Source organism: Muscardinus avellanarius (genome assembly GCF_963383645.1).
Source record: "Muscardinus avellanarius genome assembly, chromosome: 3".
NCBI classification, from domain to species: Eukaryota; Metazoa; Chordata; class Mammalia; order Rodentia; family Gliridae; genus Muscardinus; species Muscardinus avellanarius.
Window position 1 is genome coordinate 155,894,063 of NC_137788.1, and position 72,089 is coordinate 155,966,151.

The following is a 72,089-nucleotide window of genomic DNA, read 5'->3' on the forward strand; positions in this document are numbered from 1 at the left end:
GCTAGCTGTATGACTTTGGGAAAGTTACCCAACCTCTCTGTGTCTCTGTTCCATCATTTGAAAAATAGAAATACTAAGAGGTATTTCTAGATGCTACATGAGGCAGGTGTCACATGCCTGTAGTCCCAGCTACTTGGGTGGCTGAGGAAGGAGGTTCTCATGAGCTCAGGTGGTTGGAATCAGGCTGAAAACATAGTAAGTGTTGGCCTCTACAGACTCAGATAGCCTTCGTTTTTTTTTTTTTTTTTTTTTTTTTGGTGTGTGTGTGTGTCTTTGTAGATTAATTAATTAATTAGCTAATGATGCAAACTTCTTTAAATAGGACCTGTCATACAGTAAGTGCTCAGTAAAGGTTACTGAGCAAAAATAATGGTAATAATTAAATAAATAAATATTTTTATTTTCTTCTATGATAAAGATACATGTGATTTGTAAGGATAACGGTTTCCATAAACAGTAGGAGGAACATTGCATAGAAGTTGTCTTGGTTTGTTAGCATGGCTCTCTGCACTTCCAGGAAATGTATAGAAAACATAGAAAGTTTCATATTATTTGATGATAAAACAGATTTCTGAATCAAAGTTCTCAATCGGTATTAGTTGCATAAAATGCTGTATTAAAAATGAAATAAAAGCTGGGTGTGGTAGTGCACGCTTGTAATCCCAGTATTCGGGACGCTGAGACCTGGAGGATCGCGGTTCTCGGACAGCCTCAGCTAATTAGTGAGACCCTCTGCAACTCAGTGAGACCTGGTTTCAAAATAAGGAATAAAAAAATTAGGGCACGGGGGTGTAGCTCGAAGGTCAAATGCCCCTGAGTTCCATCCCCAGAGCTGCAAAAAGAAAGAAAGAAAGAAAGAAAGAAAGAAAGAAAGAAAGAAAGAAAGAAAGAAAACATAGAAATGCCCAAACTATATTGAGCCTTGAAAATTCAACCTTTTCGGGACACACAATAATTATCTTGACGTTGGAGAAGTTATGCTTAAATACCTGAAATCACTAGCCATAGCACAGCTCATATGTAAGTCATGATGTTTGTACCTGTCAAGATGGTATCAGTCTAAATCTGAAACTATTTTATAAGAAACATATCTTAGCAGGCGTTGGCAGTGTCTTCATCTTGTTGAAAAGGAAAAACTCAAAAAACCGGTTACCCAACATCATTAGAAGCTTCCAAACCCACATTTCTGACTGGGGTCATTGCTCAGGTGTGTGTGTGTGTGTGTGTGTGTGTGTGTGTGTGTGTGTGTGTACACATACACATGCATGTCTGTGCCCACAGAAAACAATCTTCAATTTTCTCATGGTAGAAAAGCAACCCATAACAGATAGCCATGTGTTTAAGCCCCGGGAGACTTTATTTAGAGAATCTCAGAGTCCATTCTTACAGAGACCGTTTTTATCTTATCCCATGGAACCTCCACCATTCGTGGTACAGAGAGCTGCCTGGGTCGACGGCAGAAGAGAAACACACACAAGCAAAAATGATCCAAGATAACCACCACTGGAAGTTTACAGAGAGCCATGTCCTATCTCTGGATAAGCAGGATCTATGGGCGACTCCTATTTTTCTTCTTGGATTTCTGCAATCTCTTCCCTCCAAGTGTAATCAACAATTTGCTCCTCCCGCCCACCTCCCCATCACTTCTATTTCAAACAAACGCCCAGGAAATTTGATAGTCGAAGAATGATGGCATTGGTGCCAGGCTGGACAAGAGGTCAATGGATGCTCAGCTGGAAACCAGGAAAGTCACCCTATCCCTTGTTAGTGAGTTAAAATATAAAAGTAAAAAGCTTAATTGTTCAATGTGTTCATGAAGGCAATACCCAAATATTTAATAAGAACAATTAGATGTGTCTTGAGAAAATCTGCTTCTGTCTAATACACCCTTAATTGCCAAATTGAAAATAGGTACTAAGAAAAACCTCACAGACACTCAGAGGACAGTCACAGAGAAAATAATTTGTTGTTTGTGTAGTTTAGCAACAAATACACCTCTGGATATTGGAAAATGAGAAAAGCTGTCAAAGAAAAAGGCAATTTTAATAAAAGGATCTCATGTATTCCCTTTTGAAGAAAAGTACTGTACCATGAAAGCAGAATATATTTTCTAACTGCACAGTCAAACACAGATGTTCAGGCCATGATGTGACGTCTATGAATGAGGCAGGAATAAGAACATTCTAGACTAGCGTACACCCTTGTACAATAAGGGGAAGTCTCACTTTTTTAGAAAAAAAAAACTGAGAGGACTGGATGTATGAACAGGTTGCTTTGGGATAATGGAAAATATGAGCTCATTAGCACCAGGTTGGTTATTTGTTCTGTAAGAAAAAAAGTAAATTACAATGTATTAATGCAGTTAGTGTTGTTTTTAATGTGCATAGGGATATAATAAAAGTTTTATTAGGGAAGTGTGATGGTATGTTTGGGCTACAGTATCAACATCCTGCTCTGGTACAATGGCCAATCACGTGGCCCAGTGGAACATTCTTATAATGATGTAATAAAATTTGACTCTGATATTGTAAAATATGTTTATGGCAAGGCTGTTGGGATATTTTTATGCAATGTTATTAGAGCAGGTGCCTAAACCTATTATATTTTGTGGTCCAATTTCGGTGGAATTTTTTAAATGTCAAATTCCTAATCTGGAGTTTGAAGCCTGAAATATTCACATTATAATGCATACTATGATGGGCAGCCCCTCCCCCCTCATTCTCATGAGTTGGCATGCAGAGGCCACCTGAAAACAGAAATTTAAATGGGAGTTTCATCAGTAATACAATGAATGTTAATGGTCATCCTGTCCATTTTTTCTCACGAGCCACTGGGCAGTTAAACAAAACAAAACAAAACAAAACAAAACAAAACAAAACACAAGAACATGTAACTCATTAATTTTTGCAGAGTTCTTCTTATCAAATACAGTGTATTCTGAATTATTTTTTTCTCTCCTGCTAGCCACTTTTCCTCTCTGAGTCATCATTTTACAGCCCCAGCTTCATGCTTTAGGAAATAATGCATGTCAACAGACTGTTGAACAGAAAATCGAATAATGGTGATGCTTGGTAAGGAAAAGTAGCCTTCCGTTCCTTAAGATTTACAGTAGGACCTGGATATACTAAACTCTGTTTATTCAAAGCAGTGTGAGTTGTCCCAAAGTGGATACTGTTAATTCATGTTTTACTCAATACAAATAAAGCAAATAATCATTGTCGAGGTACATGGTAACAGGTGAGAAGGGCCCAATTTTTTCTTAATTTCTTGATTGAGTTGAACAAAGAAAAGAGTGTTTTTCTACAGTTTTGTTTTTCAGAATGCTAGTCTTGAGAGATGTGCTTCACAGAGACATATAGCAGAGCCAAATAAATCTAGAAAACTTTGTATAGAGTACTAATTACAGTAGTAATGATCTGCAGTGCATATTTGCATATTAAAGGTTCTAAGAATTTCTGTAGCAAAATCTGTATGTGTTAATGGAGTTTAACCTGACATTATTTGATCACGCAATCCACATTTTTATACCAAACCCTGAGAAAATACGCTAATAAAGAAAAAGGTGTATCCTGCATAGGGAATTTCAATAACAATTTTTAAAAATTCAAGAATTATTATTTAATTAATTAACAGTATAAAATTTTAAAGCTCGAAAAGACCTTCCATTCCTTACTTTGTGTCACTCCAGGGCAAACAGTTTATATTTTTTAAATAAAATTTGTAATATCTTTTATTGAAAGCATTTCATTAAATAAATTTTACTAACTTTATTTCTGAAAGGCAAAAATGCTTGAAAATTTTTACAACCGCACCTAAATTAATTGTGATCCTCAGGGGATTGAAATTCCAGTTGATTAAAAGTTTAAACAGAAAATTAAGTAGAAGATTCTTCTGGTTTCAACTGATTATTGAAAAATTCCTTCCAAGTGTGGGCATACTTTTGTATCTGACTATATATTGGTCTTGATTACGTCGAGTTGTCTTTGATCAATTAGAATCTTGCATGATACCTCTGAATAATCATTCTATGTATCATCATTTTTAAGATCTAGGGTATCATAGTAGCAGGAGATTTAATTGAAATGCTAAGAATTTCATTGGCCCGATTTGGTTCACACATTCATCAGTGGGTTGTGTGCTTATTGAACAAAGGGTGTGTGGGGTTGGCTTGGTCTCCATGTCCACAGAGAATGGGCATGGAGAAGTACTGATTCTTGAAGAACCCCAGTCAGCAAGGAAGAAGATAAAATAGACCTTGTACAGTCTGTGTACCCACAGATGATTCGCGCAGTAGCTTTCATGTAATAAGTTCAATTTATCAGGGTTTAGTATTTACTCATTTTTCCTATAAAATCTGCAGAGCTGGAGATAAAACCCAGGGCCTCGCACATGCTAGGCAAGAGCTCTACCACTGAGTTGCACTCCCAGCCCTAGAACTTTCTGGTATGTAAGTCATAAATCACATTAAGATATTTTAAAGGAAGGAGTTCACTGCTGTCTGTACATGGGTTGCAGATACTTCAACAGAGTGAGATCCAATGTTACCCAAATTCATGACTTTATGCCATGAGTGTGATTTCTTAACTGTGCACAGCACTCTGCCCATGGGCAGTCATGAGTCTGACTTTGGGCCACTGGATTTGGAAAACCACATGTGCATGGTGTCCCAGAATCCTTTGCACTATGTAATGAAGTCACTTTCAACAATGATAAGCAGAGGGCACATATAAACCACCCCTCACAGATCCCAGACCAATGGATTGCTAAATGTAGTGTGAATGCAGCTAGGTGCTTCAACACTAATGCACTAGTAAGCTCCCTGGCTTTAGGACCAGAAGGAATGAGTTTTTCTTTGGCAAGGCCTTTCAACTCTCTCTGTTTCCTGTAAGGTCAGGTATTTGACTCTCATCCACAGAGCTCTAAATGTGTAGCATCCTAATGTTTGCCTTCATGCGTTAGCTTCTGAAAAATCCAAACTGAATTTAATGTTGATTCTGCAAGTTAAACATGAGCACCTACTGATTTCCAAAAACTCAACTTGATATCGGGTTCTTGTCATTGGAGCATTTTCTTGTCATTTTCTCTCCTGGAGTTTGTGTCTAGTTGAGTCATAGAAATATATTGACCTGGGGAGAGAAGGGGTGCAGCTCTGTGACAGAGCATACATGAGCCCTGGGTTTGATCTCTGACACTGAAAAAATAATAATAAAGCAAATATATTTACCTGTATTTCGGGAATAAAGCTTATATCCATCACCCACATTGTTTGCGATCTCTCATTGCGATTTCATCATTTAATTATTTTTGTTGTAAACAACTTCAAATCCTTTTCAGGAAAGCTGGAAACACTGTTTATAAAAAAAAATAAGCAGTAGTTGTAGCCACTGTTGAGAGCAATATGCATGGCTAAAAGGCTCAAATTTAAGTGTAAATTACAAAAAGACTCTTGGAGAAGAACTGCATTGTTGGCCATGGTATTGTCAAAAAGACAAAGCCATGTTTCTTTAATCAAATCCTTTAATGGAAGGTTGGAAGAGTGGAATCATGACCACTGAAGAAGGTCATTAGAAAGAAGCATAAATAAGGCTTTTTAAACCTTTCCGACTTGTAATGCCCAGAGACCAGCTCACAGGAAAACTGGAGCTACAAAAATTACAAATGGTAATGCTATTATTTGGCACATAGTTGCCAAAGGCATTCAATATAAAGATTTTACAGAGGTGTCAACTGATATATAGCAAACACACAAACAGTCTCACAGTAAAATATGCAAGGAGAGTGGGGGTGAAATATTAGGCATATGAATTATATATATATATATATATATATATATATATATATATATATATATATATTTGCAATGAAGGCTTGGAAAGTGCTTGCTAGGTGCTGTAGTTAAAATGAACTATAAATACCAGGGTTAATACAGCCAGTGTCTAGTTGCAAATGGTGGTGGCGTGTGTAAGGGTGCTCCATCCATGTAATTTGGATTTTCTAATCCATTTTTAGATAATGAAGTGATTAGACCCTTTCTTTTGGATCTGTTTCACATTTAAAATCTCTCTCTTTCTCTCTCTCTCTCTCTCTCTCTCTCTCTCTCTGGGGTCGATCTGTCTGTTTGTCTGTCTGTCTCTGGATTCATTTAGGTCTTTTTAGGTCTTTTATCTATTTTGAGTTAATATTTGTATATGGGTATATGGGTTTAGGTAAGGGTCCAATTTTATTCTTTTCCATGTAATTATTATTTTTCAACAATATTTAGTTAAAAGATTATTATTTCCACCACCAAATATTCGTGGAAACCTTGTCAAAAATAACTTGACAATATAGGGAAGAGTTTAGCTCTAGGCTTGTATTTAACTCCAATGGTTTATATATCTGCCTTTAGAACAGTACTACACTGTTTCAATTATTGTAGCTTTATATGGTTTGAAATCAGAAAATATATATCTTCTAGCTTTGTTCTTTTTCAAGATCGTTGTGGGTATCTAGAGTCCATATTCTATATTAGGATTGATTTTTTTTCTGAAAAATAAATATATAAATATATGATAGTTTCACCAAAAAAAAAAAGAAAAAAATATTCTCTGGTAAGAAAGAAAGTAAAAAGATATATTGAAATGTTATCTTTAAGTCATCAAAAGCTTGGTATCAGACAAATGAAACTGTTATGTGAGATTATCATTTTTAATTTTGGATAAATTGCTATAATACTAGATGTCAACCACTAAGCCAAGCATGGGAGGGAGGGATGGGGAGAGAATGGGGTGGGGATCGGGTGGGGGCTGACTGGGCGATGTGTGCATGTATGTCTAAAAAAGTTTGTATCCCACTATGATGTACGAATACAGTGCACCAATTAAAAAAAAATAAGCCATGTTCCTTAAAAAATAAAAAATAAAAATAAAAAATAAAGAGCTAGACACTTGAAAAGGGAACATCTGTATGTTTTTATGATTTGCCTGCCTTCTCTTTCTACCCAGAATAAGGCTTTGCTACAGAGGGGCAAACACTGGTCTTTCTTCTCTCCAGGATGTTTCTGGGTAAGAAGGAGATAGAGTCTCAACATCCCCGTCTTAGAAACCACCAAAGCAGGAAGAAGTCGCTCACTTTTTCTTCGTGTCATCCCCATGTCTGAGAAACACACTCCCGAATTGGAATATAGCAGTTCCCTGTGTTAAAGTAGCAGATTCTCCTAGACCAGTCACATCCCAGGCCAGAAAACAATAATTATGTTCCATTTAAAACTGACATCCACGCCGGGCGTGGTGGCGCACGCTTGTAATCCCGCGCTTGGGAGGCGGAGACAGGAGGATCGCGCAGGTTCGAAGCCAGCCGCGCTGGCTTAAGAGACCCTGTTTCAAAAATATAAAATAGGTCTGGGAGTGTAGCCCGGAGGTAGAAGGGCTCCCAGGAACCCCAGTACCACCAAAAATAAATAAATAAATAAATAAATAAATAAATAAATAAATAAATAAATAAATAAAATTGACATCCTCTTCTGTTTAACTTTGTAAACCTGCTCAGAAAACCTCCTCTTTCTTTAAATCCAGGTAAAAGAGATTTCACAGAATAAAAGGGCAAATTTTGGAGAAGAGGGAATTTAAAAGAACCCTGAGAGAGAGAGAGCGAGAGAGAGAATTAGAACATTTTCTATATTGTTGGATATTCAGCCAGGATTATTGTTTTCGGGTGCAAGAAGAAAATTACCTAATTCCAAACAGAAAATTAACAAATGAATATGTAACCCTGGTATAAACATAATCTTCCTATCTTTCTGTCAGTGTGTCTTTGTTTTATTTGAGATAATATAATGTAAATCAGTGTAGATTCAGAATTAATAAAATTCCAAATTCCCATTTCTCAGCTGGGGAAGACAAAGTGGAGGCAGGGGAAGAATGAGCCGGGACCCCGAGCCAGGGCAGTGGCTTCTAGCCCCGGCGCTCTCCATGTAAGCCACGCTCAGGATGGCCTGGCCGAAGCAGGAACGTGCCTGGGATCACTCTGGGCAGGGCAGGAGCTCCTTCAGGGTTAACATGTCAGCTTGGATCTTAAACAAAGCTTGAATTTTTAGATGTTACTAATGACAGGAGCCTGTTAAAGTCACATACGCTGGGCAGGAGGGGTTCTCCCGGTGTGAACCCTTCACAGACATGATTCTCCGTGGAGTATGCCCTCAACAGACAGTCTGTTGCTCCAGGCTGGAGCACAAGTCTGAGGTTACACAGGGTCCCTGGGCACTTTCTGCAATTCTATTTGTGCAAGAGTGGCCCCTGTGTGTCTGCGCATCCAGTACTATCCCCGAGCCCCACGCTCAGGACACTAGCCATGGCATATACTTGAAGAGCTTTCCAGGATTCACTGAGCACTTTCAAAGCTATTACCTTCTTTAGAAAATCCTCAGAGCATCTTTGGCAGATGAAGAAAGCAAGCCCTGGACACAGAACTCGAGACTTGGAACTATCCTTCCAAGCACTGTCCTTCAGCCCAATAACTTGAACACGTGCTTTAAATAGTATGAGTTCAATAAAGGAGAAAAGACAGAGCTATTGCTTCTGCTTATAATTGTTCTAGAAAGTGCTTTCTAGAAAAGTAAATATCATCAAGGATAATTTATGTGAAAGAGTGGATTTACAAAGAAATTAAGTAGGTAGGTATGATAGATGATAGGTAGATAGATAGATAGATAGATAGATAGATAGATGATAGGCTGATATATAGATGTCAGCAGGACTGAGGATTGAACCCAGCATGACTCTAGCACTTAGCTACATCCACAGTCTTTATTATTTTCTATTTTGAGACAGGGTCTCACTCTATTGCCCAGGCTGGCCTGGTGTCAATGGGCTCACAGTCCCAAGCCACCATGATGCATAACACAAAGCAGATGTTTTTTTTTTTACAGTACTGGGGATGAATCCCATGGGCCTTCTACCTCTGAGCTACACCCTGAGCCCTATGGTTTATTCTTTATTTTGAAATAGGGTCTCACTCAGTTGTGGACAGGTTCACTCAGTAGCTGAGGCTGGCTGAGAAACTGCGATCCTCCTGTCTCAGCCTCCCAAGTACTGTGATCACAAACATGCACCACTACGCCCAACTAAAGCAGGTGTTTTGAGAACAGATGGATTGGACTGTAAAGAAAACTCAACACTAATGCACCATCACCTTTTCCACCTACTGCAAATTTGGTCTGACTAACAGAAAGAAAATCATAATTTACTCAAAATGTATGAGTTATGTTATACTAGTTGAACTATTTATGTGCTGGGTCTTAAATAAATACACGTTTTTTGTGACACTGGGAATTGAGTCCAGGGGCATTCTACTTCCAAACTACACCCCCAGTCCTGTTTTATTTTTATTTTGAAATGGGGTCTCACTAGGTTGATGAGAGTCTCACTACTACTTCCTGAGGCTGTCCTCAAACCTGTGATCCTCCTGTCTCAGCCTCCCAAGTACTGGGGGTACAAGTATGCACCACCATGCCTGACTAAGAATATATCTGCTGGGCGTGGTGGCGCACGCTTGTAATCCCAGCATTCGGGAGGCTGAGACCTGGAGGATCGCGGTTTGCTGACAGCCTCAGCTACTTAGTGAGGCCTTTGCAACTCAGTTAGACCTGGGTTCAAAATAAAGAATAAAAAATAGGGCAGAGGCTGTAGCTCAGAGTTCAAATGCCCCTTGGTTTCGTCCCCAGACCTGCAAAAGAAAAAAAAAAGAATATATCTTATGAACAATTGAATACCTCTTACCTAGTGGACTTGGCTAAATACTCATGATACTGAAAAAATAAGACCCAGGCCCCCCAACCCCAGTGAAGTCCTCAGGATCCACTTACCTGTCTTTGTTAAACCAGGTATAAAGTATATAAAAGCTGTTTTTTTTTTTAATTTTTCTGTGCGTTTTTTTTTGTTTTGTTTTTAACTGAATACTACCAATTTCTACAATTGAATGTTATGTAAATACTGTTGGAAGCATATATTTATAAAAAGATGTCTGTCTCCTTTGAAAATTTTAGGAAATATCTGACATCGAAGGTGGCACCAGTGCCTAAATATTCATCTGCAATTATCAATGTCAATTTTCATATGTGACACATAAATTTTATATGTGATACACTTGCTTATTGGTACAAAATAAAGCACTTTAAAAAGGCATATCAGAAAGCAAGTAGGCATGGCCGCTGTTTTTACAGGGAAAGATAATCTAATTTGTAAAATCAGTGAGTTGTGCACAAACACTAGCACTTGTTTTACCAGTAACAAATGTACTAGGACACTCCTCACAACCAAGGCTGGGAACAGTTGTTCAGTAACTATGGTAGCCAAGGCATAGGACTACATTTTTTGTGTGTGTGGTACTGGGGATGGAACCCAGGGGCCTTCTACTTCCGGGCTACACTCCCAGGCCTACTTTTTTATATTTTTATTTGGAAACAGGGTCTCTTATGCCAGCTGAGGCTGGCTTCGAACCTGCACGATCCTCCTGTCTCAGCCTCCCAAGCGCGGGGATTACAAGCGTGCGCCACCACGCCCGGCTCATAGGATTGCATTTTTACATGTTTATTTTAGCACTTGAATAGCCATTTCATTTTAAGATTTTTAAGAAAATTGTAACACACACACACACACACACACACACACACACACACACACACACGTGTAGGTATAAAGAATAACCTTTCCATACTACCTCGCATAGAAATCCAGGAACTCGCAGAGCCCAGCCTCAGGAAGAGAGAATGAAGATGCTCAGAGCCAGCAGCATCTCCACTGTCTTCAGTCCTCCTTATTTCTGGTGTTGATCTCTAGTTTTAGAGATAGTATGAATAATAACAACAACAATAATAAAATCTCTCTAAGCCTTTTCCCATTTCTAAAATGAATTCCATAGTAAGAATTAAGGAAAAGCATTTTAAGATGGAGTGTGTGTGTGTGTGTGTGTGTGTGTGTGTGTGTGTGTTTAAAGACTTGTTGAATTTTATTATACAGGAAGTTAACCTTTTTTTATTATTTTAAGCATTGTTCACAAAACTGTTTATATTAACAACTCTTTGGAAACTGAGAGCTGATATCTGACCTTTTCTAACTTCCTTGTATTTTTCCCACCCTTTATATCCTTGTGGGAATTCACTGATTCACTCTTCCAGATGTGTCCTGAGCTTGGATGACATATTTCAGGTTGCAAAGGATAATCAGGTGGGCCACAAACTTCCTTTTTCTTAGAGTTTATGCTCCTCATCTATCTACACAAAAAGATTGGAATACGTAAGAAAGGAGTTTGCAAGCCTACGAAGACCAACACTTTTGATGGGTGAATGAGTCCAGAGCTGCAATAGGCATGGCTCCTTTTTGGTTCATTTTCCAGTCTCTGTGCCAAAGACGCAGCACACAATCAACACAAAAAGGGATATTTTATTAAGAGAAACAAGGTTTGAAATGATTTTCTTTTGTACAGTAATCAGCTTTAAAAATAAGTTATGACTCAGATACATACTTGTACATGACAGTTTTAAATAAAAATATAATAACAATATACAACACAAAATATTCATAAGTAAGGAAGAATCATATGATTAGCATTGAACTCTTTTAGTGAGCCAGCATTCCAGTAGATTGTTTTTGTTTTGTTTTGTTTTTGTGGCTTTGTTTTGGTTTTTTTTTTTTGGTTTTGTTTTTAACCTAGTATAATTGTTCTTTGGTTTTGTTTAGTTGAACTACCTAGCAACTTAACTTGCTTTTAAGTTCCCTTTAGATTAGCCCCATAATCAAATGAGAGGGGAAAGAAAAAGAAACACACTGCCTGAGAAGTCTCTGAGATATTCAGGGAGACACTGTGCTTTCCACCATATACAGGATACAGACTTGGGGACAAATATTATTTATTTCTTTGTTTGTTTATTTATTTATTTATTTATTTATTTATTGAGTGGTACTGGAGATTGAACACAGGAACGTTCTACTTCCAAGATGTACCCCAGACAGTTTGTTTGTTTGTCTGTTTCTTTGTTTGTTTGTTGTGAAACAAGGTCTTGTTAGGTTAATGAGTCTCCATACATGGCTTAGGCTGGACTCAAACCTATAATCCTACTGTTTCAGCTTTCCAGGTACTAGAATTATAAGTGTACACTACCAAACTCAGCTCCAAATCTATTTTAAATGTTTGAGAATGTAGTTTTTAATTCATACACGAAGTTATGGTATATTCAAGACGTGGAGCCTGGCCCATGGTAATTCTTTCATGATGATAACCATGATGATGGTTCTACACTGAAATGACAAAAATATTCTGTTTTCTGTTTTTATCATCAGAAAGTGTTAGAGACTATACACAGTTATCACAAGGATAAGTTATCATTTTTAGTACCCAGAGCATCCCTCAATAGGCATGACTCTGTCACCGCTGAGCAGCCAGGAAGAACTTGTTCTCAGGCTTTGAAGAACAGCAGCAGGGAAATGGGTGGGAGTGGCTGACAAAGCACAAGCATCATTCTATGAGTGATTGCTGCTCAGATATCACAGTGAATGGAAAGAACTCAATAGCACTGTGGCTCAGTCTTGTGTGAGTGTCTACCTTCTAAAAGAGGTTCCCACCTTTGTTAGTCAGCTTTCATTACTGTAAGAAAATACCTCAGGAAGTCAACTTATCAAGAAAAAAGGTTATTTCAGCTCACAGATCAGAGCTTTCAGTCCATGACCAAAAGGACCCACTGCTTTGGGCCTATGATGAGGCATCATATCATGGCAGAGCACCTGGTGGAGACAGCTGCTCAGTGGGTGGTAGTTGGGAAGCACAAGAGAGATGTGCACCACCACACCCCGCTGAACGTGTCCTTGTTAATGAAGAACACTTTCTTTGGTATACTAGTGTTAATATTCCCACAGCCCCTGTACCTAGGGCAGGCATTCTCTCTTCAGCGGGCTACACATCTATGCATCCAAATCAAATCAACCCTACCGATTATTGAAAAGCCTGGGGCGGTGGGTTTGTGCCTGCAAATGTGTGCAGGTGTGTGCCAATCATATCATCAGGGCCCCTGGGCTTAAAGCCACAACTCCAAGTCACTTTGATGCATGGCATCCTGTAAGCACCATAGAAAACTGATTGTAAACCAGCAGTTAGATTCAAAGCCAGGCAAAGCATGAGAATCATTAACGAAACATGAATCCTAAGAATGAGCAGCCAGAGGTTGTAGAGGAAAATATTAAAACTAGCGTGATGCCGGGTTATTGAAACATCTTTAATTTCCCTAAAAACATAAACATGAAGATTTTGAGAGCTGTGATTTATTGCTGTAGATAAATATCCAATAATACATCAGCACGGATGTAAACATAGTCACCAACTTCTGAAGGCTAAACATTGGGCACATGTTCAGGACATCTTGGGGTTTCCCCCGCTGAGTGTTTTAGCTATGTAGCTGAACAGAAATGCCCTCTGTGTTCTTTTTCCCCTGCAGAGAGGTGAAGAAGTTTTCTCTCAGTACCCATGGTGAACTTAGCAGTCTATGAGTTGCTTTAAATATATCTTTAGTGTTAACCAGGTATGATGGTGCCCACCTGTAATCCCAGTACTTGGGAGCCTGAGATAGGAGGATCACAGTTCCCAGATCAGTCTCAGCAAACTTAGCAAGACCCTGTTTTGAGATAAAAAAATAAATAAAAAAGGCTGGAGGTATAGCTTATAGGGAAAATGCTCCCGAGTTCAATCCCTAGTATGATACACTACTACCACTACTACTAATAACAAGTAAATATATCTTTAGTCCTTACACAGCCCTGAGAGGTAGATATAAGTGGTTTCATTTCACAGGGATAAAAATCCAGAAATCAGAGAGGTCACGTGACATGCCTGAAGTCACACAGCTAGCGAGGAAAAACAGAATTCAGTCATCGGCTCCAACTTTCCACAGTTTTAATCATTTTAATAATCCCTTCCTATGTGTATAGGACTCCACACCAAGTGGGTTATTGATAATTCTCAGCCTTTTTCAAATTTCAGTTCCGTAGATTTTCATACAATACTGGGTATAATAGTTTCATTCTTCCCAAGTAGCATTTTGAGTCCTTTTGTGTTTAAAACAAAAGAACAATCACTCAAAATTGACGCGACTGCTTGGAATTCAGCTATCTAACCTCTGAAAAGTTAGAGCATTGGAAGAAGAGCTGGTAAAATCATTAGGACCATTCAGCAGGAGGGCCTGGCCACTGCAGAGGTTTTGATCAGACTTTTCTGTTCCATCACACAGGGGAAAAATAGGACATGATCTTCAGGTACCCTTAGAATGTGTGAGCTGTGGGCCTTTTAATAGGGAATCCTGGCATACCATCTCAACTTGCTGAGGAGAACTGCCCACTCTCTATGCAACCGTGTGCAATCCTTATCAGGCCAAACCCAGCTGCTCTTGGCTCACTAACTGGCTGAAAGTGACTCCCTCAGGCCCCAGCTAGGAGCAGCTAAAATAAATGCAAAATGCACAGCCCTTCCCCCACCTCGCAGATAAAAGGCTGTGGAGTATATAGGCCTCATTTTAATAGGGCCTTAGCCAGTTCTCTGGTTTTTTTGCACCCACGGCTAATTGAAGGGACAACTCGTGCAGACACAATTGAACACGTAGTTAAGGAGTTCCCTCACCACCTGGCTTGCACACACAATTAAATATTTGCACCTGCAATCGTAGTATGTGTGAAAGTTATCCCCATAATTAGTTGCCAGGGTAAAAGTAGAGGTAATTTTTAAGACCTTCTTTTATTCCAATAGTTATTTTTAAATAGATATTTTTGTTGAAATAAAAGAACTCCAAACTAATTAGTGCTTTTAAAAGAAACTTACTTCATACTGAGTTCTCTTTAGGCAGTCCCCCTGCCCAATATAGCATTCAAATATTTCTCTATATATGTCAATTTCTGTATATAAATTTCTCTACATAAATCAATTAGCTTTCTACTATTTTGTATAGAACCCGAATGTTACTTGTATGCATGTTTTAATAAATTGGGCATGTTATTCAGTCTACTCATCATTCATTTGTTTTCTTCATAATTACATGAACACATTCCCCCTGGCCTGGGAGATGCTAATTCACATAAGATAACACATCTACCTCCCTGCTCATGGTATAGGGTGGAACTGGGGTCATGGTTTTATTAGATAATTATAATTCAACATGGCAAATGTGTATCACTTACCAGAGGTGATGGGACATGGAAAACTTTGCACACATAAAATTTTGAGTCGTTCCTTATGTGTGGAGGAGCGGTGTTTGTGTAATAATTTGGACAACTGCACACTCTCTTTGTTTGAGAAAATACTGCCGTTTCTCTCGCTTCCTATGTTGTGCAACGGTGTGAAGGAGATGTTTATTTTTGCCATGCTGTGTACAGTAAACCCATAAAGGATTTTTAGTAAATAAGCACATCACCATACTATAGGGCACTGAATGCCTCTTAACACTGAGGGAAATAAAGTCCCCCTGCCTCTGCCCCCCAGAGAGATAGCCTGTCAATGTGTTAGCAGACACTTTCCATACAGATGCATTGTATGTCTCTTTATCCACGATGGACATTTATACTCTTATTTTCATCCCCATACCTCTTATATTATTTAAACACTGAGATGTAATTTTGACAGCTTTGAGAGTAAATCCCCTGACACTTAGACTTCATGTGGATTGCTCTTGTTTCTTCCATTTTGGATTTGAACTGTTGATTTCTTCCCTCTAAGAGTATACTGTTTCTGCTACAACATATCTCACCTCCTGATAAGCTGGCCCAGTTCAGGTTGACCTGCCGAGATTTTTTTTTCAGCCCTGAATCTTATGATTATTGTACACTCTGGAATTTTGACCCAAACATATGGAGTGTTCAGAAAATAAAAAAGTCACCAGGAAGACCCATGATCTGCAGCAAGATGACCTTGCAAAGGGGGAAGTGAGAGGGAGAGCTTGATAGGAAAGCTGAGCTCAGCTCTCAGAGAGCCATCAGGCGCGAAAGAGGAGGCTGGAGCTTGGGACCACCCTCTAGACCTTGAAGTGCAACAGCTGTGTGTTGTCTTTGAGGCTGAGGATCAGGCAGAGAATATGAGATAGGCAAACGTTGGCTTAAACCTTCTGCCTTTGATTGTCCTTGGACATCTGCCCTGTCTCCTGTCAAGAATGTTTGGCAGCTGTTAGCTCAGAATAACACAGTTCTGCTACGCCAGCCGCTACCCTAGTCTTCTAATACTTTAAGCCAACGAGTCTGCCTTCCATGCCGGGCCTGGTACACAGCTATGCTAATGCCCTGAGCTAACCAGCTTGCCCTGGGCCATGGAAAACACAAGGGAAGAGTCTTTGGTTTATTTCCCTCACGTGCTAATTGGCTTTAATTGTTGGCCAATTGGATTTCAAGTTCAGAAAAGAGTGGTCGACACAAAAGCAAGTGTGAACTGAAGACCGTGGGAGAGGCGCTCCGACTCCTTTGGTCTCTAATGTAGCCGGCTTTATGCAGATGCACAGACCTCCTGGCCGCGGGCGCGAGTCCAAGGAGGATTCGGCTGACCACCCTGATGGTTCTTTAAAGATTTTCTCTTTACCCCATATACCAAATGCCCAGTGCTGAGACTTATGACCAGAAATTGAGATAGGAACATATTTAGTATATTATTCCTCTTTGCATCCCAAATTCTTACTTGGATAGCTTTCTTTCTGCCACTGAAAATTACCATGTGGGAAGAAAAAGTGCTGAGTTGGGAATATTTAAAATGGGCACTTATTTTTCCACTTAATGTATGAGACTGATATGCCATGCTAATAAATATGTAGATGTATTCCACCCATAATCTTGAATCGCACCCTCCCAAATACTCATTCAAAGAGAAACATCACAATCTGATTTTTTCCATCTGAACACTCAAGGTCTACAAGGATAATGAAAAGTAACTTCCAAAAGTCAACTGTTTAAGGGGATGAGGATTGGCACCATCAACACCAGGGATTAATCTCCAGTAGTGGCTATGGACTTAACTCTGCCACTGAGAGGCAATAATATTACAGAATGATACCCAAAACTCACAGAGGTGAAAAAACTTTTTACTCATTCTCTGAATCGAAATACCCCTCAAGGAGATGGCTCCAATGCTAATTCTCCAGATTCCCCTTTTCTATATTGGGTCTGAAATGTAGATACAGGCACAAATGGTTCTACGGCTTTGATGGAATTGACCAGCCAGCCGGTCAGTGTTACCACCTGTCAATTCAATCACAGAATTTTTGACTGAATTGACCAGGTGTTAGAGTAAGCCGACTACTTGATCTCATCAAAAATTGTCAAACCTGTTCTGTGATTGGACAAAGCCAAAATGTGCACCCCCCTCATTGGTATTCCTCTGTGTACCTTGCAAACATGCTGATTTCCTATTTTTTCTGGATCTACATGCCGCAGTGCCATGATTACACGTGTATTCATTATGCATGTGTACGTGAGGGTCTCCGTCAATGAAATATTTTTACATTTGTAATACAGAAACAGTGTGGCATATAGGTATATCATCCATTTACATAGGTCTAGTTGCAAGAGTGATAATTTAATCTTGTATGAATTTATTCCATTGATACTTTTTATTTCTAGCTGATTGTATTAAGTTCGATCAAAGAAGCCCATTCTGGGACTTCTTGTTTCTCTCAGCACTTTCTACCCACCTAACTTGAATTATGAAGTCTACTCCACATTCTATTTATGATTTTGTTTCATCCCTTTGTCCTAGATTGTGAATTGTCAGAAGAGGAATAGTCCCCTGATATGCTCCACATTATCACAATGGCAGGACCTTTGAAACAGTGGATTAGAAGAAACAGGTATGGAGTTAAGAAAATAGTCACTTATGATCGAAGTAGCAGTATTAGCAACCAATGATCCATGCAGAACATAGAACTCCTCTATGAAAAACTTCACAGGCTTTAATAACAAACACCTACCCTTCTCAGGCAATTTCAACTGGGACAGGGGGAGGGGCTCATGAGAAGGCGTAACTGACCACTCACATGAGTAGAAAGGAAGCCTATTATATTCATTGATGTTCTTCATTAACTGTGGAGTAAGCATCTTTTATTGCCCACTAGCAAATGTTCTTAAAAATTTATATCAAGCTGGGCATGGTGATACATGCTGTAATAACAGTATTTGTGAGGCTGAGACAAGGGGATCACAGACTCAAGGTCAGCTTTAACAATTTAGTGAGACTCTCAGCAACCTAGCCAGACCCTGTTTCAAAATAAAAAAGGTCTGGGAGTGGAGCTCAGAGGTATAGAATGCCCCTGAGTTCAATCCCTGCTATCCCCACACACAAACTAATATTGCATCTCTATAATCTTTCCCAGACCAGCTGTGTCTGTCTGCCACCATCATTTTCCTTGAAGAGTAAAGTCTGTTTCTGAAGAGCTAAGTGTTACTAGGAATAACACATGGACCAAACCTTAAATAACAGCCCAGGAAGCCATCCTCCTCGGTTGAAATAGCATCATCTCAAGCTTTTTTTTTTTTTTTTTTTTTTTTTTTTTTTTTGGTGGTACTGGGGTTCCTGGAAGCCCTACTATCTCCGGGCTTCACTCCCAGACCTATTTTATACTTTTTTATTTTTGGAAACAGGGTCTCCTAAGCCAGCGCGCGCGGCTGGCTTCAAACCTGCGCGATCCTCCTGTCTCCGCCTCCCAAGCGCGGGGATTACAAGCGTGTGCCACCACGCCCGGCACATCTCAAGCTTTGAATATGTCTAAATGCCTTGGCTTGTATTTTCTTACTCCCAGTATCTGTCTCAAGCAGGAGTCACAGGCACTGTGCTTTGTACAAAGAAACCTTATTTCCATAAGCCACCTAAAATGATTGGTCATATGATAGTGCTGAGATTAGAAAATCTGGATTCTTTACAATCTAGAGCTCTTGGTCTACATAAATAATGATAACTAGGGACTGTGAAGTGACAGCACCTGCCAGACCCTGATCTGAGGATGCTCCCTCAACTTCACCTTCCAATAATCCAATTGAAAGATGCTACAACCCTAAGGTTTGTGACCCAAAATTCATATATTGAAATCATAATTTCTAGACATAGATGATCAGGTCATAGGACAGAGTCCTGGTGAATGGGATCAGGGCCCTTATAAACAGGGCCCAGGGAGCTCTTTCTCCATTTTTACCATGTGAGACACAGTGAGGAGGGGTTATCTCTACAGAGCTGGCCTTCACCAGGTGCTATATCTGCCTACACCTGGATCTTGTACTTCCCAGCTTACAGGAAGTGAGAAATAAATGTTAAGTATCCAGTCTATCCATTTTGGTATAGCTTAAAAGGACTTCAGCCAAGGATGTTCTACCAGCTCCCTCAGTATAGTGACCACCACTGGCAACCAGACCCAGGATCACATCAGTACATAGGTTATAGCTACTGTTGAATGCCAGACACCCAGGAAAACTGGGGGCCATTTTCTCCAGGACAGTTAACTCACACTGAGTAAAAAAAAAAAAAGCATGGAAACAGGGCCTAGAACTGTGAGTCTGGGTTTATGAGTTTGAGTCTTCTCTGCCAAGCTCAGCCCCTCAAACCACTGACTCACTGTCATTTGGATTTATCTTTAACAAAGAGATATTTTTTTTAATGCTAACATATACCATGGAACTATCTAGAAATAATTACCAAAGTTGTAACAGAAATGAATCGTGTGTTCCTGTTTCTCTTTCTTCCTGGGGTCTAATGTCTTTGCTCAGTTGTGAAAATTCAATCCAAGGTAGCTGTATCCTACAGAGCCTGGTGTCCAGCATGACCAGGGTTCAGTGTTTGATGAATGACTCTTTTAAAAAGACACATTACCCTATAAGGTACTAAAAAGATTTGTCTTCCATTTTTCTGGTCCTCTACCCTAGGGAAAAGTGATATTAATACTTTTTATTTTAAACACAAACCTGTAAAGTCATTGTTGCCGAGGAAATGACAATTTGTGTTCAAACACCCTAAATTGTTTTATTAAGAGCAGTTTGTAATCTGGATCTTAAATGACAAAAAAAAAAAAGACTTGGAAATATGTTTCTAGGCCCAACAGTTCACAAAATTAGCATGTCTGGTCTCACATCAGGCCCAGAATACTTCTTAAAGAGAAGCAAAAAGAGCCCTTAAAAGCTAAAAGTCATAAATGGTTCAGGGTTTCCCAAATGTTTGTGTTTCAGACACAACAATTGTGTCCGTTTTTCTCCATTGATATACTGCAGCTGAAAGTAATGCAGAGGAATTAAATTGCAAAAATTATCTTTCCAGCCCAAGTGGAGGCTGCTTTGTGGTGCAGCTGTTGCTGGACAGGGCCGCCCTTATGGGCTTGTTGGGCCCCTGGCGGCTGCTTCTCCTCCATCTCTGGGAAGCGCTGAGCCCTCCCAGGTGGGCCACATTTCTTTGAAGACTGATACTCACAAGAGCAATCTGGGAAGATTCCTGCTATCTGCTTTTCTCTCTGCACAAGACAAGACCACCCAGAGGTTTTCCACAAGAAATATTACACCAACGACGGGGCCTGTAGCTGAGGATTTAGCCCAGAAAGCACAATGATGTTGACAAGTAGCCGTGATGAGGATGGAGAAGAGGGTCAACTCAGACAAAACTAAAGACAGACTTCACGCCAGTCCAGACCCAGCCTTCTTTCCTCTTCACCAGTATTTTCCTCCTCAACAAGGTGAGATTTTAACAAGTAATGTTCACAGATTACTTCTCTTATAAATTTTCCCTAATCATGCCATTTTTGTTAGTTTTCTGCTACTATGGCAAAATAGCTGAGATAACCCACTGGGCAAGAGGAAGGTTCCTTTGGCTCACAGGTTCCGAGGTTTCAGTCCGTGGTTGGTTGGTCTGTTATGATTGGGTCTGTGGTGAGACACCATGTTATGGGGAAAGGGTATGGAGAGGAAACTGTGCACTTCATCATGTAAGAAGGGAAGAAAAGACATAGGAAGGAGCTGGATTCTCACTATCCCCTTCAAAGACAGGTTCCCAGTGATCCAAGACTTCCTAGTAAGCCCCACCTCTTAAAGGCTTCACCACCTCCCATAGATCCTACCTGAGAACCACACCTTTAACACAGGGGGATGAGGGGGGCATTCGACATCCAAACTACAGAATACCTTCAAAAACTAGCACACCTTAATATCATTATAAAGGTTTTGATGTAAACTGCAATTTATGTTCTTACCAGCCTTCCATCACATAATCCATTTCCTCAAAGGAGAGTCCTTCGAGGCAGCGGACACTCACCAGAAATTCCATAAGACTGTGAGCAGGTCAAAATCAGCTTGTCCACACCTCGGACCACCCTTCCCTCCCACCTGCACAGATCGCTCTTTCCTTGCACCTAATTTCTTACCTGATCAAGCAAGGCAAGGAAAGTCCAAACTAACCAATGATCCAGATTGTTCTATGTGAGCAGGACTCTCTCTCTCTGTAATGTCCTTACTGGTGACCGGCTTTCACTCTTACTTGGGGTACAAAAAGACTTCCTCAATTCTGTTGTTTCTATAAGTTTCCCAAGTCTGGAAGAACAATGTCGCAGTCTTTCCATATCTGAATCCACTCCAGCTGTGAAAACTCACCCCACAGAAAGCACGTACTGTCTAGCAGCCCCTCTTCAGTCACATGTCTTGGGGAACCTCACCTTTGTGCTTTTTTAAAACAAGAGAAGTGGGAATGTTGTTCAAAAGAAAAAGGGAAAGTGGGCACGGTGGTGCATGTCTGGAATCCTAGCACTTGGGAGGCTGAGACAGGAGGATCACAGGTTGGAGACTAGCCTCACCAACTTAGCAAGACTCAGCAACTTAGGGAGACCCTGTTTCACAATGGAAATAAAAGAGGGCTAGAGTTGTGGCTCAAAGGTAGAATGTCCCCGAGTTCAATTCCCAGCTGCAATCAGAAATAATTTATATAAAAAAGAGGGTAGTTTGAGTACATTTAAAAAAAACACTCATTCAACAAACATTTATTGAGCCTCACCTATATCCTGAGCATCATGCTGGTTGCTATGGATAGCACAGTGCTTAAGTGACTATTGCCTTTGTAGTATCTATAGTTGAAGCAGGGAAGGAGTTAATAATATACCTTTTTTTTTCTGTACTGGGGGTGGAACCCAGTGGCATTCTACCACTGAGCTACACACTCCCAGCCCTATTTACTTTCATTTTTTTTTATTTTGAAAATGTTGAAACAGGGTTTCACTGAATTGCAAAGGGCCTCACTAAGTAGCTGAGGCAGGTAGCAAACCCGGATTCTCCTGTCTCAGCCTCCCAAATGCAGGGATTACAAGCGTGCACCACCACATCTAGCTATAAACCTTTTTAATATAAATTCCAGATCATGAGTGCGATAATATGGTGACCATTACTGTGACTCGCTAAGTGTTAACAGGTATGGATCCAGGTTGGATGTGGCCCAGGGAGGCATTTTTGAGAAGATGAGTTTTGGGGCTGCATATTAATAGATCAGAATTTTGCTCTATTAATTGTTGAATGAAAACCATTCTGCATAAAGAAAAAAATTAGTGAGAAACCTATGCAGAGGAAATTGTTCAACCTGATTTTAAAAATTAGAAAAGAAGCCACCTGTAGAACATGGTGTGAATGAGAGGAAATAATATCGGATATGGGTTTGGGTATAAATATTTTTAATAATAGTAGAAAAGAAATGGGCTAGGAGCCCAGGTGTACACACACACACACACACACACACACACACACACACACACACACACCTGTAAAATGAAAATCATAATACATAGGCCTGTGGAAATAATATTATAGGCTGTAATACTCTGGATTTACAATATATTTTATTGCATCCCCAGATAACCCTAATAGATGAGGATTATTATTTCCATCTCTTTTCAATTAGGAGACTAACTAGAATATAAAAGTAAATTCCTTAAGATCGTACAATGTGTGAGAGCCAGAGCCAGGTGCCAAAATCACATCTTCCTTTGTCCCGCATGTTTGTAAAAATTTCAAGGGAAAAAAAAAAAGTCAAATGGTTTCTTTCTTTCTGGCATAGAGGAGTTTCCAGGTGATTTTTGTCAATCTAATAATCACACCTTAAGAAAATAAAGTAGCATAGCAGACTATGAATGGCAAAGGAGATTCATAGGGGACCGAGAAACCATGTATGAGCAGTAGTTCCAGCCATGCTTTTGATCTGAGACATTTCCCCACTTAAAAAACCCACTGCTCTGTGCTGGTAGAAGGTCAACCCTTCCTACTTTACACAGGTGTCTCAGAATGTAGAAACACCCATAGATTCACATAAAAAGTTAGGAACTCAGTAAGCCCTTTGAAAATGTTTAGGACAAGGACAAAAGCAAAGAAAAAAAATTCCATCCCGATAACAAATAGCAGAAGGAAAGAAGTCATACGTGGTGGTGATGTACCGTGAATCTCTGAATGCTTAAGTAAATCCTGTTACCTCGCTACAGGGTGACTTCTAGATGGACTCCGTTCAAAACACCCAATTAAAGGCTGAATCTTGAATTGGGAGAAGCAAGAGAGAGCCTGGTTTCATTTAGATCTATCCCTATTTCCGAATTAAGCTTGAAATATATTCTGGTTTGTAATCACAACCCTAAGACCCCACAGAAACCAGAACCAAAGGCGAAGAGACTATTGACTATTGACTGCTTGATGGGATGCTCTTCCAATCCCTCCTTCCCAAGGAAGGAAGGCAGTTCTAAAGCCAGTGGCAGTTCTAAAGTCATCCTAAGAAATGGACCAACGGAGTCCCAGCCACCTGAAAGGGAGCCGCCATCATTCCTCTATGCGGTGGTCTTTCTGGAGGGTGTTGGATTATATCGCCCAGCAGCCACCAGCAAGCCTGGCAGGGGTGACCTTTCTTCCTACACAGCAGGCTCCTCTAGGGCCTCGTTGGCTGCTGGAGCTGAATCCCAGGAGTCAGAGGGTGTGGGGCCCACATTGATAACTGTGTCTGTGGACTTGGCGCCCCCCATCCCACCTCTTTCATTCTGTTGAGGAGCTTTGTCCTGCAGGAGGAGATTATGCAGCAGACTGCAGAGGAGATGGGACTTCAGTAAGATAGAGCGCACAAAAAAAGTGTGACCAATCGCGATGACAGGGCTGCGATGGTCACTGGTGATGGAGTGAAATTAAATCTCCCACCAAACAATGCAGCTTTATTCCATGTCTATGGGGACCCTTGTTGGGGCTAGATTGAGAGAGAAAGTCAGAAGAAGAGAGTAAGAAAGATACATTCACTCAGCCGAAAGGATATTTTCTTTTCACATTCATCCGATTTACTTTTCTCGACATAATCGCAATATAACACACATTGGGATGTGTGCAAACATATTAGCATCCCTAAGTGGTTACCTAAGAGTATAGGACACATTCATGAGCATCTCACTAACACTTTTGATAATAACCTTCAGTATAAAGATGCGAAACCAAGACCTTTCTCACATTCTTTATCCGTATGATTTCTAAGGAATCTTGTTAAGCTCTGGTTACAATAGAAAATTTGCATAAGCTCTTCTGGCCCTTGGTTTTCTAGATACATCATGAGCTCTGATCATCCTCTTTCTGCCTTCTTACATATTCCAGGACCCTAAAGGAAATCTCTAATTCCTGTTTCTGCCAACTACAAATGGGTGGTAATGTGAATTCAGACTTCTAGATGTCTCTAAACTCAGAGCAGAGAGGAACTAGTGGCTGCTGCTTCATGAATCTCACCTTTCAAAATCCCTAGAGTTCATTTCAGAAAGTCAGTACAGCTGCCTGGGGGCCTAGGGTATGTAGTCTTCCTGGTAATTCTTCCACCCTATGAGAAACCTCTCAAAAAGTTTGGGTGTCAAAAAGGGGGTGATGTGAAGGTTATTGCAGCTGAGTGTTGGATTAGTCTCATATTTATAATGAACAAAATGTAGACGATGTCAAAGTCTGCCATTTTAATGTGTGTAAATCAGTAGCTTTTTCCTCAAAATCCAGCGCAGCCATCACCATCCTGTAATTATTAAACATATCACTTAAAAAAAATCCATGCCTACTAATCAGTCGCTCCACATTTCACTCCTTCCGCCAACCCCTGGCAACCACTCCTCTGTTTTCTGTCTTTGTACAGAGGTCTTTTCTGGACATATCATAAGAAGGAACCATGCAATGTGTTTTCTTTGGTGCCTGGCCTCTTTCACTTGGCATAATGTTTCCAAGGTTCATCTATGTTGTGTATATTAGAACTCCAATTTTTTTAGGGGTGACTAATAGTTCTTTGGATGGATATACCATGCTTTATTTATCTATTCATTAGTTGATGGGTATTTGGGTTGCTTCCTGTTGTTTGACTATTATAAACAATGCTGCTATAAACATCTGTGTACATGGTTGTGTTTGGTGATACATTTTTAACTTGGAGCAGTTTATGCACGTCAGAATAGAATTGCTGGGTCATATGGTAATTCCATGTTTAACTTTTTTTTTCTTCTAAGTTACTTAGATTTATTAATTTTAGGCTCATGCAAAACAGTGCAAAATGCTTATAGGTAGAAAACAATGTACTATTGTATCTGGTCTTCTTCCAAATGTTTTAAAACCATTACTTTGAAAAACAGCAAGAAAGTTAAGCTAGTTTGTGAAAAATACTTTTAGTAGTACTATGTTTACGGGTATTATTTGGACCCACAGAATCAAACTAAAGTTTAATTTAGAGAAAACTGACAAATATCTGATGGAAACCACACCAGATTTTATCAGAAGGACTTTTGTCAGGTCTCAGTTTTACAATTAATTTTTCTGTTCTCACTTTGAAATAACATTTGTTTTCTATACCTAATTGTCAATCTATGAAAAAAGAAACATTTTTTTCCAACCAAATTCTCATGTTTAACTTTTAAAGCAACCACCAAAACTGCTTTCTGCAATGACTGTACCATTAGGCCTTCCCACTAGCAAAGTACGAGGCTTTCAACTTCTCTGACTTTCTATTTACCCTTGTTATTTTTCATTTTTCATAGTTGTGGTAATGGGTATGATGTATTATGTCATTATGATTATTATTTACATTTCCCTAGAGAATAATAATGTTTGCTTATAATTTATACTTCCCTAATTTAAAATATTGATTATATTTCATGTATTTATTGGCCATTCACATATTTGGGGTCAGCAATTTGGGATAAGTCCCTTGTCTGTTTTTTTTTATAAAATTTTTTTATATCTCTTTTTGTTGTAGAATTAATGAATTTGACAGAATGGTGTTGCTTTAGAAGGTCAACAAGGAGCAAAGACTGTTCGGTGTGGGCCATGCCGCTGGCCAACGTGGACTGGATTCTTGCTTTGTTGCTCAGGAGCTACAGGAGTGTAGGCAAATTCTTAACACATCAGGTCTGAGTGTCTGTGCAATGTCAGGATTAAGACTGGTCTTATAGATTTCATATGACAATTATGTGAGGTCATGTATAGAAAGCTAACTGTTACAGTGCCTGGCACGTAACAGTTAGACTGATAATAGATGAAAATAGACATTTGGTTGAAGGCTCAACTTGCCATTATGGCTGGCACTGAAAAAAAAAAGAGGGAAACTGAGGATTCCATCCTAAATGTGTAAAAACTGAGGACCAAACACATTCTTCTTTTTTTTTTTTTTTTGTTTTTGTGGTACTGGGGGTGGAACCCAGAGGCTTTTCTACCTCCAGGCTATACTCCCAGACCTTTTTATATTTTATTTGGAAACAGGGTCTCACTAAGTTGCTGAAAGCCTCACTAAGTAGCTGAGGCTGGCTTTGAACCTGTGCGATCCTCCTGTCTCAGCCTCCCAAGCGCAGGGATTGCAAGCGTGCGCCACCACGCCCGGCCAAACACATTCTTGAGATTAACTTTCTCCTCACCTCCCCTGTGGAAGGAACCTGGAGTATCCACCTACTGATCCAGGTCTCCAGGTAGGTCTGCAACAAGAGCAGACTCTAAACTTGAGTTGGTATTTGGGGCAACATTTTGATTTTAAAAAAAAATCAGTCTTCTGCTAAATTTAAGTTTCTGCTAAATTTTTTGAATTACTCTTAAGCAAGTTGAGTGGTCAGTTGGTAAATGCACAATGAGCCAGGCTCACAAAGCAAGAAAATGTAGTGCCTGCCCTCAAGAAAGAATGGAGAGATGAGATGAAAAATGAGGAGATGGGCCATGGAAGTGTGGGCCTCTTCACAAGGCATGGTAAATGTTCACCAATAAGGAACTCTTCAACAGAACAATGCTAGATGGACATCCACCCAATGAAATATGCCAAACAAACAGTTGCAGAAAACAATCTTTTGACCATTTTTGTAAATGGAGAATTGCCCATTTAGATGTGAGGTTTAGAAAACACACAGAATTTTACCTCTTGTTGACATGTCGTGAGAGTCGCATCGAGACCTTCTGGTGGCTTTCTATTGAATTTGATTCCTTCCCTTTTCTTTAGTTAAGGGATCTACAGTAAATGCTACAGAAATAATACACTCTCAAAGATAATGCTCTCAATTCCCAAGCAACAAAAACTGTCATCTAATTCACGTAGCGGGGTGAATTGGTTCAAGAAGTATAAGAAATTGTGACACGAGTTATCTTGTGCTAGCGCATGGCTTGTGTTAAATAAAGGCTCAAAGTATTTCTTGTTTGGATAGAGTCTGGCGTTTTTTGTTTTGTTTTAGATAATACAGCTTATGTTTGGAGAAATGGCATCTACTCATGGCGAGTGATTACTACAGAGACTTAAATACTGAAAAACGAGTGTCGTAATTTTTACATTTTCAGTGTATTCAACATTTGTCTTCAGGGGCCTAGGAAATACTGGGGTCCCTCTTTCAGTCACTCCCTCTCAACCCATCCACAAAGAGAAAGTTAAGAGAAAATTTCAGTCGTTTGTTTAAATAGCTGGGTAGCCAGGCACAGCATCATGCCGCTGTATCGTGAAGTAGATGTTTCCTATCTACTGAAGTTCTCCCTCCCAGCTTTTATGAACATTGTCACTGTCATTATAACATTTCTGGTTTATTTGAAGGCAACAGTGGTTCAAACTGAGACAGTTTTTATATCCCAGATCCCTTCCCATCACTCCTCCCCATCTCGTCCTCCCTCCCCAAGCACGCCCCAGCTTTAGTTGCCATGGACAGACTTTGAAAACATTTCAGACTTAAAAGGTTAAGATCTAAGGGCTGCTGATTTCATCTGGGCTTTTAACTAACACAGGCAGGTGGATTAAAGATATGTGTACAATCCTCACTCTAGACACTTGGGTAAATATGCACAAGAGCTGGGGCAGCCCAGGAAGCAATCCGATGTTATTGTCTATTAATTCCAAAGTGGAGATTAAAGAAATCAGTAGGGTAAATATCAGAAAGGATTTCCACTTACATATATGAACATTACTCAAGGAGACTGGGTGCTCCAAACTATAGGAAGGCTTTTTGTGTGAAGAAAAGTATGAATTTGTTTTACTTGAAATTGGCATGGAGATATATATATATATATATATATATATATATATATATATATATATATATATTCCCAGTCTCTCTTTGTCTGCAAGCAGGGCACAAGCTCAACCCAGGATTCTGTTCACATGGTCGTAATTTGTGCTCCTTAGACTTTCCATGTCAGTTTACCATAGGAAAAGATATATTTGCCAGAGCTGTAACGAAGAGCTAAATTTTATTTTATTTTGGGTGAGTCTTTCTTTATGTAACATTTCCTAGAAATATCAAAACACAAGCGAGGGTAGCTGTGTATCAAGTTCAGAGTATTTCTAACTTTAGACAGTACAAAATTCCCAGGTAGCACAGCAGATGCTCAGTCTAAGTCCCAGAATCCAAGCCGAAGTTAAGCCACCCTTGTGCCACTGTAAATGCATACCACCTGATAGCTGGAGAAGTTAATCATGAATCCAGTGGTTTTCCGCACCGCTGTAAGTGGCTGAAAAAGACGTTCCAAAGCCGTGATTGAGGGAGGGAACGTCAATTAAAATGCAGGTGCCCCGACTTCAACAGAAGCCATCAAGGATCACCATTAGCTTTTATTATACTATACCTGCGTTAAAAACACACATGCAAGCTCACACCGTTTTTTAATCAGCCTAGAAATCCAGTGAACAATGTTGGCAATGAGTCTTGAATCCTCAGAAGTGGTGATAAGAGGTCACTTCTCCGCCCTGTCTTTCAAGACATCAGTCACAGACCTCAAACCATCTTTAGAGATAAACTCAAGTACTCCGAGTCTAAATGGGACTCACAACCACTCTGGAGCTCTCCTCTGAGACATATGCCAGGAACGAGAACATGAGAAAGTAGTATAAAACATTCTCAAGAAAAGCTTTGAGCTGCACTACTGGACATAAGTATCAGACAACCAGGCAGCTCTAACCTGGTACCTGAAGACCAGTGAAAACGATGTATAAAACCTACCAAGCAAAGCTCAGCGGCCACTCAAAAGAATCTCCTCTTTTGAGTGACTGACCTGTGTTCTTCCAAAGTCAAAGCTGGAGAAGTGAGAAGAAAGACTTAGGGATTTGCTTTTCTCCCCAAGAGACAAGAGGCCTGGGAAATCTTCCCCGGTTAGAAATATTACGTCTCAATCTCTCTCAGTTAGACTTCAGTGTAAATTAACATGGCCGCTGGTTCCCATTCCAACCCAAAGAATCATGTCTTCATATATTGGTATGAACAGTTTTCGATCTATCTATGTATCTATGTATCTATGTATCTATCTATATATTTATCTGTCTGTCTATCTTTCACACACATACACACAATGAACATGTGCCTTTCTACACAAAAGCCAGTGAAATTAACTGTACTAGAGAGAAGAAAGCTTTGATAGCAGTCGATGAAAGCCAGGAAATGTTTGAGGCAAGAATACTTTAGGAAAGAGGAGAAAGTAGTTGAGGTACAGAGTAAAATAGCAGACTTTGCATACCTAAAAATGGAGGAAAGGGTCAGTGAAGAGCCAACAGGAAGAGGAGATGAGTGGACAAAATAGGTCCCAGGAGAATATCCAGGACTAGTTACTTAAAATGAAACAAGTACAGGTTGAGTTCCCATGTCCCAAAATGCTTAGGAATAGAAGTGATTTAGATTTTGGATTTGGGAGAATTTTGGAATATTTGTATACATGTAACAAAATATCTTGAGGAAGGGATCCAAGCCCAAGCACAAAATTCATTTATCCTTCAAGTGTGTTTTACACATATGGCCTAAATATAAGTTTATACAAAATTTTTAATGCACCTGCATTTTGTGACCCGTAGTATGAGGTCAGGTGTAAAAGTTTCTATTTGTGGCCTCTCAGCACCCAGGACATTTTGGATTTTGAAGCATTTCCAATTTCGGATTTTCAAATGAGGGCTACTCAACCTGTATTTCAAGTTGACCAATGCATTATGTCTTATATTTTTTTACTATTCACATAGAATTCAGGCCATACAGTTATAATATCAATTTACCATTAGACTTATATAGGAGGCTGACAGATTTTCAGCCTGTACATGTGAAGACATCCCTCTCTGATTCTCTGAGCTTCAGAGATAGTGTGGGCTGAATGAAGCCAGCCAGAGAGGATCCTGAGGAAGAGGGGTTGGGAGGGGCCTCAAAGGAGTGTGGCGAGTCAGCGTGAAATCCTGGGAAAACTCAAAAGGTGAGATTTCAAGCTCTACTATTTATCTCTGCCACTTCTACCTGCAAAGATAAGAAATCTGATTCCAAAATTAACAGGAAAAATAATCAAAGAAAAAACACAGTTAAAAAACTTTTAGGTTTGATGTTGTATTCTAAAGAGTTTGATGTCATTATATATATATATATATATATATATATATATATATATATATATATCTTAGTCTTGTATATGTTTTCTAATTAAATACATAAGTGAATATAGAGATATGTCTTTTATACCAAAATTCTTAAAATTCTTAAAATATATAATATGTTAGATGTCCCCTTTATTTTATATTTTTCATGGTAGTGGGACATTGTACCTCTGAGCTACACCCTCTGCCCTATTTTTTTTTTATTCTTTATTTTGAAATGGGTCTCACTAAGTTGCAGAGGGCATCACTTAGTAGCTGAGGCAGGCCTTAAACCCGAATCCTCCTGTCTCAGCTTCCCAAGTATTGGGATTACAGGAATACACCACCATGCCAGCACCCCTCTTTTTTTTTTTTTTTTTTTTTTTTTGGTGGTACTGAAACCCTTCTACCTCTGGGCTACACTCTCAGACATATTTTTTTTATATATTTTATTTGGAAACAGGGTCTCTTAGGCCAGCAAGGCTGGCTTGAACCTGTGTGATCCTCCCGTCTCCGCCTCCCAAGCACGGGGATTACAAGCGTGCGCCACCACGCCCAGCACCCCTCTATTTTTGAACACAGCTTTTTACTGAAAGCTGAGTTTGGGAGCCAGGTTTGAGATCTATCTATATATTTAACACTCAACTACAAGGTGTTCACAGAATCTCAAATAATATTATGTAATTTTGATAATTGCAACATTCCTGTTGGTAATTTCCTCAATCTTTAGATCCCAGAGGAAACATCAAAGAATAAAGAAACCACAGAAGAACTGACGGGGTGCATTTTTGGGGGAGTATCTACGGAAAAAGGAGAAAAAGGAAGGGCAAGATCATTCTCTGTGGCAAGTCATTAGTAGTTCAAAGTCCTGATGGCCATTCTATATAGAACAGACTCCAGACAAACTGAATGAGGAATGGTGTGAAATAGAACAGTATCCTCAATTAGCTGGCCCACACCCTCTTTGGGAATCTGAAGGCTCACATTCTCAAAGCAAAAGGGCCTTAAAAGCCCCAGGCTGTCACTGCACCCCTGAACATTCGGGTGTCTCTGGTTTTGAAAGCCGAAGCACCTGGATTCTGTTTGATAATTATACCTTGCTCTTAGCAGCGAGCAAAGGCCTTCCTATATAAAGAGAGGTGAAAGTGAGCAATTCCACAGGGTGTGACTGACGAAGCAAGCCTTTCTAGTCATCCGACCCTCCTCAGCCTAGTTCTCACATCTATTAAATTAATGTGGTTTGGGGTGAGGTTTGCCTAGGAAATATGGAGAAATCTGTGAAGTATTATCTCAATGGAAGGGGCCCTTAGTAGCCCCAATTTCTTGTTCTGTTTCGTCCCCGAGTGCTCACGTCCAAACCAAAAACATAGACAGGTGTTTTGTCTATCAGAGGAACACTTGTGGATTCAATTTCATTGTCTTTCATGTGGAATTCTCCTTTTCTGGCCTCCTTACCGCTGCACCTTTTACAACTAACCCAGTCTAAAAACATCCTTTGAACTACAAGAAGACAACTTACAAAATAAATAAAGAAGCGTGCGTATCAACACAAGTCTTCTGAGTGAAATCAGCCAGTCCCAGGAAGTCAAGAGTCTTATGTGTTTCTCTCATCTGCAGAAGCTAGAGAGAAGATAGAAAATAAGGGGACTTCAGAAAAATGAGGGGAGAGGCGAGAAGAGTGGAAGGGGACTTGGGGGACCGAGGTGGAGAGGGAAAAAGAAAGATGGAGAAAGGAAACAGTTCAGATAATGCTCTGTCCATATAAGAAAGTATAACTCCCAAGCTCACTCACACATGAAGAGTCTGGCAAGTGGGTTGGGATGCAGAGGGGAATCCACCCAGTGATGCGAATACGGATGTCTGTACCACTTCAGGCCTCTCTACACTGTATAATTATCAGGCACCAATAAAAGCATATAAAAAACAGTAAACTCAAAACTCACCCACTTTCCAACCTTTCTGAAACCCAACTCCAACTCAGTCAAGAGACCATTCCTAGAGAGTAGAAGTCAAACTGAAACTGCACACCCTTTATGCAAAAACCCAGTCAATGGTAGCACCCAAGTTAGTTTAGGTGGACATTAGAGGGATAGGGAAACTATTCCGAAACCAAGGTGCAAAAAAACAAAAAACAGGCAAACAAGCAAACCCAATCTCTCCCTGGTGCACCTGCTGGAAATGCAACATTGCACGCTGCACATTTCAACCCCAACCTATATTTGATATGGTGTTGTTGCAGCTGTGGGACCGGGGTAGTTTATTTAAGTGGCTCCAAATGCCTGTCAGTGTGGCAAGCAGCTGAATACATAAAACAGGCTCTCCAAACCCTTTATGGCCCAGGGTCAGAGTAAATGGAATAATAAAATCCAAATGCTTTTGTCTCATTTTCTACCACCCAACCTCTCCGCATAAATCTGCAGCTTCGCGCTGACCTTCACGCTCAGTGCGGGATGAGGCCGCACTTGGAGATACATTTGGTCTGCATCTTGGGTCTTTAAAAGCTTTTTCCAATTAATTTTAACTGGCTTCCATAAGGATCAAGTACAGCTTCCTCCCCTCCCACAGTCTCTCACTCCCGCCTTTTTAAGCGGCCAAGTGACAGCGCGCTCTGGAGTCCTACAACAGGTATCAACCCCATTAGGCTCCAAATTACCAAAGACAGACCTGTGATCGCCAGGCTCAGAACGTCGAACTGAAGAAGTCGATCCTTGCTGGCAAATCCTGGAGACGGGCTTTTGTGTGATTTGGCCGCCTCACCTCTTGCTGTAACATCTCTAGGTAAAGCCGGGGCAGCTCTTCCATGTCCTTCCAAGAACATCCCTCATTCAAACTGGACCCTGGAATCTCTATCTTTGGAGTCAGCAGAGGAAGCCTCTCATTTGAGTTGGCATCTTGAGGCATAAAAATGGAAAACCTGGCCTGCCCGGTGGGCTTGTTTCAGAAGGAAAAGAGAGGAAGACAGAGAATGAAAACAGACAGCCGGGCGTGGTGGCGCACACTTGTAATCCCAGCATTCGGGAGGCTGAGACCAGAGGATTGCGGTTCACGGACAGCCTCAGCTACTTAGTGAGGCCCTTCACAATTCAGTGAGACCCTGTTTCAAAATAAAGAATAAAAAGTTGGGCAGGGGTCGTAGCTCAGAGGTCAAATGCCTCTGGGTTCCATCCTCAGACTCGCCAAAAAAAAAAAAAAAAGAAAGAAAAAAAAGAAAAGGGACAAGTTACAACAAGCAGAGAGGGATGAAATAAAGGTCTCAAAAAATTCTGACCTGGGGCCCTTTTCTACCACTGACCTCCCTCCACTGCTCGCCTAAAATGAGGGGAAAACAAACACCACCAGAATGAAGCAATATGGGGTCCATTGACTTTTACCCAGGAAGGAAGTTTAGTTTAATGCTGTATATTTATTTAGTGTGCCTTTTTGTTATGTTTCCAGCTATGATGAGGGATATAGACCTAAATCAAAGGTCCCCAAAGGTTCACGACTTTTTGGGCAGGATGATGGCTACAAATCTGGACTAGGAAACAAACACAGCCGGTTTTGAGAAGTATTCTAATAACCGAGGGAGGTGCTTTAAAGAGAAGCTTTGGACCCTTTGTCCTCAGCAGCAGCTTGGTTTCCTAGTGGCTCTCAACCCCGTCACAGTAAATGTTTTTCTTTCTCTGTTTTGGCTCTTCACCTTCTTTTCTTCCCTGCTTTTAACTTTTGATTCTCTTGCCTGTATCTGCCTCCGCCTTTTCAACATTCATGTTTCAGAAGACACAATAGATTCATAAAGAAAGGAAACCTCAACACTAAATGTGAAAATAAAATTGCCTGAAAAAAATCCATTGTGTTTCACAAACCTTCAGAATGTTCCAGAAGGAAGCTGCCCTGGATTTTGTTTAGTTTTGATCTCTTTTGTTCTGTTGGAACAATGAAAAAGCGAAGAAACTGAGTTCCAGAATAAGGAAGACGTTGTCCAGAAGGTTCAGGTGACATCTTCCTAGGAGCCGTGTGTTCAGCCTCGACCCCCACCTGGCAATAATGCCAAGGACCATCAGAACCAGGTTCTGTAAACCGCCAGAATTCCTCCTGCAGTGCATGGAGCCTGGGTCATCTCATTTGATCAGTTCTCATTCCTCACTTAACTAACCTGCCATCAGCTACGCTTACAAAGCATATTCTTAAAGCTGACATTTGTTGTCACAATGGCTGATAGACTGAATATAAATAAAAAGAAAATTGTCTCAAGCCTAAAACAAATATCCCCACACACACCTAATGTCAACAACATTGACACCATCTAGGTTTGGCCTCTGCAACAACTTCAGCAGGTAGAATTGAAGCTATAAAGTATGTGTGTTGTAGAAAAGACTTCAGCAGAAAATTTAAATCATCTTTTAAATTTTTTAATTTGAAATCAGACTGCAAATAAATGAAGAGTAATACTAGTAGAATCGTGAAAGGGGATTGGGGGATGGAGTTGGAGTGGGGAGGGAGGATAACTGATGAAGGAAAACAGTTGAAATAATTCTATGCACATTTGAGAAGCTATCAATACCAATTTCAATATTATGAGTGGGGAGTGGGGATGGGATCTAGAGAGAAATGCACCAAGTACTGTGTACATGTACGTTTATATCACACTAAATCTTAGTATGATGTATGGGTTACAATGCTCCAATAAGAGTGTGCATGCATGTCTCCACCATCTTGTACCCCATTAAGATGTATGACTACTGCCGGGCGTGGTGGCGCACGCTGGTAATCCCCGCGCTTGGGAGGTGGAGACAGGAGGATAACGCAGGTTCAAAGCCAGCCACGCTGGCTTAAGAGACCCTGTTTCCATATAAAAAAGTATAAAAATAGGTCTGAGAGTGTAGCCTGTAGGTAGAAAGGTTTCCAGGAACCCCAGTACCACCAAAAAATAAAAATAAAAAAAATTTAAAAAAAGATGTATGACTACAATGCACCAATAAATTTTTAAAAGCTTATTTTTAAAAAGGGGTTTAACTTTATGTAAATTTGCCCTATAATTGTTTCATAAGGACATCTTTGAAAGAAGCAAGAATGTTCATCCTGAAATTAAGGGATATGATGTATCACACAAGAGAAAGTGATAGACTAAGATAAAGGCATCCAACACACGTTTTGCTTCTTTCTGAAGATTTCATCCACAAAAAAAATAAAATAATGGAATCTTGTGACCCCTGAACACATGTCTATCCACTAATCCTTCATTCAGGTTCAACATAGTCAATCTCATTTGGAAAGGGATCCAAAAGTGTTTTCTAAGTTAGTCATTAGATGTCTTTAATTTGTTTTTGTTACCCTTTAAAAGCAAACTGTACTTTATTTTAGCTTCCCGTAGTTTATTTTGGGGAAATAAATTATATATTGTCCAAAAACAAAACAAAACAAAACACCATGATAGGACTTCAAGGCTGGCTATATGGCATCATGGAAAGAACACCATGTTTCAAGGAAAATACTTCCGAGTCCAAAATCTATTTGAGCAACCCTGAACAGACAGAATTGAACTCTCTGACTTTTGGTTTCTATATCTGTAGAATGTAGACAATCAAACCGATATCACAAGGTTGGCTTAAGGGTAAAAGGAGATAGCAACAGGTATAGATGGTTAGTGTGAACAAATGCAAGTCAGCAGACACACCATCCACACATACATGCACATAAACATACACATTCTACTAGCATCTGTTTCTACTCTTGTTCTTAGGAATGATGTTGTGTTATTTTCTACCTCACACTCACTAACTATTGGAAGGCATGAACTATTTTGCCAGATTACATACCCAAATTACTCTGTGACCTTATCTTATGGTCCTTCAACATTCCAGCTCTCCTTTGGGTATCTTGCATTTTCCAGTATCCTTTATAAGTATGCTTACCTAAATTTTTAAGCTGGATGATAGCTAATATGTATAAAGAAGATATTCAGTGCTATTACTTGGGAGCTTTTCATTAAAGTAGGCTTACACACATCAAAGTTGGAAAGCTTACTCTACCAAGGTAAAGCACAGTTGATTTGTAACTTAGGGAAACCAGTAAAACCAGCATAACATACTTCCTCAGTCATTGCCTGGTTTTGCCAGGGTTCATTATTTATTGTTCACATTATACAATCCTAAGCAAAAAATCTGCCATTTCTAAACTTGAAACAAATTATCGTGGTCTCTAATCTCTCACATTAATTGTTGGTTTGAAAAGACTAGGTCCAGCCTCCTAATTTTCATTGTCTATAAAATAGGATTTTTCAGATGAGCTCTTAATAAAAGGAGTAAATGGAATCTATCAGAAATAATCCAGCATTCTCTTCTGAATCAATCCTGACAGTCAAGAAATAAGTTTTGTCCAAAACTTGAAGCATCGTTTGGCTAGATTTTCAACTTAGAAATAACAAACCCTTGTTCATGGATGGAGATCACTGTACATGCATATTGATACATGAAAAGAGCCTGAGAAAGCATAAGTTATTTTTGGTCTAACCCTGTGCTTGTTCTCAGACTGCTTATATTCCAGTTCACAAACACTGAAGCTATTTAAAGGGGGTCTTGTCCTTTGAGAGACTAGATAGCCCAATGTGAATTTAAAATGGTGCCATAATTTAAATCAAGTTGCCATAATTAAAATAATTAAAATCAAGCACTGATGTTCATGCCTGTCATCCTTATGTCCCAAGATTTGGGACCAACACCAATGACACAAATAGCCTGAAAGTATCTACTAGGATTCTTGGGTTCACTTCAGATCAGAACTGAGGCTGAAGCTATCCAATGACAAGGGATAGTTTGTGCAATGATTTTCTTTCTTTCTTTTTCTTTTCTTTTTTTTTTTGTGGGTCTGGGGATGGCATCTAGGGACATTTGACCTCCAAGCTACACCCCTGCCCTATTTTTTATTCTTTATTTTGAAACCAGGTCTCACTGAGTTGCAGAGGGCCTCACTAAGTAGCTGAGGCTGTCCGCGAAACGTGATCCTCAGGTTTCAGCCTCCCAAATGCTGGGATTACAAGCGTGCACCACCACACCCGGCTTCCAATGCTTTTCTTGATGAGAGCTCATCCACCAGTTCTACTGCCAGGTCTGGTGGTAAGAAGTTTGAATACCATTTTTTTCTGGTTGTTCCTCTGTTATTCTTCAGGGTGATCAGATGCTCCTATGCTGAGCCCCAAGTATACCTTTCCTGGAATCATACAAGCAATCAAATCTCTCCTTGGTGACTTCTCTCACAGGCCATGATGAGATGGCTCTTGAAAAACTGAGGTCATGACTGATTCATTGTTGCCTTTGCCAGGATATTAATTATAAGCATTTAGAATATGGAATGTCTTTAAAAAACATCTAATAAATGTTCTTGAGAACTCAGTGCTAAGAGGGATAACAGAAATCCTATCAAGTTCTTATCCTTGGAACATAAGCTCCAAAATGTGACCTTTGTCTATTTCCCTAGCAGTGTAAGTCATGACACATAGAGCTCCATGACTATCCAATTAGGCTTTGGGAATCAAAAATAGTGCAGGTCATCTGTGTGTGATGGTGCATGCCTACAATCCTAGTATTGGGAGGCGGAGACAGGAGAAACACAGATTTGAGATCAGCTCAGCAACTTAGTGAGGCCCTCACAAAATTTGTGAGACCCCATTTCAAAAGAAAAAAATAGGATAGGGCTGGGGTGTAGCTCAGAAGCATAATGCCCCTGCGTTCAATCCTTAGTGCCATAAAAACTGTAGTACCAGTGAAATGAAGCACACAGAGGCAGGGAAGAAGGATGCTAGGTAGTGGTAGCACCTTACTGAAGGACAGTTGACAGCTGGAATGTAGTATCAGGAAGAAGATCAATGCAACAGGTGGTTATTAAGCTGTGGATAGATCTGTTTCAGCAAAGCAGTGACATGTATGAACATTCAAATTGGAGGAAAATGAAGCAAAGCAGAGAATGGTTCTGGAAGCAGGTAGACATGATCCCCACCCAACTCCATCACGTAAGCACAGTGCGTGTAACCTTGAGCCTAACCTCTCTTATTTTCTTTGTTTTTAATCTATAAAGTGGTAACTATATGCTGTGTCTTACAAAACTTTTATAAAAAAGGAATGAGATAAAGCAGGCAATTAACTTGCCAGGAAGAAGGCCTTTAGTATTATTACAGTCGTTGAGGGAAGTGTGAATAATGTATGCACACAGATAAGATGTGGGCAATGGAAACTTGTGCAAGAGAGCTTGACAGAATGTTACCTGTAGCTGTGAAGGACAATTGAATATGTGCTTTTAGGGACCAAGACCTTTGATAAAGCCCTCATATGGAGTCATAAATATTCTTTCTTGTGAAATCATAATCTTTTTTCAGAGAAGCCAACTACAGTATTAAATTCTAAAGCCTTGGTCTGTGATGGAGAAAGTATCATTGGATCTTGAGAAATTTAAGGAAAAAAATATAAGAAACCAAAATGGGATTAATTTAACTAGTATCTGAATTATTAATATATGAGCAATAAAATATTTTAATTACTAAATGTGTCATATATAAGATGATGTCAATTTTAAGATATAATATTATTTTACATGATAAACGTAGGTATTTTATTTGCTAAGATATGCTGCCAACTAAGATTCTTATGCTAGCTACCTGCAAGCTACATCTTTCTCAAAGACAAGAAAATATGCACAAAATATACAATGAAATACAGAATTTAGGAATGAAGAGCTAGGAAAGATAATGTGAAATATTTCAGAACTGGGATAGCTTTGAAGCTGGCTTTGACTTGTGTGTGTGTGTGTGTGTGTGTGTGTGTGTGTGTGTGTGTTCTGGGGTCAGTCAGCACCTCTCCAGTGGTATTTGAACTGTTGGCAATTGCCACTTTTCTGTACAGTGAAAGTAAAAATATAAAACTCTCTTTCAGTTTTCTGCCTTGTGTTCTGAATATAAAAATTTCCATGTTGCCCAATGAGCAAGAGCCTTAGTATTAGAGTAATAGGTTGAACACAATTCATTCTCTCTCTCTCTCTCTCTCTCTCTCTCTCTCTCTCTCTCTCTCTCCTGTCTTTCTTTCTCTCTCTCTTTCCTTTATTTTTGAGATGGAGGTCTCGATATGTTTCCCAGGCTATCCTCAAATTCCTAGGCTCAAGTGATCTTCCTGACTCAATTTTCCAAGTAGGAGGTTTTGCAGATGTGCACCACATCCTGGGCTTGGAACATAGTCTTGGCACACCAAATCTGGGACCATCTTTGGAGTTTTGACAATTATATTAATGGTAAAGGGCTTAGAAAACTGAGACATGAAATTGCCTCAAATGTGTCACTCTGGAAAGTGGTAGAACACTGATTTTTTTTTTTTTTTTTTTTTTTTTTTTTTTTTTTTTTTGGTGGTACTGGGAGTGGAACCCAGAGGCTTTCTACCTCCGGGCTATACTCCCAGACCTATTTTATATTTTATTTGGAAACAGGGTCTCACTAAGTTGCTGAGAGCCTCACTAAGTAGCTGAGGCTGGCTTCGGAACCTGTGCGATCCTCCTGTCTCAGCCTCCCAAGTGCGGGGATTACAAGCGTGCGCCACCACGCCCGGCTGGACACTGATCTTTAATTGGAGCTTTTTCACTAAAATTAAAATGACTCAGGAATAGATTGAAACCCTTTTTCAAAATTAAAATAAAAAGGGTTGGGGGTATAGGTCTCAGGTAGACTGCCCTTTGATTCAATCCCTAGTGAAAGAAAGGAAGAAAGGAAGGAAGGAAGGAAGGAAGGAAGGAAGGAAGGAAGGAAGGAAGGAAGGAAGGAAGGAAGAGAAAGGAAGAAAGGAAGAAAGGAAGAAAGGAAGAAAGGAAGAAAGAAAGAAAGAAAGAAAGAAAGAAAGAAAGAAAGAAAGATTAGGTTCCAGTTTTATGTAGCATAGCAAACTTTAGATAGATAAATAATCCTGAAAGTGACCATTCTATCCCAAGTCTAGCATTCTCTCTCTCTCTCTCTCTCTCTCTCTCTCTCTCTCTCTCTCTCTCTCTGTATACATTTGCAATTACTCTATTATTGGGTCTACATTATTTCCAACCAGCATCATAGAGTTCTAGTAATGTCCTAAAGTTATGCAGTGTTCACAGGCTGCAAAACTTTACTATTTTATTTTTTACCTTTTCTTTGGGACAAAAAAATCTATCAGCAAATGTTTTCTTATGATTCCATTTTACTGATAATTTCTTAATTTCTTTGGTTTGATTTAGAATAATATAGAAAAATGTAAACCACAGAGAAGAAAGGACAATGTAAGGTTAAAACATGTGACGTCTCATGCCTGTTTTATTTCAGAATAACCAGTTGGATCCACAAGGGTTTCCATGACTTTCAATATTCCTTATAAGGTAGCGATTATGGAACACTTATTTTGTGTGAAATATTTTGCCTAAACCATCTTCAACACTTCCTTATAAACTGGGAGAGTAGGCTTTGTGTGTGTGTGTGTGTGTGTGTGTGTGTGTGTGTGTGTGTGTGTAGGTCTGGGGATGGAACCCAGGGACATTCAACCTTCGAGCTATACCTCCTGCCCTATTTTTTATTCTTTATTTTGAAACAGGGTCTCACTGAGTTGCAAAGAGCCTCACTGAGTAGCTGAGGCTGTCCGCAAACTGCGATCTTCAGGTCTCAGCCTCCCGAATGCTGGGATTACAAGTGTGCGCCACCACGCCTGGCAGAGTAGGCATTTTTAATTTGTTTTCAGAAAAGAAAATTTAAAAACAGAGAACTTAATTAAACTCAGAGAAACTAAGTCATTCTTCCAAGTTTTCACAGTTAGGCTTAGCTGGCCTTCCAACTGGCCTTCCAGCTGCACACTGTGATGATTTTAAGAACTGTACCCCTTCCCTTACCAAACTTTGTTGCTCCCAATAATTCATTAAGGCATGAGGATGGACCCCCATATCTTTCTTCATCAAAACCTTCAAGCTTCATTTTCCAAAAGCTTCTGAACTTCAACTATACCGATGAGCTAGCCCCCAATAAGAAATTATCAATTTGCTTATGCTTTCATTCTAGCAAAAGATTTGCTCTAGAAGAGCATGAATATACTGCAAAGGCAGTGCACTCACGAGCCTGATAAAAATTGATCCGAACTCACCAATGCTATTCCTCACTCAGTCAAGATCAGCCTATACCATGTGACAGGGCTGGTGGAGAGTAGTCCTTGAATCCTTTTTAAGAATGCTAAAAAGAGTTTAATCAAATTTACAATGAAATTTTTCTCCTTTTGCATAGCAGTTTCCTAACAAAATAGCAGACAATGGACATTTTTGTTATTAGAAAGAGGTAGTTTCTTACTTAGGAGTGTTTCTTTAATGTGCATCAACAATATTGTGGAAAATCAACCAGATTGTAGAACCATAAAATAAAGAGGACAGTGGAGGATATTAGAAAACTATTATATTCTTATTATATACTCTGACCATGTGGTCCAAAATCCCAGTCCTTGGTATTTACTCAAATTAGTTGAAAACTTAGTTACACATCAAATCTTGCATGCAGATTTTTATAGAAACTTTGTTCCTAATTGCCAAAAGTTGAAAGCAACTAAGATATCCTCCAATATGGGAGTGGAAAAATAAACTGTGGTACATCTGTACAATGGAATAGTATTCAACTCTGCAAAGGAGTGGGCTAACAGGTCATTAGAAAACATGGAGAGAACTTAATACAAATTTCTATGTGAAAGAAGCCAACCTGAAAATATTATATATGGTATGAGTCCCACTACATGACATATGGAAAAGGTAAAACTATGGAGACAGTAGGTGTGAGAAGGGATGAAGAGGGGAGACAGTGAAGATGCTTAATGTAGTAAAACCCTTCTAAATACTATAATGGCACATACATGACATTATATATTTGTTCCAATCCTTTGAATGTACAATTGTAAGAGTGAACCCCAGTGGAAAACATAGGCTCTGGAGATAATGTGTCAATATAGGATCATAATTTATAACAAATATACTGCTCCCATGAGGGATGTCAATAGTGGATGGAGTTGTTTCTCTGGTGGGAAGTATGGGCAGGGAGTCTATGGGATTTGTGTTTTCTGCTCAATTTTGTCATAAGCCTAAAACTGCTCTAAAAACTAAAGTTTATTTATCAAATTAAATTCCCATCTTCTTTTCAGTATGTCAGTGAAACAAAAGTGAACACAACTTCTAAAGGCCAAAGAACAACTTTGATGATGGGTCTAGTCGCCTAATACTCACTTGGCATTATGACATTTTTCTAAGAAGGAAGTAGCCCCTAAACACGGTCCCCAAGTCAGTGCCTGTGCTTCCAGACTGTCCTGCAAGCCATCTGTCCTGCCTTTGGCTCTTATTATGACTCTTCAACTGGTGTATGTCAGACATCAGCGAGGGAGAGCTTTCCAGAAGCTGCCCCTGGAACATCTGGCTGCCTGGATCAACAACATTAGCCATTTAACATCACAGCAAGGGGCCCAGCATCTGGTCAGAGCCCAAGAGAGGATGGGAAGTCCAAGGTGAGACAGATGATGGAGGGAATGGGGAAGAGAATAAGAGGAAGAAGAGAGGAGAAGGTTTTACTGAGAGCTGGGGTTTTACTTCCTACCAGGAATCCCAAGTTCCCTGACTCTGCATTTAAGGAGAGTAATCTGCTCATCAACCAAAGAAAATGGAGGGAGGTTTGGGGATCATGGGATGAAAGCCAGCCCCAGTGAGCGGCTCCAGAGAACCTACGTAAGCAGGGCTTGTTTGAGAGCCTTTCTCCTCCATCAAACTGAAGTTTTATTAGGCAGCCTCCAGATGCTTCTCCTTAAGACAGATTAATATCAAGTTCCTTGTCTACTTGCAATTTAGGAACAGGAACGGTGGTGTCAGAGCCAAACACATGGAAGTGTCCGAGAGGCCCAGTAGGAAATCGTCACTGCAAATAATTTATGAGTGAGCTCTGGTCTTCTTTACAGCAGCCACCTTCCACTGCCAGATCAGAAAGGAGATGCTGAAAGATCTTCTTCTTCCCTGAGACAGTGAATATGAGTTTATTGTCTAGAGAGGACCCAGTGTGGATTACAGAAAATGGTCCTTCTATTTGGACTGAGCTGTTCTTTCTTTCCTTTTCCTTTATTTATTTATTTTTTGGTGTGTATGGTGTGTGTAAATATGAATTGAAGCCAGGAGCATGCTACCTCCAAGCTATACTCCTAGCTCTTTTTATTTATTTATTTTATTTTTATTTTTATATCTCCCTAGGTTTCTGAGGCTGCCCTTGAACCTGCTATTCTGATTCAGACTCCCAAGACCTGGTATTACAGGTGTGCACCACAACACCTGGCTGAGCTGTGCTTGGAAAGGCTCTTCTTCCCCAAGGAAGAGCCTCATTAAGCCAGGATGGAGTATGCAAACGGAAACAGGGGAGAGGTTCCTATGAAGAAATCCTAAATCACCTAGGAATTAACGGCTTTCAAATGATGGGCTCAGGAGATGATTACGAAATGGACACTGGCCCTGCACGAGAACTGGTGGCAGATAATCAGGAAAATCCCAGAAGTCTACTACTGTTCTCAATCAACAAAAGAAGGCAGCTTTGGGGGATCTCTAGACTGGGGCAATTTAAACAACTATAAGTGATGATCATTTCAGCCGCAGAAATCCCCCCAGAAAAACAGAATGTTGATACATCTGCACAATTTCACAGGACACTGAGGGGCACCAAGTTCTACTCCCAAGTGACACTGTCCAGGGATAGGTCCACCATTCCCGTATTTAAGGGTATTAGCACAACAGATTTCCCCTTAAATCTAAGAGTCAACACAGCCTCCCTCCATGCCCTTCTTCCCATGTAGAATGCCACACCATGACCTGAGTGTGGTTTCCAGGCCAAACTCTCTGATAGAAGCAGGAAGGAAAAATTCTTGAGGAGCAAACCATGAATCCAACATTACAGCCCGCCCAGGCTTCTGCTCTGCAGGCAACTTGGAGGGTTCCCAGGAACCACTGGTGATGGAGTGGAGTGTTTTCCATCTGGAGAGGTGATTTTTATTATTATTATAGGCTTTTGTCAGTATTACAGAAATTGGAGGTGGGGGGGAGAAAAAGAAAAAGGACTAATCACAAATGCTATTTACCAAACCACATTAGTCAAAATACTGCGTTTTAAAACCCCTTAAGTTGTTATACATCATCATATAAGTCATCGCCAAGTAGTAACACAAATTCTGGAGAATTATGTTGACGTGGAATTTGTCAGCCGAAGTGCTGGAAAATTTACCTCTGCTCATATATCTGTAGTCATATCCTCCAAAGAAATTAACATATCATAATGCTAATATTTCAAGGTAATGTTTTCTCCTGAGGATGCCATATTTTATCTGTTAATATCATCTGCGTAAAAACTATTCAATTATAGTATCAAGTCATATGTGATTAATATTGATATCGGCACCGTAACCGTGAATTTTGCAAGGCAGGAGAGCCTTACAGTTAACTCAGCAGCCAACTTAGGACAAGAAATGAGCTCCTTGCTTCCAAGTCACTAAAATGAGAGAACACTGGGGACTTAATGCACAGAAAAAAGGAATTAATACACCCACTGAGAGTCAGTTATCTTTATAAAGAGTTTCAAAGCTTTGGAAGCCTTCTGAGCCTTAAAAACAGGACTAGGGATGAGGTTCTATGGAAAGCCAGGGATGGATGGGTGGAAGTCCAACAATCCTGCATTGAGGTTAGTAAGCTGCTAGTATTTATAAGCCGGGCGTGGTGGCGCACGCTTGTCATCCCCGCGCTTGGGAGGCTGAGACAGGAGGATCGCACAGGTTCGAAGCCAGCCTCAGCTACTTAGTGAGGCTCTCAGCAACTTAGTGAGACCCTGTTTCCAAATAAAGTATAAAATAGGTCTGGGAGTATAGCCTAGAGGTAGAAAGCCTCTGGGTTCCACCTCCAGTACCACAAATAAATAAATAAATAAATAAATAAATAAATAAATAAATAAATAAATAAAGTATAAGCTCATGAGAGGCAGAAAAATTAACATGGAAACTTTCAGCTGTTTAAATCCTTGTTGCCCATTTCCTTCACTTTTACCATTACTATTTTCTCAATTGCTTTGTAGTCTGCTCATGTCTACAGTTTTATCTCATCCTTTAAGTTGTAGCATGAGCCCTTTTACATATTTGATATGTCCAAGCTGTCTCTCCTAACTCTAAAAACTACTCCTCAAACCTAAACTTTGTAAAAGGGCTTCCTGATGACTTTGAAGATTTCCAGAGACTGCTTCTTCAGTCAACCCATGGATCTTTCTCTAATTTTCCTTTACTGGGTTTTGTTTTGTTTTGGTACTAGAGATAGAACTCAAGCATTCTTCTGAGTTAGACTTCTCCAGCTCTATTTTATTTTTTATTGTGAAACATGATATTTTTGGGTTACGGAGAGTCTTGATAAATTGCTGAGGCTGGCCTCCAACCTCAGACCCTGCTGTCTTAGCCTCTATGAACTGATATTATAGGCATGCACAACTAGACCCAGATCTCCTTTCCAAAAATCCTGCATTCACTTATAGATTTGTTTGACTCTTACTTAAACTCATCCAGTAAGCATATGTACATATCCATGGATTCAGGGTCCTAAACTGAAACAATTGAGAAGTTATACCAGTATGAGACCCAGAAGGCTTTACTTTCTTCATGGCTATTTACAGTACTATTAACAGTAACCAGCCTTCTTAAACACCCATGCCATTGGTCCTGACACGAACTGAGCTTGAGAATGTCACCTCCACACTTTTGCTTTTGAAAAATAAAAAAGTAAAAATGTTGTGAGCTAGTACTTTGCCTCTGGTCAGAGGCATGACCAGAGACATCAGAGACTAAGAGAATAACCTTTGTTACCTAACAGTTCCTTGAAAGCTAATGCTAAAACCTGAAGTACCTTTTGGGCCCAGGTAGTTAAGTATGTTACATAGTAGGGACTGCATGGTTTTAAATCTTTCAGTATAATTATTTTTTGCCATGTAAGAATGGCACAGTATTGTGATTTTTATGATAATATAAATCAAAATCTATAGTTCTATGTATAATCTCCCAGCTAACTATTGAATTCTTGATTTAAAAAATTTATATCTAGACCTTGTCTACAGTGTACCATCTGTGAAGTTTGCATACAGTTTACTCCGTGTTTCCACATCGTGAGTACTGAAATGGGTTGAGTAAACTAGGTGGGCACTTTACAATGCAAATTAGGCAGAAATAATCTATGCATTTAATCTATATCAATATTGCTCAAAGCATCTTCAAGAAACACTACCTACACCAATTGCAAATAGGTGCTGATTGGGCAAAAAAATCAAATGACCATATATACAGTTATAGATATATCTCAATGAAACTCACCAGTTTGTACAATTAATACACACTAAAATAATAATAAATTATAAAAACCAAACAAAGTCTAAATGGCAAAAATAAAAAGTCTTACAAATTTTGATTAAAGCAGGAATCAAGATGCAGGCGCTCCAGAATGATGTGGTGGGAAATCTAGCAAATCTTTCAAAAGAAATTTCTAAAACTGACATAATTTTCTTTCTCCTTTTTTTTTCAGCACTGGGGATGGATCCCAGGGACATTCTACCTCTGAACTACACGCCCAGCCCTATTTTTTATTCTTTATTTTGAAACAAGGTCTCACTGGTTTGCAAAGGGCCTCACTAAGTAGCTGAGACTGACTGCGAACCATGATCCTTCGGCCTCGGATTTGACATAATTTTCAAAACAATCACTTCAGTACTTTGGAAAACAATCAAAGATATCTACCAAAAAGCGGTTTTTAAAAGAAAAATGTACTAAAGCTCAGGGAAGAGCACTGGTAGCCTTGCAGGCTTGATAAATACCCATTGGCTGTCAATAATTCTCAGTACTTCCAGTCTGAAAGACTTCCCACCTGCTCAAGGCTGTGCCGAATATCAGGCAGTAAAAATGAGGACCCTAGTTAGAGGAGAAGCCTTGTGCATGTGTGGATAAGACAAGGAAAGTAAAAGTCAAGGAAAAGCATATCAACATATATTTAACAGATATTCCAAAATGAGAAAAGAGTAAGAAAGTAGCAAAAAAAAAAAAAGAAAACAGGTAAAAACACCCCAAATCTGTGAATAGGGAAAACACAGAGTAGTTTTAAGTCAGTGAAATAATCTTATATGAGGATATAATGATGCAAATAAGTCATATACATTCATCAACAACTATGGAATATACAACAAAGAATATGTATAAAAGGACAGAAAAACAAATTATTAAAATTAGAAAAAAGGAAAGTTAATTAAAAGTTTAAAAAGGGCATACTATTAAGAATTTTATAATAACAAGTTAAACAACTTGAATGAAATGGAAAAATCACTAGGCAGACAGAAATTCCCAATATTATTTTCAAAATAAATAGAAACTATGAATAGACCGCTAAATAAATGAAATTTGTATTTCAAAAATTTCACCTGAAACTCTCTCAGGTACAGAGGACCTTGCTAGTGAACTCTATCAAGGAAATAAGGAAATAATACCAATTCTTCTGAAATTTCTCTAAAGGTGATATATGAATGGCCAATAGGTACATAAACATCGGATCAACATAATTAGTGGTCTGGAAAATATGAACATCACAATGAGATACTACCACACACCTATCAGAAATAATCAAGAGATAAGAATAAGTGTTTACAAGGTCATGGAGAAACTGGCAACCTCATGTGCTGTTTGACAACGCTTTTTTTTGTACTAGTAATTAAACTCCAGAGTGTTCTACCACCAAGCTATACCCCCAGGTCTTCCTGTTTTTGTATTTTGAAACAGGGTCTCGCTAAGTTGCTATGGCTGGCCTCAAACCTGAGTGTAATCCTCCTGTGTCAGCCTCCCAAGTACTGGGATTACAGCCATACACTGCTGCATCTGGCATTTGGTAAACAATTTATGCTTTAAAAGATAAACATATATTTATCATATGACCCACTAAGACTACATAGTTATCACTTATCTACTCAATGGAAAGACCCACACAAACATTTCAACAAATTTCTAGAGTAGCATTATTTATAATCCCTTCAAAGTGGAAACAATTCAATTGTCTATCAGTGGATGAAAAGATAAAACTTTTGCACAGTGTAATTGTATATAGCAATCCAAGAGCTGAGCCTCCATCTACCAGGGCCTCTGAAAAACTGTAATAGGAGAAGCCTTACTCTTCCCTGCCAGTGTTCCTTAGACATGAAGCCTGAGGGAGAAATATATTTTATTTTTTAAGTCATTGAGATTATTAGATTTGTTGTTACCATGGCATATCCTAGTCTTGTGTATCCTCTAAGTTTACCTAAACTGTGAATGAAAACTTAAGAAATGGAGGAAGATAGACGAATGTGGTGGAACACTGCTGTCGTCACAGTACGTGGGAGGCTGAGAGAAGAGGAAGGTCCGAGGCTAGCCCCAGTAACTTAGCAAAACCTTGTTTCAAAATAAAACATATAAAATAAATAGAGTTTTAATCCCTAGTAACACAGACAGACAGACACACACACACACACACACACATGAAATATAAGAATCTATTTTTTCATCCAGTGTGTATCCATTGCAAACAATACATTTACACTACTTTTAAGTCAATTATTTAGCAATTCTCTCTCTCTCTCTCTCTCTCTCTCTCTCTCTCTCTCTCTCTCTCTTTCTCTCTCTCTCTCTCTCTCTCACACACACACACACACACACACACACACACACACACACATACACACACACACACACTCCTATCACCACCACCATCCCCAGCCCTATTACATGATATACTTTACTGTCATTCTCTGGTTATTTTACCAAAAAAAAAAAAGTAAAATTTGAAGAAAATTTAAAATTTAAGAACATGCATGTCAAACTCACTGATAGCATTCTGCACAGATTATAACTTTGGTTCTAAAATTACCCCGGATTCCCAGAGCTGGTTATTCCACGATAATGTGTGTCAGCGATTCCCTCTGGGTGCAGGTGATTGGCAATAATCCTATGTTTCTAAGCCTCACTTGTGGAAACTAGAGCAGAGTGGATGTGGCTAATGATAGCAGCTATGCCACACTTGAGTCAACAAAATATAAGCCCAGGGAACATTGAGTAAAGTTGGAATGCCTGGGGGAGCCCAGACAGCTCACCTGTGGAGTACAGCAAAATACAGACAATACTCAGAGATGTAGCCAGCCACCCACGGGATCCACTAGTGAAATAGGCCCACACATCCATTTTGCTCGAATACACCTATGAATTCAGCAGCATTCTGACACAGTCCAGTTGCTTACAATTCTGCCCAATTCAATCAGAGTGGCCAAATTAGTGATGCTTGTACAGAGTCAGAATGCTTGTCCAATGAGCACCAGGAGATCCTACAATAAAGGAAGAAGACACACTCGTGGTGCAACAAATAAAAAAAGGGGCAGGGAAAGGCTGATCCGTGGCTAATAAGCTACAGTTAGAAAGGAGCAGGACATTCTGGTGTTCTGCTGTACAATAGGGTCACTAGATAACGAGCTGTCCCTGCTGTTTATTTTATGCAATCCTCAAAACAATCCTGTGGTGGTGTTATGGGTTGTGCTCACTAAAACTCATGCTGAGGCTTGGTCCTCAGTGTAAGAATGTTGAGAGGTGGTAGGTCCTTTAAGAGGTATTTGAGGTCATGAGGGATCCACCCTCATGGACGGATGAATATAGATCCTACAAGAGTTGGTTCTTTATTTCAAGAGCAGGTTGTTATAAAATGAGCCTGGCACCTCCCCTCAAAATCTGATATATGTGTGTTCTCTTCTGCTGGTGCCCTATTCCCCTCTACTTTTCTTCCCTGCATGGTGCAGCATGGAACAGTCACCAGATGTGGCTGTCCATTCTTGAATTTCCCATTCTTCAGAACTGGGTGTCAAAATCATCACCACCACCATCATCATCATCATCAGCCTGATGACTTAAAATGAAGATGTATTTATCTCATGCTTCATTGGCAGAGGAAAAGAAGTATGCCTTTTTTCTTCATAAACTAATCAAGCCCAGGTAGTTTATTATAGCAACAGAAAACAGACTAAGACTCTATGTACAGACTTTCTCATTTTATTCTTGGAAAAACAGAGGTTGAGAGAGAGTTTCCTTTGCTCAATTAGTTTAGTTAACACATGACCAAAGCCTTTACCAACCAGTCTATATCTGTTCTGCAGCAATGGCTGTGCCCACCATCTTCACAAACAGGATGGTTCTCAGGTCTTGTCTGTATCTCAAAGTCCAAATGTTTGGCTTCAATGAAAAAACTTGGTGACGGTGCCAAGCTAGCCTGTGGTTTCAAATGTCAAGTCTCAGCTGAGCTAAGCAGCAACTGAGCCTGTGGGCAGGATATCTGTTTGCTAGTTCTTGCCTGATCTGCAGCACTGTTAATCATTGTCTGACTAGTCAATCTATCTACTTGAATTTGTACACCCCTTAAATGGTGTTGTATGATAAAATAAGAATTGTTGTGAAACTTATATTTTTCAAAAGTAGGGTTTCTCAACTAAGGTATGATTGACATTTTGATATAGATAATTCTTTGCTGTGGGGTTGATCTGAGTATTATAGAATATTTAAAGCATCCAGCGTCTCTACTCATTAGCCATCAGTACTATGACTTCATCCTTCGACTGTGGCAATCAAAAATGTCTAGATATTGCCCAAGTTGCATAGGGGTTGAGGAAAGTTCCTTCTAGTTGATAACACTCTTTGAAATAGACTCTTTTTGAGTCTCAAAATGCTTAAAAATAGTCACACAAGAGGGTCTATATTTAAGCAAATAGTATTATACTTATATAAATGTATTTGAAAATGTATATGAATATGCATATTTTATTATGGAAGCTAGTGTGTAGGAACTTTGCTATTTTTGCAGATTTTCATGTGCCTTTACTTTTATTTTATTTTGCTTGTTTATTTATTTATTCATTTATTTATTGTAGTGTTGGAGATGGAACTCGGAGAAATTCTACCTCCAAGCTACACCTCCAGCCCTGTTTTTTTAATTCTTTATTTTAAAACAGGGTCTCAGTGAGTTGCAAAGGGCCTCACTACATAGCTGAAGCTGTCCTTGAACCTCAATCCTCCTGTCTCAGCCTCTGAAATGCTGGGATTACAAGTATGTGCCACCATGCCTGGCACCTTTACTTTATAAAATTGCTTGAAAATTAAAGAAATGATTGATTATTGAATAAAATGTATGACATGAACATTTCTTTTTAATTTTAACAATTTTATTTGCATTTTATTTCCTTGAGAGAATGAGTCTGCATACTTCTATCTCTGTATTCCAGGTGCCTAGAGAGTCATCTGTAATAGAAAATCTTTTGGACTTATTTGAGGTAGTTTATGGTAATTTAGTGGACCATCCAGAAGACTAGACTCCATAGATAGATATTAACCAATTGGTAATCTCTTGAAAAGAAAGAAATTATCTTTCTTGATAAAGCATTGGACAAAAGAAGCAAATAAAGAGATGATAAGATGAACTAAAAAAAATTAAATTGCTCAACTCACTTGATTTGTTTAAGAGAGAGAGGACATTTTAAAGTAGTAAAAGAAAAAAGAAAAGAGGAAAGATAAGAAAGGAGAAAGGAAGGAAAAAATGAAAGAAGGAAAGAAGAAAGAAAGGAAAAAAACGGCAAGCTGGAAAGGAAAAGAAATTGTTCCTGTAATGATTCTCTATCATAAACACATTTTGAGCAGATTGTAAAAAAGTAATTCGACTGAAATTAGAATACAAAGTGCACACAGTACAATAAGTATGACTATATTATGCAAACAGAAAATTAATTAGTCTAGAATACGTATCTCCACTAGAGTCTGTAACTGTCTCGGTGCTTTGCTGGCAGTCTGGGGATTTTCCCTGAAGTCACATGAGTTATCACAACGTGACATTCCTAGGCTTGGGTCCCGGTCCACCAGCACCCACCACAATTAGCCACTGGATTTGGGGGCATCAACACATGGATTCAGGAGGGATTACTGTGCCGTTAGGATATAAATGCTTCCTTCATACAGACTGGCGCATTTCAGTTCATCCAGTTCAAAATGGTGATGGAATATCTCCTTGTGTGTTATGTGAAGTTCTCCCTCCAAAGTGAAGAAAAAATAGTTTTAATTTATGTACTAGTGCATTATTTCACTCACTAATAATTCTAATCATAAACAATAATAGATCAGTGGAGTGTTTTCATTATTCAAATGACCCATGGGCCATACTACAAGTTTATTATTTTCTTTTAATAGAGGAGCATTGGCTTTGATTTCCTCTGGCCAAGAGGACTGGTCCTGTAGCAATTTCTGTGGTTGCGGGTCATTCTCAAAAGCATTTGTTTTTCAGAAAAAAAGACTGGGAAGACATTTAAGAACCCTAAGCATTCTAAATACAGATAGCATGTGATAAACTTCAGATTCACAATGAGCACATTTTATCAGTGCTGGATGACTTTGTGACCTTGTGAGGTCTCACAATCCTAATCTAAAAATCAGAATTTTTTCTTGAGTTTTGAGTGTCAACATGATGCCACATGTGAAACATTTCATACCTGGTCTTACACGATGGTCTGCAGTCATGTCAGGTGCACTGAAATTTCTGAATAGAATTACTTTCAGTCTATGAGTAAAAGGTGTATGTAAACCAGAAATAAGTTTTGTATTTAGACTTAGATGTCATCTCCAAGGTATCTATCTAATCAAGTGCATGCAAATACTCCCAAATCCCCAAATACTCAAAATCTCAAACACATCTGGTTCCAAGCATTATTATTTTCTTACTTAATATATTATTTTATTATTATAGTATTTATTATATTTTTATAATAATTTATATATTTTAATATATTATATATTTATTACATATTAATAACATATAATTATAATATGCAGTGTGTGATTATAATACATAATATACATTATTATATGCAATTAAAATTTAATATATATTGTTTGTTATCTTATTTTATATATGTTATTAATGTATTATTTTTTCACTTAATACACAAGGACATTAAGTTTCTTTTTTTCAGTACTGTGGAGGGAACCCACCCCCACCCCTATTTTTTTTAATTCTTTATTTTGAAACAGGGTCTCACTAGTTGCATAGGGCCTCACTAAGTAGCCGAGGTTGGCGGCAAACCACGATCCTCCTGTCTCAGCCTCCCAAGTACTGGGATTACAAGCATGCAGTACCACACCGGGTTTGACAGTAAGTATTCAAGAATTTAAATAATTAACACATTGGTGCACATAACAGATTTAATTCAAGCTCGAATTCAGATTTGAAATCCATGATCGTTTCCACTATCCACCAAATCCATCCAGTGGAATCAGGGAGGAAGTAGTATCGGTCCTCTGATAGCGACCCGCTTTCTAACACAAGTACCGACCAGGAAATGCCCACTGAGCCTCCGTAAGGCCCTGGAGTTCCTGCCTGATTTCCTGATACAAAACAACCCTTCACCTTCTGCTCTTAATGAGAGCAGCTTTCCCCTGCCCAGTCTTCTCATTTTAATTTCTGCTCTGTACCATCTTGATCACGAGGGAGTGACAGGCTCAGCCTTCTCCCAGCATCTCTCCATTATCAAATACACTCCTTGTTCCCACTACTGGCTGCTTAGGGAGATGTTAACTGATTCCCTGGTTTAAATCTGCAGCACTTCAAAAGGCTGTTCTGTCTTCTCCAGAGCCGCTGAGGCCTGGCGCATGGCCACGGCCGGGAGCTGAGCACTGCTCCCAAGTCCCAATGCAATCATGCACTGTCTGCTTCGCCCGCTCCCAAGTTGGAAAGTGTTTTCAAAAACCCTCTGTGTTGTCAGAAAGACAATTGACTCAAGATAGCCAGAGCCATTCAGGGGCTGAGAAACGCCTGTCTGGAGCAGAGCGATTAGGGAGGAACATTTCCATCAGAAGAGGAAGCGGTCTGGAATCGCCAGCAAAGTGCTGCTCTGAAGGGGGAGAAGTAGGTGATTTCTCCATTCTCTGGTGTTCTCTAGCTTGTCAAGCCCTCACTCTACAAAATTCCAGCCTCTGGAAGTGCCAGGCTTCACACACACACACACACACACACACACACACACACACACACACACACACCTGCACAACACATCTGGGAGTCAGCAAACCAACCATCTAATACTCATGACTGTGAATGTGTCTAGACAAGGCACTGGAGAACAACTGGAAGAAGGACCAAGGCCTACCTTCCAGGAGATTGCTTTCTCAAAAGAAAAGATGGTGCAGAGCCGGGCTGGTAGCTCAAACTTGTAATCTGAGACAGGAGGACTGCAGGTCCGCAGCCATTTTGGCACACACTTGTAATCCCAGCATTCGAGAGGCTGAGACCAGAGGATCACGGTTCGTGGACAGCCTCAGGTACTTAGTGAGGCCCTCTGCAACTCAGTGAGACCCTATTACAAAATAAAGAATAAGAAATAGGGCTGGAGGTGTATGTAGCTCAGAGGTAGAATGTCCCTGGGATCCATCCCCAGTGCTGAAAAAAAAAAACATAGGGCTGGGGGTATAGCTCAGAGGTAAACTGCCCCTGAGTTCAATACCCAGTACCTTAAAAAAAAAAAAAAAGGAAAAAAGAAAAGAAGATTAAAGAAATAAAGACAAGAGGGCAGATAAATGAACCATTGTAACTTTGGGAAGATAAAACTATGTAACTATGGACGATAAAACCCAGAGGTACACACAGAACGTGCAAGTGCGCACATGCGTGCGTGTGTGTGTGTGTGTGTGTGTGTGTGTGTGTTTATGTACTTTTATTGGTGCATTGTAGTCTCATATCATAATATAGTTCCAAGTGTGAAAGACATACATGCGCACAACACTTGGTGCATTACCATTTTTACATGGATGCTACTGGCAGCTGGAGTGCCCATGTAACAAGCTACCTGGAGGTGAGCGGAAGGTTCATATTAGGTGAGCTCCCCTCACCCTCACATGCAAAAGGGATTTGAGCTGAGAGATAAGATGGAACACCAAAGGTAAGATGAGAGGAGACGGGCCTCTGCTGCAGGACTGGCTCTGGATCTGTTCTGTCCGGGCTTTCTTGATTCCCTATATAAAGTGAGGCAGGTTCCTTCTTCATCTTAAAGAGGTCCCCCTGGCTGCCTTAGAGACATGGGCTGAAAGCTGGGGAAATCTGGGGCCCAAAGTCAGTCAAGAAGGCTAAAATATTTGTTTCGAAAGAAGCATCTAAAACCTGAACACCAATCAGTTCCTGAAACCTGTAGGGAGAAAAACCAGAGGCCACACCTGCTGTCCACCTTGGGAGCCTGAAAAAGTAGAAAGTAGAGGTGTGTGGGCAGGAAAAAGACAATGTGCCAGCTCTTCATGGAAAACCCGAGGGTGAGATTAGAACACCCTGGGTATGTAATCATGAACTTTAATGAAATGTTGGGATTTCTAGGTACAGATTTGTGAGCCATAGAAAAAGACAAGGTTGCACAGGATGTTGCAAAGGTTAAAAATTTCAGGAAGCATGCCTTCTATATAGAGAGACACTAACAAAAATAGGTCTAATAGCCAAAAGGTTTATTTGCTGCATAGAGTCAGGACATAAGAGGTGCTCAATGTAGGCACGTGTGTGTGCATATATGTGGTAAGATGGAGAAGCCTCTTTTTCTCTTTTCTCTCTGAATCATGGGAAACCCAGTGTTTTATTCTCACTGGTGAGAAAGGCCAGGAAGGCAGGAGAGCAGACATGCGGATGGAGTACAGCCCTGCTGAGATTCATAGAGCAAGACGCAGGCAGGAGACAGAGCTAAAGATTGCACTGCCCTCCTTGGTCTGAGCCTCGGGGCCCAGCAGCCTGGAGGGCCACGGGGGGAAGTCTGCAGGGAGACTTGTTTTTCCTTCTCCAGGTTCACAGACCAGAGTACATTTATAAGAGATATACCCATAAATCTTAAAATTGCACGCAGCTGAAACCTGTCTTGCAAGGGGGAAGGTTCTCCCCTCCCTACCCACCCCCATACACACACCAAAACTCTAGACATAAGATTACGGAAAAAAAGCCAAAACAATAAAGTATATATCATGAATTTGTCAGAAATCTTCAGGGCTGTTGAGGGACCTAATAAATACAAAAGTGGATGATACTTTCCTCAGAGTATGGGAAGAGAGACAGGCATGTTCAGGTGCTATTGAAGGATCTTTAAAATCCAGTTGTTTCAATGAGGCAGGCACTGTCTCTCACACCAGCATCACTTCTCAGAGCATCTTTATCGAGTAGGAAGCACTGGGCAAGACGCACAAAAGATAAACCCCTAAGAGGAAGTAGCTATACAAAATAATCTTCACAAACACTTCCAGAAAAAAAAAATACCTTCTTTGCTTGATGAGGCTGATCGAGATAAAAGATTCACTAAATTAGTACAGTTCCTGGAAAATGCCATAAGAGAGACAATAGAGGATGGGGGGGGATTTAAATCAGGGCTGGGTTATGCCGAATAGAGATTGTCTAATTAAACAAAGAAATAAGACAAAATTAACGTACAGGAACTTTTCCTCATACAGAAAGAAAATCAAGCTTGACAATTTAAGCAGGAAAGTTTATGATCATCTGTAAGGGAAAATAAGAAGTGTTGGCAGAGGGTTGGTTGATGGCAGACAGTCGATGCACTGGCTGATATGCTGATACTTTCTCCACATGAAGCATGGAATCTTTGGGCCATGATGCCTGGGAAGGTGAGATTGGGGATGGCATTGACAGGGCACCCAAATGTGTAAGAGGCCACATGGGTGGCAATTTCTTGCTGTCTCCCATAATCCATTCTCTGTACCTCCAAGACACAAATTACAGGTATTAGTTGGGCTTGTTGGTTCGTGTCTATAACCCATTACTTGGGAGGCAGAGACAGGAGGATTTCAGGCTCAGAGCCAGCTTCAGTGACCTAATGAGGCCCCAGAAAGTTAGTAACAACTTGTTTCAAAATAAAATTAAAATAGGGATGGATGTGTAGTTCATGGGTTGAACATTCCTGGGTTGAATTCCAAGTGCCAAAAAAAAAAAAATTACAGGTGCTTTTTTACTTGAGATGAGAACATGTCCCCGTAGCCCATTTTGAATACAAAATGTATTAACTACAGGTAGCCAGCGGAACACCCCAGCATAAAAACACAGGACCCCAACACTGTGAAGAATCAGTTTGGTTCTCTTTGCAATTTTGAGGCCCACTGGGAACTGTGTAGGAGAGAGGCATATAGCACATGTCACCAAAAGGGGAAAATACCAAAGTTCTAACCTGAAACTACTCTCCCACTGAATGCATGTCAATTTTGCACCGCCAAAGTTAAAGAGTTAAAAAGTTGTAAGTGAGCCCACAGCAAGATGGGACTGCCTGTACATTTTCTCATCTCCCAAGCAGTTAAACATTGTCTGAGGACTGACTGTGTCCAAAGGGATATGAGAAGAAATGAGGTGTATCCCTTCCCAGCCCCTGTCAGTGCCTCCCCTTGCTTTCCTCTACTTCCTGCCAGCCGGAACTCAGAACGGAGCGTAGCCATGTTTTCACCCGGCCACTTCCCAGGAATGGAGCCAGAACTCCTGAAAGGCTGTGATAAAAAAAAAAAAAAAAATGTCCCATCAACTTGTACCACTCATCCTTACCCTGAATACGAGAGAAACAATTTCCTCTAATCTTTATGCCACATATCAATGTCTTCTTGTTTCTGTATTTTTGCCTTACCTGAACTGTGTGCCAAGAAACAAAAGATTCATCCAAACTACTAAGAAGTCACAATGTCCCCAGTTTAGTGTGTTCTCTGAGCATTCAGTGCTAAATTTGCCCCACCATGGGGAGAGGCTCACCCATTAACGTTTCCCTCCAAGGCAACCCTCACCTTACTCAAGAGCCACGCAAAATGGCTGGGTTCTAGCACTTGGAAATGGGAAAGGAAGACCCGGCATGGCCGTGACATTTGGGTTGAACCCATAAACAGGAGAGCTCTTCTGGGCAGAGAAGGGGGCCAGAAAATGAGGGAGACATAATTTTATGGTGTGCTCAGAAAGGGCCAGTGGAAGTCAGAGAGAGAACCACAAACATAAGCGAACCTCTAAAGTTGAGAATACTTTTTTAGGCTTTACCCTGCACGCCAATGAGGACCCTGTGAGGTTTAGAATAACCCCCGGATAAAGCCCGATGTGCACTCCGGAAAGGCCCACTAGAAAGGAGTACGCAGGAGGGGTGGCAGCTTTGAGGAGTGGCAGAGAAACCAGCAACAGCTGAAGGGGTCTATCGGGGTTCACCTATGTCACTCACACTGAGTTCTAGAGTGTTCCTCTCAGGCCACTTGCTAAGAATCAGTTCACTTCCTTCTCCCTCTCTCTAGAGCCAATAGCAGCTCCTCTTGAACAGATACCCAGGTCATTTCTAAGCAATTTTCTTCCACCATCTACCTGCCTAGGTTCACATCCCCTCCTCCCTGATAATTAGGAACATAGCTGCCTTACCTTCTACAATCTTTTCCTCACTCTGCTATAGCTGACAACTAACCATATTTGCTGTGAATGGTAAAAGATAATAGTTGGGGAAAAAAAAAAGAAACACTTTCAAAGGAAGGAAAGCTTTGATGAAGAGTAGAAGACCAGGGGTGGACCCAGTGGAGTAACCCAGGCCTCCAGTCACTGAGCTTCCGCAGGCCTCATGGCTGGAAAAGGAAAATATTATAGGAGAGAATGTCTAAGAATCCTTAGGAAAAAATCCAAATTATTCTAGAACAATGAAAAAAAAAAGAATTGTTGTCATGAGATCTGTATTACAGAGCAAATAACAACATCTAGATTTCAGATATGGCCAAATTAACTTTGCAAAACTACCTAACTAAATCACAAATTAAATGAGCTAAGAAATGGAAAAGTTATGTGAGTGCCTGATTTTAGGACCTAAACAAACAGGCTAGTTTAAGATTTGGAGTCATTTACTAAAAGTCAATGTAGAATATGGAATTAAATTAACAATAATTGCCACTCTAAAAGAAAGAATAATAATTCTGGTAACTAGAAAGGATATATAAAATTAATACTAATAATTACAGAGGAATTACTTAATTATCTGACTTACAGAGAGAATACAATCAGATGCTATTAAATAGAATTGAACCTTATATTACTTTATTCTTATGTGTCAGTCAAGCTGGATTCTTTAGAACAAAGAAGCAGTGTTGAATTGATACATTATGTAAAATGATGGTTAGCTAAAATAATTATCTGCTCTAATTAATTTAATTTATTTTATTGTAGTCTTGGTTCAGAGAGATACAGAAATTGTAAAATATTGGGGGACATTATGCAATGAGCAAATGTTAAGGAAATCATGACTTTTTCATGAACCTTAAAGCAAATGTGCCAATAAGATTTATGACATAGCTCTTTATAACAAAGTTCCACAGGATGGTGACCATTTCTCAAATCTTTTGAAGATGGTTTTTGCCTAAATACTGAAAATCCTCTCTAGAGAGCATTAAAGTATGGACGGGCCATAATCATAACACACAATTACCGAGTGCTGTGTGTCTGGCCCTTTCCTAAACCCCTTATAAGGATTTACTCCCTAAATCATTGCAGGGACCCTAAAAGATGAGGTCTAAGAGCATCACCCATTTTGCAGGGGAGAAAACCAAGCAACAGAGAGGCTAAGGATAACATGGGCAGTAAACATCTAATCCAGAATTTGAAGCCCAGCAGTCTGCTTCCAGAGCAGACGTTCTAATCAATGTCTTTCACAATAATCTGGATAATTCCTAATTCCTTGATCAATAGAAAATTCATCCCCAAGTCTCTTAACAGTTGTTAGAAGATTAGGTGGTGAGAGAGGGTTTTCCATGAGTATAATCCCTTCATCTGAAACTTCTGAGCATAATTTCTTAAAGACATTCACCAAGCTCTGGTATTGACAAGTTCCAAAGTTCTGCTCAGCATTTCAGACCTTGGGCCTTTTGTATGAGGCATAGTAAGCTTGCTTTGAAATAACCAAATATTTAAATTCGCCTTGCTGGAGCTATTTCCATGACTCCTCCTAATAATTTCCAGCAAAATGTCTACTGAGTCATGAACAACAGTCTTATCTGTGATAGGCTAGAGAAGGCAGTCTGACCTTCCCCAAACCTGACGCCCAACAAATTGCTAGGTAGTCTGGGTATGTTCATCTTGTCCTTAGGAAAGAAATGGAATTTATCCCTTATGTTTCTGGTGACAAGATAATTTATTGTACAAATCAGGCACTTTGGGAATGAAAAAGGGACACTATCAATAACGAATCCAAGAAGAAAAATTAAGACTAAAACAAGGTTTGCCCCACAGAAACTGGTATGTATTGCAGTGCTGTTCTTTTTTGTCTTTTTTCTGTGTTATGTCTTTTTTGGAGTTGTACATCCTTTAAATGCAGTTGAAGGCTTTTCCATGGAGACGGAGACACGGCTATGACCATGAGTCAACATGATTTCTTAGAGGCAGAACCACATATCAAGGAGGAAATGCCCTCATGGGTCACACGGAGCCTTCCAGTGCAGTTAGAAGTGGGTGGCTTCTGGGTCAACCCTTAAATAGCCTGAGAGTATGACTGCTTCTCAGATCTCTGAGTGGCTAAAGAGACTTAACCAAATACTGACCAAAAAAAAAAAACTAGCTATTTTATTTTTATTTTTACAATATTCCCTAGATTTGCAACTGAGAGAAATTCTAGAATTTTAAAATTCAGGCAATGCCAATCCCAATCGTCTAAATGTCTATGCACCAACCACATTGCAAATGGCTGGAGGGGTCATAGATTCTAGTGAAATGCTACACAGAGTTCGGATGATCATGGAACTTAAAGAAAAGGAAAACAGGTAAACTAAAAAATCCAAACTGGAAGTAAGTGCTCTGAAACTAATAGGCACATTCTGATCCTTCATTCATTCTTTGATATTTTAATTTTGGGGGGTGATGCTAGGGATTGAACACAGGGATGTTCTACTGGGCTACACACCCAGCCCTATCTCATTTTTTATTTTGAAGCAGGGTCTCACTAAATTGCTGTGGCTAACCTCAAACCCTTGATCCTTCTGTCTCAATCCTCCAAATACTGAATTACAGGTGTACACCACTGTGCCTGGCAGTACACGTTTTAAACCAAAATTTCCCGTAGTTAGAAGTCAATGTTTCCTTTTTACTCAGTGGAAATACTCATATGAATTCATTATCTTTTTCATTATTCATCCAATCGTCTGACTGTTTATGCACCAACCACATTGCAAGTGGCTGGCGGGGTCATGGATTCGAGTGAAATGCTACACAGATTTCAGATGATCATGGAACTTAAAGAAAAGGAAAACAGGTAAACTAAAAAATCCGAACTGGAAGTAAGTTCCCTAAAACTAATTAAATAAATATATAGGTTGCTGGGTTGGAAAATAATAGGCAAGGCATATTTTATTGTTTTGTTTATCCTACACATATATAATGAACATTGGCTAAGTGCCAGAACCTCTTCCAGACACTAAGATGTCTGAAACAAACAAACAACAACAACAACAACAACAAAAGTGGTTCCTGCCTCCCAGGATACACAATTGACTGGAAGTGCAGACAATTCTTAAAATTGTCAGTGGATGCCATCAGGTGCACTAAGAGCATTAAGCCACAGCAAATGACCAGCAATTTCAGATCACCCAATGCCTGTATTTGCAAATAAAGTTTTATTGAAATACAGACACTCGCCATCATTTATGTTTTGTCAGAATCTACTTTAACCACGTGACTCAGAGTCCAATGGTTGCAGCAGAGACTCCGTGCCCACAGAGCTTAAAATGGGTCCTAGCAGATCCTTGGGTGCACTATTGTGCTGATACCTACCAAAGAGGATAAGAACAGATAAAAAGGTCAAATCCTATATAAATTGAGGAGACAGGAAATAATTCTTTGCTGATATGACATTCAACCAGAAGCCAAAGGGAAAAAAAAAAAGAGGAGAAACTAGTCAGAGGAATTGAGGAAATCTCCTTGGTCAGGGAACATTAGAGGTGCGAGGGGCCAAGGAGTTTGAAGAAGGCTGAGTGAGGCTGCAGAGTGCTCGAGGGAGACAGGGCTGGGTGAGTAGGGAGCCACTAGCTTATGAGAAGACCTCATTCCTTACAGGCATCAGGAAGATGAGGAAGTGTTTTAATGTAGGGAGATAATGAGATTTGTTGAGGATTTTAAAAGATGCCTCTAGTTGCCTGGCAGCAGTTACAGCTGGATAGGTGAAAGTTAGATGCTTAGACCCTGTTAGGAAGCAATGCTGCTGTGTGAAGGAGGGCTGACAGAGGCTCAGCTAATTCAGTGGCAAGAGAGTTGGAGAAATCTAGTATATGGAAGTAAGTTGTTGCTAAGAGCTTTAATACCATCTGTTGCATAATCAGGAGGTGTGTGGATTCAACACAGTTACGAAGAGTCTTATCTTCCTTGAGAGAAACACAGGCAGCACTAAAGCTTCAGAGTCCATCAAGTGCTCAGTTTCACTTCACCCATTGTCTAGAGATGACCTACATTCTTTCATAATTAGGCTTGATCCAGACAATATCATTGTGACCATCTCAGAGAAAATAACATAGAGACACAAAGAGGTGTGACCACAGGCTATTGTACAGCCCTGTCTTAGTCTACATCTTCTCTAGAAAGCTGGGTGAGAGACAGGAAATGAGCCCCAAGAACTGGAGCTGAATGAGAAGACTATACACAGAAATATTCCTAAGTTGTCACTACTGTGGACATTGAAACTCAGTTCACCTATAGACCTCAATCCATCCATGCTCTATACTCTAAGGAGCTCACAGAAAGAAAAAAAGAGAATCCAATTTTCCTTTGGTCCTGTACCCTGATGATCAAGCATTTCTTCCTGGGATGGTCTGAGTGATGCATTCATTACCCTAAGATGGCATGGGAAAAACCTTGGCCCAGAAAGCTAGAGGTACCAGGATCAGTCAAGGAGGTAAAGCTACAGCACCCCAAAGTGTTTGCCCCAGTATCAACTCAAATAAAAATGTTCTATGTCATATGAATAGGGGATTGAAAGCATCCCTCACAAGCCCTTTGCTGCCTACAAAGCACACTATACACCCTCTCCCATTTGACCTGTATGAAGACCAGAAAGGTCTCCATGCAGGACCTTCCCGTTGGGTAGATGAGAGAACTGGACCTCTCAGGCACAAGGAGAACAATAGCAGGTCCAGGTCCAGAATCCGCACCATCCCAGCACTCAGCCAGTGCTTTGCACCTCTGGTGCTGCTTCTCCCAAATAACAGAATCAAAGGACATTAGATGAAAAACCGAATTCTCATGACTGAATGCAGAATAGGAGGCCAAAAAGCTGTTTTACCTGGAAGGAAGCCACAAAGGACAATTTCTTGATGAAGCTATTGAATCATGCCTAAAAAGACCCTACCCATTTATAATAATGCCATCTCTCAATCCCCCCCCCCTTTTAGCTTAAATGACCTCACCATTTTAAGTTTCTTCACAGGGTGTCATCAATTTCTCATTTTCTAACAATTTCTCAGTTTTACTGCAGCATTCCATGCTAATTGTCATTTATTTTTTGAAAAAAAGAAATAAAACTTTGATTTGCCTAGTGTGTAACTAGTGTGTAAAAGAGCAGAGATAGATATCAAGTCTGCTCCCTGTCCTTTAGCAGGTGGGTGACTGTCATATTCACTTAGCATTATAGATAGAGGCAAAGACATATTTGTAGCCACTATAAAATCATCACCTGTGTCCTTTCACACTCTGTGGGAATTCACCTTCGAGTTTTCTTACCCTCAGCTTGCAAAATAACCATATGGAGTCAGGTTAGGGAGCCTGTCACACCAAAAGGCTGCAATGACATGGCCACCTGGTCTACCTGGGCATAAAACAAACAGTGCCCCAGGAGGTAAGATAGTTATGAGAGACCTCCCTCTGGATCCCAGACCTTTCTTGTGAAACCAAGGTGTAGTTGTTACAAATTTAAACTAGACATCAATGCATAGTATTACCAGTAAAAACTCTAGTTGGCAATATTAACTCTGCTTCACTGGAACACATCATTCTATAGTACAAAGAATCTAGTTTCTAGTTCATTGCCATCCCACTTTCTTGGTCATGGCTAATCCTAAGCCTCCATTTTTTTCTCTGTAGAATGGAAATGCAGAAGAACTGGCTTGGCAGGACCAAGCATAGAGGAAGCATTATGAATAAATGTCAGTTGATAATTAGCACTTATTAGTGTATAGTAGGTGTTCAACAAATTGCCACTTATTAATTAAAGCAGCATTATAATAAAAAAGGAAACTATCCTGCCAAGGGATCCACAAACACTCCCCAAATAAACATTCTAAGGTTCAGCCTGTACTGTGTAGAACAGGAGTTTCCTGAATAAACACTTGCCCCTGCAACCCAATATAACCCAGCGCCAGTCCCTCTCCGCCAACCTTCTAATTATCTCTGCTGTTTACAGCACCCGGCCCCTCCACTACCAAATTCTCCATTATTCTGACAGCCAACAAACTAGACCTATTAGAACTCAGCACAACTTTTGCCTAAGGCAGGAACTTTGTGAGACCACAAATCGTCTTGGTATTAAAAGTCGGTGCATAAGAACTGCCCTCAGCTTCTGCGCTAAATTGCTAGTTTGAAGACATTCATTGCACTATATTGTATTTCCACTATATTTTGCTTTAATAGACTTCGTGGTAAAGTGTATACGAAGACTTTTAAAGCCTGAGGTAGCACAGAGCTGAATTTTTTTCTCTCCATTTTATATATTTTTCCATCTTTTGTCACCTTATATTGTTTTGTTGCTTCACATACATAAAACAACCTGGCAATCACAAGACAATGCCCAGCAGTTAGTTGGAGGCACATATTGACTTTACTATTAAAAGTTGAAACAATTGAGCTAAGAAATCTGTGGTGTATTTTTCTGCTACTTGCATGAGACTTTAATTTTAAAAATGCATGCAAAATATCCCCCTCTGAATGTAAATGCACTTTCATTGACCTTGGTTTATTTCTCTCCTTTCCCATTGTCTGCCTGGCACAAATCCACAGTGAGAGAACTATAAGAAAGCATTTTTCCAGCATTTTTATCTGAAAGTACCAATAATACTTTATGGCCTTGTTCTTTGATTCTGGACCAGTAAGGATGCTGAATGATGTACGTCCACCTGGCTTCAGCTTGGCTTACATGACACATGCTATCCCATTGTTTGACTTCATGATGCTATGGTACTAATCTAGGTACCAGTATTTACCTTCTGCAGTGCTGGCTAAGAAGGTTAAGTAAAGTCTTTGTACCTCTTGTCTTCAAGTAGTACGGAGTCTCCTGAAGGACTGTGGGTGAGGAAGAAACAAGTAACTATGCAAATATTTTCATTGCAATGAAAACCTGGAGTTCCTTTACCATCAGGATTATAAAGAGCATATACTCTCAAGGAACAAACTTTGGATATGGGGCAAGTGAAAAAATCATACTGTTTTCTCTACTCTGCTTACACTGAACACAGAACACTCTGCAACCAAACTTGTGGGGCGTTTCTCTCCACCAAAGGAGGTCTTTAGTTTTTTTTTTTTTTTTTTAATAAGCCATGGATGGATGTTCTACAGTTTAACTCAAACCTGAAATTGTCTCCCTGGAGAAAGCATCAGCATCAGATCCCACAGGTTCAGGGCTCAGTCCCACAAGACTACACCTGCTTCAACTGCCAATTGCCAATTCCAGGGATTTTTATAATTTACTTTTTGGGTTATTTGTTAGCATGGCTCACAGAAATCATGAAAACACTTTACCTAGATTTACTTATTTATTATAAAGGGTGTAATGCTGAAAGAGGTAAATGGATGAGATGTAAAGGGTCAAATATGGAGAAAGACATGAGAAGCATCCATGATCTTTCCAGGCACACACCTGTTCCAGCTCCTCCATGCATTCACCAATCCAAAACTCTCTGAACCTCATCTTTTGGATTTTTATTTATTTATTTATTTTATTTTTATGAGTACATTGTAGTCATACATTTTAATGGGGTACAAGATGGTGGAGGCATACATGCACACATCACTCAATTATCCCTTATCCAATTCCCACTCCATTCTCTCCCCTTTCCCTCCTTCTCATGTTTGGCTTAGTGATTAACTTTGATATGTTTGTGAATGTACAGCATGTATATTAGACAATTTCCCTCTTCCCCCCTCCCATACTCAACCATAAAAAAGAAAACAATTATATCATTTACAGGGAAATAGATGGAACTGGAGAACATTATGCTAAGAGAAATTAGTCACAAAAAGAAAAACTTGAATGTTCTCCATAATATGCAGAAATTAGGGAGAAAGGAGTCATAGGAGGAACTCCAGATGAGGAAGGAGAAATCATATTTATTTTTAGTGGTACTAGGGACTGAACCCAGGAACATACTACCTCCAAGCTATATTCCACTCTATTTTATTTATATTTAATTTTGAAACAAGGTCTCACTGAGTTGCTGAAAGCCTCACCATGGATTTATGATCCTCTAAGTCCTCCTCAGTACCGAAATTACAGGCATTTGCCACCATGTCTAGCTGTTCTTATAAAATTTTATGAATTCCTTATGATATAGGTGATTGACGGAATCAGGGGCCATTGATGATCAACTCGAGTTTTAGTCTCTCTTCTCTCTCAAAAAATTAGGAGGTGGGTCTAAAAATTTCACACCTCTAATCACATGACTATTTCTTTGGGAAATTGGCCCCCAGGCTCCCTATCCAGGAGACTCCAGCCATCAGTCATGTCATTCATACACAGATAGACACTGACCACTCCAGAGATACAAACATCTTTATGAGCTACATGCCAGGAAACAGAACAAAGACCAAGATAGACATTTCTAATTGCGTCATGGCATTGCAGGGGTCATAGAAGATCTTGAAAAAATTACTGAGACGAGAAGATTGAATAAGAAGCATCTGGAGGAGAAGGACTGAAGCAGGAAATCCCCTTGCTAGGAAAGAGCTTGAAATTTTGGGAAACCAAGGTAGAACTTGTACCAAGAAGCAGCTGACTCAGGCAGGAAAAGTTAGAAGTGAAGTTGGACTGGTGGGCAAGACCAGTGCTAGTGGGACCTTGGAGGTGATAGGAGACAAGAGGCATTTTATTTTAATGGCAAGAGGAATCTATTTAAAGGACTTCAGCAGAGAAGTCACATAATCTGGTTTATATAATCTACTTTATTTTGTTACTGGGGATCAAATCCAGAAGTATTCAACCTCCTAGCTCTACCTTTAATTTTTTACTTTGAAACGAAGTCTGTCTAAATTGCTGAGGCTGGCCTCAAACCTGCGATCTTCCTGTCTCGGCCTTCCAAGTGCTGGGATTACAAGTGCATGCCACTATGCCCAGCATAAAATTTGAGGAATAAATTTATCTGGAAAGAAGACAACCAGGGCAGCCCAGAGAAATGATCAACAGTAACTCATCAATCTCCTGACACCTGATATTGACATAACTCAATCCAGCAACTCCCAGGCTCTGCATCGCTAAATTTCAAGTGCCAATTATAGAAAGAAGGAATGTACTTAGTATAGGTTAGAAAAGAGGCCCATATTTTCCCAGTCAACAATGGTCAGGAAAACAGGACCTCATACTACTAATATGGCGGTTCCAGCCTCATCCAAGTAGTTTTGTGGTACTTTTCAGAGATGGTTGTGAAATGCTCAAGTCCCCCAAATGTCTGTGGCATATTTATGCAATTTCATTATGTATTCTCTTCTTGGCACTGGGGATTGAACCCAAGGACTTTCTACTCCCAAGAAATGCTCCAGCCCTATTTTATTTTTTTTTAAATAAGTTTGCTAAAGCTGGCATTGAAGCTGCAATCCTCCTGTCTCAGCCTCCCAAGTACTAGGATTACAGGCATGTGCCACCATGCCCAGTTTATGCAAATTGTTTTAGCCTTCACAATAATCCTATGAGATTGCTGCTGTTGTGACCATGTTACAGAGAAGAGCATTAATCCCAGAGAAGTAATCAGCCCTCCAGGCACATTTCTTTTACTTCTCCTTTGATTTTAATTATTTTCTTACCTCTGCTGGATTTGGGATTAGATTTATGCTGTTTTTCTAAGTCTATTAGGTCCATTTGGTTTATAGATTTTTTGTTGGTTTTTTTTGCCTTTTGTTTTTGTGTTTTCTTTTTCGTAGTACTAGGGATGGAACCCAGGGCCATTCTACCTCTGAGCTATACCACCAGCCCTATATTTTATTTATTTATTTATTTATTTTATTTTTATTTATTTATTTATTTATTTATTTATTTATTTATTTATTTTGGTGGTACTGGGGTTCCTGGAAGCCCTTCTATCTCCGGGATACACTCCCACGGGCTACACTCCCAGACCTATTTTTTAACTTTATGTGGAAACAGGGTCTCTTAAGCCAGCGAGGCTGGCTCCGAACCAGCGCGATCCTCCTGTCTCTGCCTCACAAGCACGGGGATTACAAGCGTGCGCCACCACGCCCGGCTATTTTTTTTTTTTTTTGAAACAGGGTCTCACTGAATTGGAAAGTGCCTCACTATGTAGCTGAGGCAGTTTGTGAACTGTGATCCTCCTGTCTCAGTTTCCCAAATGCTGAGATTACAAATGTGCACCACCACACCCGACTATAGTTTTAATTCTGAAGAGTCTTTTCTCATCTTTTGCCTCGAAGATCAATCTAGTGGTATGAGTGGTGTGTTGAAGTCTCCCAGTATTATTTTATTTGGGTCTGTTTAATATCTGATGTCTTGAAGGGTTTGTTTTACAAATGTGGGTGCACCCACATTTGAGGCATAAACATTTACTATCATTATATCTTCTTGGTGAATTGTTCCCTTTAATAAAAGGAAGTGCTGTGTTCTGACTCTTCTGATGTGTTTTAGCTTAAAGTCTGCTTTATGGATATCAGCACTGCTACCCCTGCTCGGTTTTGGTCTCCATTGGCATAATATATCTTTTTCCATCTTTTCACTTTCAGCCTAGGAATGTCTTTGGCTGCAAGGTGAGTTTCTTGCAAATAGCATATATTTCGATTATGTTTTTTAATCCACATTGACAGTCTTTGTCCTTTAATTGGTAAGTTAAGTCCTTTGACATTCAGGGTTATAAATGAAATATGATTTTAGTTTTCTGACATTTTGTGTTCTATCTTCTGTTTGACATAATGTTATTTCTTATTTGCTTAGTTACTCTGCTGATCAGATTCATTTCTTCTCTGGTTCTGAGATTTGCTTCTTTTTTCTTTCATATGGTTTATTTCTTTACGTATTTTCTCTAGTGTTGGCTTTGTCTTCATAAAGTTTTTGAGATTCTGCTTATTTTAAAATAATTTTGTTTTTCCATCAATTTTGAATAATAACCTTGCTGGATATAGCAGTTTTGTTTGGAAGTTGTTTTCTTTCAAGGTCTGGATTACAGCATACCAGTTTCTCCTGGCATTCATGACTTGGGTTATAAAGTCTGGGGTAATTTTTATTGTTTTGCCCCTATGTCACCCATATTTTGTTCTTACTGCTTTTAAAATTCTTTTCTTAGCCTCTATGCTGATCATTTTGATCATAACATAGTGTGGGAAGGTTCTTTTCTGCTCTTAACAGTGTTCTGTATTTCTCTTGTATGTATATGCCCAAGTCTCTTTTCATGCTTGGAAAATTCTCTAAAATTATTTCTCTGAAGAGATTATGAATACCTTTGGTCTGTATTTCTATCTCTTCTTCAATGCATTTTATCCATAAGTTAGGACATTTCATGTTGTCCATAGTTTTTAGATGTATAGGTTTTGTTGTTGTGATGTCTTCTGTAGGCTGTTGACTGTGCTTTCAGTTTTTAAATGAACTGTCTTCTGACAGTGATGTTCTGTTTTCCATTTCATCTTCTCTTCCAGAATTTCTCTCTTTTGCTGTCTTCATTTCATTTATTGACTCCTTCATTTCATTCCAGGCCTCTTTCTGATTCTTTCGTAATGTCTCTATTTCCTCTGTTATTTTCTGTACATTTACTGTGAGGCCTTTCATCATATTGAAGGTCAGGATTCGGAATTCTCCTTCTTGCTTTTCTTGTAGGTCAGTGTTCACAATTTCCCTTGTTTCCTCACTGTTCCTAGTTCTCATATTTTCTAGGTTATTGGGTTTGTTTTTCTGGTGTCTTGGCATCTTCTTAACTTTTGTGTGTGACTGTGGATAATCTGTTTGATCCAATCCTAGCAGTAGGGATTTAGAGGAGTCTGAAGTTTTGTGCACAGGTAAGCAGTTGTTTTTTTTTTTTTTTTCAATGGTGAGGGTTGGGTAAGGAGGAAGGAGCTGGGGTGAGGGTAGAGGAGTCAGGTAAAGTAGAGGATATGATTAAGTGGAGTAAGAATTTAAGTATAATAAGGTAATATCTGGTTGAGAATGAGAGAAGGTTAGATAGTAGAATTCTTGTAGTTAGTACAGAGTATTTAGGTATGGAGATACAAAATAACCTGAATATAAAACAGGAAGATACATTAAAAGAAAAATTTTGAGAGAAGAGAATAGTAGACTAGAAGAAGGAAGTTTATAAAAAGAATAGGGGAGGGAGCAAACAAACATGCATAAAGTAACAAAACAAGTTAAAAAAAACTAACAATTATAATCAAAGGCAAAGAAAAACAAAAGAAAAAAGTAAAAGAACAAAAAGAACTAGTGACTGTGTGAAAGAAAAAAATAAAAAACAACCATCCTGCTAATTTACATTTAGGGCCTGGGCCCATACAATATCTGCATGTCTGTTCACCGTGGTAGACTCTAGAGTATATTCAAATGTCTCTCACTTGCTCCATAACCTTTTGCCAGCTTTTGGACCCAATTTATAAGTATTTGCACCCCTTCCTTGCCTCTGAGAGCTTTGTGCTCAGGTGTCAGGGCGCCAGGTATCACTGTAAATGAGTTCCATGTAAGCACAAAGTTGTGTGTTTTCCCACCTTGGGTTCTGCACTTTCTGGCCCTGGATTTTGCATTCTCTGGCCCTAGGCTCAGTTCTCTCTGGCTCTGTGCTCAATGCTTTCAGGCCCTGGGCTCTACACCATCCTTCCCTGGGCTCTGTGCCCTCCAGTCCTGGCTCTACTATCTGCCCTGGGCTCTGTGATCTCAGGCCCTGTGCTTTGAGCTTTTAGGCCTTCTGCTCTACACTCCCTGGGTGTGCACTCTGCACACTTGGGGCCTGTGTTTCTCATCTTCCAACCCTGAGCTCTGTGCCTTCCAGTCCTGGGCCTGT